Below are 71,721 nucleotides of genomic sequence, written 5' to 3' on the forward strand. Positions count from 1 at the left end.
AGGGGTACAAGAGTGATCCAAGAATGGATCACAGGACAGCAGTCAAAGTTATCCTTAGTAACTAGTGGACTAAGGAATTTTCTCGATTATGGAGGTGGTAAAAGAGTTCGTCGTAAAGGGTTACGCCGATGCAAACTTTGACACTAATCCAGATTATTCTGAGTAGTAAACTGGATTCGTATAGTAGAACAGTTATTTGGAATAGCTCCAAATGTAGCGTAGTAGGATCATCGGTGATTTGAATCACGACGAGTACGACTCCATCAACCCCGTTCTCTTGAACGCTTCCGCATAGCGATCTACAAGGGTATGTAGATGCACTCTCCTTCCCCTCGTTGCTGGTCTCTCCATAGATAGATCTTGGTGACACGTAGGAAAATTTTGAATTTCTGCTACGTTCCCCAACAATTCGGACATCAGAAAGGTTTTGAGTGGTTCTGGTATTTTTCGGAGTACCGGAGAGTAACGGGAATTCGCCGGGGGAAGTATTGGGCCTTCATGGGCCTTAGTGGAGATGAGAGAAGGGCCACAAGGGGAGGCCGCGCGCCCCCCCATGGGCTGGTCCGAATTGGCCTAGGGAGGGGCGGCGCCCCCCTCTTTCCTTCTCCCTCTCCTCTCCTTCCTTCTTCTCCTACATGGACTAGGAAAGGAGGAAATCTACTCCTACTAGGAGTAGGAATCCCCCCCTTGGGCGCACCCCTTGTGGCCGGCCCTCCTCCTCCTCCCCTCCTTTATATACGGGGGAGGGGGCACCCCATAGACACACAAGTTGATCTTTAGCCGTGTGCGGTGCCCCCCTCCATAGTTTTCCACCTCGGTCATATTGTCATAGTTCTTAGGCGAAGCCCTGCGTCGGTAACTTCATCATCACCATCAACATGCCATCGTGCTGACGAAACTCACCCTCGGCCTCAACTGGATCAAGAGTACGAGGGACGTCACCGAGCTGAACGTGTGCAGATCGTGGAGGTGCCATGCGTTCGGTACTTGATCGGTTGGATCGCGAAGACATTCGACTACATCAACCGCGTTACTAAATGCTTCCGCTTTCGGTCTACGAGGGTACGTAGACACACTCTCCCCTCTCTTTGCTATGCATCTCCTAGATAGATCTTGCATGATCGTAGGAATTGTTTTGAAATACTGCGTTCCTCAACAGTGGTATCAGAGCTAGGTCTATGCGTAGATGTTATATGCACAAGTAGAACACAAAGGAGTTGTGGGAGTGGGTATATACATATTGCTTGCCGTCACTGGTTGTTTCTTGATTCAGCGGTATTGTTGGATGAAGCGGCCTAGACCGACATTACATGACCGCGTTCATGAGACTGGTTCTACTGACCTGCTTTGCACATAGGTGGTTGGTGGGTGTCTGTTTCCCCAACTTTAGTTGAATCGGATTCAATGAACAGGGTTCTTTCTGACGATCAAAAAGAAATCACTATATCGCGTTGTGGTTTTTGATGCGTAGGTAAGAACAGTTCTTGCTAAGCCCGTAGCAGCCACATAAAACTTGCAACAACAGAGGACGTCTAACTTGTTTTTGTAGGGCATGTTGTGATGTGATATGGTCAATATGTGATTATATAAATTGTTGTATGAGATTATCATGTTTTGTAACACAGTTATCGGCAACTGGCAGGAGCCATATGGTTGTCGCTTTATTGTATGAAATGCAATCGCCATGTAATTGCTTTACTTTATCACTAAGCGGTAGCGATAGTCATGGAAGCAATAGTTGGCGAGACGACAATGATGCTACGATGGAGATCAAGGTGTCAAGCCAGTGACAATGGTGATCATAACGGTGCTTTGGAGATGGAGATCAAAGGCACAAGATGATGATGGCGATATCATATCACTTATATTGATTGCATGTGATGTTTATCCTTTATGCATCTTATTTTGCTTAGTACGATGGTAGCATTATAAGATGATCGCTCATTAAATTTCAAGGTACAAGTATTCTCCCTGAGTATGCATCGTTGCTACAGTTCGTCGTTCCGAGACACCACGTGATGCTAGGTGACAGACTTATTGCAGGAGCAGATGCAGACGTTATGAACGTTTGGCAAGCTCGGTATAATGACTACTTGATAGTTTAGTGCGCCATGCTTTACGGCTTAGAACCGGGACTTCAAAAACTTTTTAAACGCCACGGAGCATATAAGATGTTGCAAGAGCTGAAATTGGTATTTCAGACTCATGCCCTAGTCGAGAGGTATGAGACCTCTGACAAGTACTTTGCCTACAAGATGGAGGAGAATAGCTCAAGCAGTGAGCATGTGCTCAGAATGTCTGAGTACTACAATCGCTTGAATCAAGTGGGAGTTAATCTTCCAAATAAGATAGTGATTGATAGAGTTCTCTAGTCACTATCACCAAGTTATTGGAACTTTGTGATGAACTATAATATGCAAGGGATGACGAAAATGATTCCCGAGCTCTTCACAATGCTAAAAGCTGCGGAGGTAGAAATCAGGAAGGTGCATCAAGTGTTGATGGTTAACAAGACCACTAGTTTCAAGAAGAAGGGCAAAGGGAAGAAGGGGAAATTCAAGAATAACGGCAAGCAAGTTGCTGGTCAAGTGAAGAAGCCCAAGTCTGGACCTAAGCCTGAGACTGGGTGCTTCTACTGCAAAGGGATTGGTCACTGGAAGCGGAACTGCCCCAAGTATTTGGCGGATAAGAAGGATGGCAAAGTGAAAGATATATTTGATATACATGTTATTGATGCGTACCTTACTAATGCTCCTAGTAGCGCCTGGGTATTTGATACTGGTTCTGTTGCTCATATTTGCAACTCGAAACAGGGGTTATGGATTAAACGAAGATTGGCTAAGGATGAGGTGACGATGCGCGTGAGAAATGGTTCCAAAGTCGATGTGATCACCGTCGGCATGCTACCACTACATCTACCTTCAGGATTAGTTTTAGACCTGAATAATTGTTATTTGGTGCCAGGTTAAGCACGAACATTATATCTTGATCTTGTTTGATGCGAGACGGTTATTCATTTAAATCAGGGAATAATGGTTGTTCTATTTATATGAGTAATATCTTTTATGGTCATGCACCCTTGATGAGTGGTCTATTTTTATTGAATCTCGATAGTAGTGATACACATATTCATAGTATTGAAGCCAAAAGATACAAGTTTAATAATGATAATGCAACTTATTTGTGGCACTGCCGTTTAGGTCATATTGGTGTAAAGCGCATGAAGAAACTCCATACTGATGGACTTTTGGAATCACTTGATTATGGATCACTTGATGCTTGTGAACCATGCCTCATGGGCAAGATGACTAAGACTCCGTTCTCCGGAACAATGGAGCGAGCAACAGAGTTGTTGGAAATAATACATACTGATGTATGCGGTCCGATGAGTGTTGAGGCTCATGGCAGGTATCGTTATTTTCTAACCTTCAAAGATGATTTGAGCAGATATGGGTATATCTACTTAATGAAGCATAAGTCTGAAACATTTGAAAAAGTTCAAAGAATTTTCAGAGTGAAGTGGAAAATCATCGTAACAAGAAAATAAAGTTTCTACGATTTGATCGTGGAGGCGAATATTTGAGTTACGAGTTTGGTCTTCATTTGAAACAATGTGGAATAGTTTCGCAACTCACGCCACATGGAACACCATAGCATAATGGTGTGTCTGAATGTCATAGCCATACTTTATTAGATATGGTGCGATCTATGATGTCTCTTACCGATTTACCATTATCGTTTTGGGTTTATGCATTAGAGACAACTGTATACACGTTAAATATGGCACCATCTAAATCTGTTGAGACGACACCGTATGAACTATGGTTTGGCAAGAAACCTAAGCCGTCATTTCTTAAAGTTTGGGGCTGCGACACTTTATGTGAAAAAGCTTCAACCTGATAAGCTCGAACCCAAATCGGAGAAATGTGTCTTCATAGGATACCCAAAGGAAACTGTTGGGTACACCTTCTATCACAGATCCGAAGGCAAGATATTCGCTGCTAAGAATGGATCCTTTCTATAGGAGTTTCTCTCGAAAGAAGTGAGTGGGAGGAAAGTAGAACTTGATGAGGTAATTGTACCTTCTCCCGAATTGGAAAATGGTTCATCACAGAAATCAGTTCCAGTGATGCCTACACCAATTAGTGAGGAAGTTAATGATGATGATCATGAAACTTCAGATCAAGTTACTTCCGAACCTCGTAGGTCAACCAGAGTATGATCTGCACCAGAGTGGTACGGTAATCCTATTCTAGAAGTCATGTTACTAGACCATGATGAACCTACGAACTATGAGGAAGTGATGATGAGCCCAGATTCCGACAGATGGCTTGAGGCCATGAAATCTGAGATAGAATCCATGTATGAGAACAAAGTGTGGACTTTGGTGGACTTGCCTGATGATCGGCAAGCCATTGAGAATAAATGGATCTTATAGAGGAAGACGGGCGCTGATAGTAGTGTTACTATCTACAAAGCTCGACTTGTCGAAAATGTTTTTGACAAGTTCAAGGTGTTGACTACGATGAGATTTTCTCACTCGTATTCGATGCTTAAAGTCTGTCCGGATCATGTTAGGACTTGCCACATTTTATGAAATCTAACAAATGGATGTCAAAACTGCATTCCTTAATGGATTTATTAAAGAAGAGTTGTATATGATACAACCAAAATGTTTTGTCAATCCTAAAGGTGCTAACAAAATGTGCAAACTCTAGCTATCCATCTATGGACTGGTGCAAGCATCTCGGAGTTGGAATATACGCTTTGATGATTTGATCAAAGCATATAGTATTATACAAACTTGCGGTGAAGCCTGTATTGACAAGAAAGTGAGTGGGAGCACAACAGCCTTTCTGATAAGTATATGTGAATGACATATTGTTGATCAGAAATGATGTAGAATTTTCTGGAAAGCATAAAGGAGTGTTTGAATGGAGTTTTTCAAAGAAAGACCTCAGCAAAGCTGCTTACATATTGGGCATCAAGATCTATAGATATAGATCAAGACGCTTGATAAGATTTTTTTAATGAGTACATACATTGACAAGATTTTGAAGTAGTTCAAAATGGAACAGTCAAAGAAGGAGTTCTTGCCTGTATTGCAAGGTGTAAAGTTGAGTAAGACTCAAAACACGACCAGACAGAAAATAGAAAGAGAATGAAAGTCATCTCCTATGGCTCAGCCATAGGTTCTATAAAGTATGATATGTTGTGTACCAAACCTAGTGTGTACCTTGCCATGAGTTTGGCAAGGGGTACGATATTGATCTAGGAGTGGATCACTGGACAACTGTCAAAATTATCCTTAGAAGACTACGGAGATATTTCTCGGTTATGGACATGATAAAGAGTTCGTCGTAAATAGTTGCGTTGATGCAAGCTTTTACACCGATCCGGATGACTCTGAGTCTCAATCTGGATACATATTGAAAGTGGGAGCAATTAGCTAGAGTAGCTCCATGCAGAGCATTGCAGACATAAAAATTTGCGAAATACATACAGATCTGAATGTGGCAGACCCGTTGACTAAACTTTTTTCACAAGAAAAACATGATCACACCTTAGTAGCCTTTGGGTGTTGGTCACATAGCAATGTGAAATAATCACATAAAGATGTGAACTATTAGTGTTAAATCACATGATAATGTGAACTAGATTATTGACTCTAGTGCAAGTGGGAAACTGAAGGAAATATGCCCTAGAGGCAATAATATAGTTGTTATTTTATATTTCCTTATATCATGATAAATGTTTATTATCCATGCTAGAATTGTATTAACCGGAAACTTGAGAGATGTGTGGATACATAGACAAAACATAGTGTCCCCAGTAAGCCTCTACTAGACTAGCTCGTTAATCAAAGATGGCTAAGTTTCCTAACCATAGACATATATTGTCATTTGATGAACGGGATCACATCATTAGAGAATGATGTGATGGACAAGACCCATCCGTTAGCTTAGCATAACGATCGTTTAGTTTTATTGCTATTGCTTTCTTCATGACTTATACATGTTCCTCTGACTATGAGATTATGCAACTCCCGAATACCGAAGGAACACCTTGTGTGCTATCAAATGTCACAACATAACTGGGTGATTATGAAGATGATCTACAGGTGTCCCCGATGGTGTTTGTTGAGTTGGCATAGATCGAGATTAGGATTTGTCACTCCATGTATCAGAGAGGTATCTCTGGGCTCTCTCACTAATGCACATCACTATGAGCCTTGCAAGCAATGTGACTAATGAGTTAGTTACGGGATGATGCATTACCGAACGAGTAAAGAGACTTGCCGGTGACAAGATTGAACTAGGTACGATGATACCGACGATCGAATCTCGGGCAAGTAACATACCGATGACAAAGGGAACTACGTATGTTGTTATGCGGTTTGACCGATAAAGATCTTCGTAGAATATGTAGGAGCCAATATGAGCATCCAGGTTCCGCTATTGGCCATTGACCAGAGATGTGTCTCGGTCATGTCTACATAGTTCTTGAACCTGTAGGGTCCGCACGCTTAGCGTTCGATGACGATTTGTATTATGAGTTATGTGATTTGATGACCGAAGATTGTTCGGAGTCTCGTATGAGATCACCGCATGACGAGGAGTATCGAAATGGTCGAGGGGTCAAGATTCATATATTGGAAGGCTATATTCGGACATCGGAAAGGTTCTGAGTGATTCGGATATTTTCCGGAGTACCGGGGAGTTACAGGAATTCACCGGGAGAAGTAATGGGCCTTATTCGGCCATACAGGAAAAGATGAGGAAGGCCAAGGGGAGGTGGCGCGCCCCCATGGGTCTGAATTGGACTAGCGGAAGGGGGCGGTGCCCCTCTTGCCCTTTCCTACTCCCTCTCTCTTTCCCTCTTTCCTTCTCTCCTACTCCGAAAAGGAAAGGGATTCCTACTAGGACTTGGAAGTCCTAGTAGGACTCCATACTCTTGGCGTGCCCCTAGGGGGGCCTCTCTCCCTCCCTCATTTATATACGTGGGCAGGGGGCACCCCAAAGACACACAAGTTTTCTCTTGGCCGTGTGCGGTGCCCCCCTCCACAGTTACACACCTCGCTCATATCGTCGTAGTGTTTAGGCAAAGCCTTGTGCCGGTAGCTTCATCATCACCGTCACCGCGCCATCGTGCTGGCGGAACTCTCCCTCGGCCTCAAATGGATCAAGAGTTCGAGGGACGTCATCGAGCTGAACGTGTGCTGAACACAGAGGTGACGTACGTTCGGTGCTTGGATCGGTTGGATCGCGAAGACATTCGACTACATCAACCGCATTACTAAACGCTTCCGCTTTCGGTCTACGAGGGTACGTGGACACACTCTCCCCTCTCATTGCTATACATCTCCTAGATAGATCTTGCGTGATCATAGGCTTTTTTTTGAAATATTGCGTTCCCCAACACAAACACCTTCGGAGTCACCTGTAGAGCATCTTTATAGTCACCCAGTTTGTTTGATAGCACACAAGGAGTTCCTCCGGTATCCGGGAGTTGCATAATCTCATAGTCAGAGGAATATGTATAAGTCATGAAGAAAGCAATAGCAACAAAACTTAACGATCATTATGCTAAGCTAACGGATGGGTCTTGTCCATCGCATCATTCTCTAATGATGTGATCTCGTTCATCAAATAACAACACATGTCTATGGTTAGAAAACTTAACCATCTTTGATTAACGAGCTAGTCAAGTAGAGGCATACTAGGGACACTTTGTTTTGTCTATGTATTCACACATGTACTAAGTTTTCGGTTAATACAATTCTAGCATGAATAATAAACATTTATCATGATATAAGGAAATATAAATAACAACTTCGTTATTGCCTCTAGGGCATATTTCCTTCATCAGTAATTTCATTCTCTCTAACCCTAGCAAGTTGTTCATCAAGAAATTCACCTAGTGGCACAATATCATCAAGCAGAGAAGTAGTTTCAGCATAAGCATCATGCATAGCAGAAGTGGCATCATCAATATCATGCGACATATCGGAATCAATAGCATGTGTAGGTGTCGCAAGTTTACTCAAAACAGAAGGAGAATCAAGGGCAGAGCTAGATGGCAGTTCCTTACCTCTCCCCTCGTAGTTGATGGAAACATCTTTGTTCTTTGATCTTTCAAATTCCTCATAGTGGTCAACAGATATAAATCCCAAGTGACTCAGAGAATAGAGCTATGCTCCCCAGCAACGGCGCCAGAAAAGGTCTTGATAACCCACAAGTATAGGGGATCGTAACAGTTTTTGAGGGTAGAGTATTCAACCCAAATTTATTGATTCGACACAAGGGGAGCCAAACAATATTCTCAAGTATTAGCAGCTGAGTTGTCAATTCAACCACACCTGAAAGACTTAATATCTGCAGCAAAGTAGTATGGAAGTAACGGTAACTGTGGCAAAAGTAACAGTAGCAGTTTTGTAGCAATCGTAACGGTGGCAACGGAAAAGTAACCGAGCATGGATCAATATGTGAAAAGCTCATAGGCAATGGATCAATGATGGATAATTATGTCGGATGGCATTCATCATGCAACGGTTATAACATAGAGTGACACAAAACTAGCTCCAGTTCATCAATATAATGTAGGCATGTATTCCGAATATAGTCATACGTGCTTATGGAAAAGAACTTGCATGACATCTTTTGTCCTACCCTCCCATGGCAGCAGGGTCCTATTGGAAACTAAGGGATATTAAGGCCTCCTTTTTATAGAGTACCAGACTAAAGCATTAGCACTTAGTGAATACATGAACTCCTCAAACTACGGTCATCATCGGGAGTGGTCCCGACTATTGTCACTCCAGGGTTGCCGGATCATAACACGTAGTAGGTGACTATAACTTGCAGTATCATATCAAGAACATAGATATATTCATGAAAATATAAAGGGTTCAGATCTGAAATCATGGCACTCGGGCCCTAGTGACAAGCATTAAGCATAGCAAAGTCATAGCAACATCGATCTTAGAAAATAGTGGATACTAGGGATCAAACCCTAACAAAACTAACTCAATTACATGGTAAATCTCATCCAACCCATCACCGTCTAGCAAGCCTACAATGGAATTACTCACGCACGGCGGTGAGCATCATGAAATTGATGATGGAGGATGGTTGATGATGACGATGGTGGCCGATTTCCCTCTCCGGAGCCCCGGACGGACTCCAGATCTGCCCTCCCGAGGAAGAACAATGCTTGGCGGCGGCTGCGTATCGTAAAACGCGATGAATCCTTCTCTCTGATTTTTTTCTCCTCGAAAGTGAATATATGGAGTTGGAGTTGAGGTCGGTGGAGGTCCAGGGGGCCCACAAGGTCGGAGGGCGCCCCCCACCCTTGTGGCTAGGATGTGGGCCCCCTGCTGCTAATTCTTTCGCCAATATTTTTTATTAATTCCAAAACAGTGAAGTTTCAGGTCATTCGAAGAACTTCTTATTTTGCACAAAAATAACACCATGGCAATTCTGCTGAAAACAGCGTCTGTCCGGGTTAGTTCCATTCAAATCATGCAAGTTAGAGTCCAAAACAAGGGCAAAAGAGTTTGGAAAAGTGGATACGACGGAGACGTATTAGTGTTTTGTACCGGTGGTGTCTCGAGTGACAAAGTATTTGTACGGAGGGGCTTGCAAGCAGCAGATCGATATGGTGAGGCACGAAACAAGGAATTTACCCAGGTCCAGAGCCTCCGAGAGCAGGTAATACCTACTCCTGCCTTTGGTGTTTGTGTTGCTCGATTCCTCATTGACGTCCGCGAACATATCTGGGGAGATATGTTTCTTGGATTACAAGCTATCGGTCTGGCGATAGAGAGGAGGAAGATGGAGGTAGGTGGGGAAACCTAGCTCTAGGATTCTCTAGAATGTGTTTGATCCCCCGAGAAGATCCCTCTCTTGTCTTATATACATGGACAAGTTAGGGTTACATGGCTCGGGTCAGATCGTTCTTGGGTTGATGCCTTTGGGTCATGCTGGATCACACCCCAGGCAGTCATTCGTAGCCTCTCGGGTCCTCCAAGATAACACCTTCTTTGGGATGTTTGCTAGACTTGAGAAGATATCTCAGCCTCTGATCAGGGGCCCTTTTGGGCCATACATTGTCTAACTGTTGGGGAATGTAGTAATTTCAAAAAAAAATCCTACGCACACGTAAGATCATGGTGATGCATAGCAACAAGAGGGGAGAGTGTGTCCACGTACCCTCGTAGACCGAATGCGGAAGCGTTAGCACAACGCGGTTGATGTAGTCGTACCTCTTCACGATCCGACCGATCCAAGTACCGAACGCACGGCACCTCCGAGTTCTGCACACATTCAACTCGATGACGTCCCGCGAGCTCCGATCCAGCAAAGCTTCACAAGAGAGTTTTGTCAACACGATGGCGTGGTGACGGTGATGATGATGCTACCGACACAGGGCTTCGCCTAAGCACCGCTACGATATGATCGAGGTGGATTATGGTGGAGGAGGGCACCGCACGGCTAAGAGATCAATGATCAATTGTTGTGTCTTTGGGGTGCCCCCCTACCCCTGTATATAAAGGAGGGGAGGAGGAGAGGGCCGTCCAAGGGGAGAGGCGTGCCCAAGGGGGGCAATCCTACTCCAAGTAGGTTTGCCCCCTCTTTCCTAGTCCTATTAGGAGAGGGGATGGAAAGGGAGAGGAGGAGAAGGAAAGTGGGGGCCAGCCCCCCTTGCCCTAAACCAATTAGGTTTGGGCCTTGGGGGGCGCACCCCACACTTCCCTTGCTGCCCTCTATTTCCACTAAGGCCCATGTAAGTCCATTAAGCCCCCCGGGGGGTTCCGGTAACCCCCGGTACTCCGGTATTTATCCGGTAACCCCCGGAACCCTTCTGGTGTCCGAATATAACCTTCCAATATATCGATCTTTACGTCTCGACCATTTCGAGACTCCTCTTCATGTCCGTGATCATATCCGGGACTCCGAACTACCTTCGGTACATCAAAACACAAAAACTCATAATACCGATCATCACCGAACTTTAGGCGTGCGGACCCTACGGGTTCGAGAACTATGTAGACATGACCGAGACACATCTCCGGTCAATAACCAATAGCGGAACTTGGATGCTCATATTGGCTCCCACATATTCTACGAAGATCTTTATCGGTCAAACCGCATAACAACATACGTTGTTCCCTTTGTCATTGGTATGTTACTTGCCCGAGATTCGATCGTCGGTATCTCAATACCTAGTTCAATCTTGTTACCGGCAAGTCTCTTTACTTGTTCTATAATACATCATCCTGCAACTAACTCATTAGTTACAATGCTTGCAAGGCTTATAGTGATGTGCATTACCGAGTGGGCCCAGAGATACCTCTCCGGCAATCGGAGTGACAAATCCTAATCTCGAAATACACCAACTCAACAAGTACCTTCAGAGACACCTGTAGAGCACCTTTATAATCACCCAGTTATGTTGTGACATTTGGTAGCACACAAAGTGTTCCTCGGGTAAACGGGAGTTGCATAATCTCATAGCCATAGGAACATGTATAAGTCATGAAGAAAGCAATAGCAACATACTAAACGATCAAGTGCTAAGCTAACAGAATGGGTCAAGTCAATCACATCATTATCCTAATGATGTGATCCCGTTAATCAAATGACAACTCATGTCTATGGTTAGGAAACTTAACCATCTTTGATTAACGAGCTAGTCAAGTAGAGGCATACTAGTGACACTATGTTTGTCTATGTATTCAAACATGTATTATGTTTCCGGTTAATACAATTCTAGCATGAATAATAAACATTTATCATGATATAAGGAAATATAAATAACAACTTTATTATTGCCTCTAGGGCATATTTCCTTCACTAACAACTCTGTGAAACACATCCTCGTCGGTAGCCTCCGAGTGTTGTGTGACTTGCTTGCCTGGAGTCTTTTAGAACTTGTCAATTTGTGGGACCGCGCTGGCATTGACATGATAGCCTCGAAGGTAGATGAGTTTGGGCCTCTCTCTCCTGATTTTGAATATGTGCTCGGGGGGGGGGGGGGGGTGAGCAGGGACGTAGAGAAGTCATCTAGCTTTCATCACCTCTTGTCTTCTTTGTCCTTCTCCCATGTTGTATCTCAGTTTCAAGTGTGGTTTGCACTGTTAGGACACTTCTATTGTATTCCCCTTATGCTCCGTCTATGGAACTAGCCTTCATGGACCCGCTGCATTCATCCCTATCATCTTAGGGGATGAATTTGTAAAGGCCACTTGCTTGGAGGAGCAGAAGTTCCCTGTCTGACACGACAGAGAGAGCGTCAGGGATTCCAAGTATGGCGAGTTTCCCACAGGAGAGGGAATAAGATCTGGCAGCTTGCCACCTTTCAAGGATGGCGGCCTTGAAAATACAAAAGCCGGTAGAGATCGAAGAGCTGTAGCTCAATCGATGATGAAGAGTGCAAGAAGGGGGAGACGGCCCCTGAACCTCGAAGGGGGGAGACGGTGGTCTTTAGCCCTTTCCTTCAGCGGGGCTTTGTTGGGGAATATAGTACAGAGTAATAAAAATCACGCTTACATACAAGCCTATGATTACTATGAAGGTGCAAGGGGTAGATCAATCTCACCGACGAACGCAACAGAGAAGAAAACGTTGGTGATGACGTGCAGATTACCGCAACTAGGTATTACCTCCCAGACGTGAGAATCACCGAAAGCACGATACCTCTGTGATATCCGCGCATATCGTGGCAAAGATTCAACAACACTTCGTTGTCCAGGAGGAAGAACAACGGAAGGAAAAGAAGGTGGAGCAGCCTTGCGACGGTGCAGAATTATGCAGAGGGAGAGAGAGAGGGTTGATACATCTCAAACGTATGGATATTTTTTGTATGATTCATGCTATATTGATATCAATTACAAACACACTAGGAATAATTTTTATTAAATTTTATTGGACTAACATATTAATCCAGTGCGAGTTCTATTTTCTATTTTCTGGTGTTTTTGTATTTTCAGGAAAACTCCCTAAAAATCCAAAGGAATAGTTTCGGAAGATTGAGAATTGACGACCAGTTTCTCAAGGTCCTTCTAGTTCTAGATGCATCCAGTCAAGAGGTTGTTGAGTCGGGCACACGGGGATTCTACCAGGTTGCGGGGGGTGCCTCGTGGTCATGTAGTCGTCCCCACCAGTGATGACGCACGCGGTGTGGTAGTCCACTAGCGGGTACCTGGCTCGTGCGGCAAAGGGTCAAGGGTCTCGACCTAGCATTTTGGATGTGAAGGTCGGGACCCTTGACCTTGCGCTCGTAAGCCTTTCGGTCTCGATTCTCAACACCTTGAGGGGGCCTGGCCGTCGAGAGGCTTATCTCTGAACCCTTCGAGTCTTCGAGAGAGAGTGCATCAGGTAGACTAATTGCGGTTCGGACACTTTGATTGACAGGTTTGAATCTTCTAGGATGTTACATAACCTTCCTACTCCCGTTTGGTTTCTCTTAGTGATTTTTGCCTAGAACCTCAACGCTAGTGAAGTTTGCATCAAAAGGCCAGTTCATACTCCTAGTCATATCCGCCCGCCAGACATTCTGAGAATGGTAGGTAGCCAAACTCAAATTCCAATATAGTGAACCCTCCCAAGAGAGCGGTTGGAGCCTGCAAGTTAAGACATGTGAACTACCAAAAATCCTATCTTTCATTCAAAAACTTTGAGTGGTGTCATTTGAAGTCTCCAAGCTTTTAGGATAGGTTGACATGAGTTGGCTTAGAGTAGTGGAGCATGGTTCATTCATACCTCTAAAGGTCTATTCTTTCGGCTCCGGACTTGCCATTGGTTTTGGCTATCGACACTTGACCAACTAGGCTACAGTAGGTAAGTACTCTTTGTCGACATATCTTAAATGAATTTTCTAAAAACGTAACGCCTTTTTTTTCTTTCATTCGGTCACGCAAACTTTGAATATTTAGACAACCATTCATACCACTCTCTCGCTCAAACTTAACGCCTTATGTTTCTTTCATTCAGTCACGTAAACTTTAAACAAATGTCATTTGCCTGTCACCATCATTGATCTCCAAATGCATGTCAACTTTGGTCGGTCATCAATTTCCATGTTGTTTTGTTTTGATTGTCAATGCTTCATATTGAAAATACTTATCAAGATCAAATTCATCTTGTATTAGATAAAGATAAACTAAAACACAACCGGATGATGGGGGCAACTAAACCCGTAGATGTATAAACAACACTAAACAAAGGTGAAATTACAACCAAAATTCTCATTGAAGCCACATCCAAGTAGGATGCAGGCGGACGCCGTCTGCGAGGCCAAAAATAAGCTAATCAATGCTACTTTAATAAACATGCTAATGTAAAAATGATAAATGCGGATGCGTCCGCCTGCATCCTTACATTCAAGTGTATCTGAACGCCAACATCACCGGCCTATGCCGAAGACCTTACTCACAAATGCTCAAAAGAAAGGGTTGTCTATTGAGATCTTGTCGTATAAGCAAAATATTAATAGAGTGATTATTTGTCAAGTCTTGACTATAAGCAAAATATATTCTCTCTTGCTGTTCTCTGGTATCAGTCAATGTCTAACCGCCCCTCAAAAGCCATACCATTATTCCATAGTGAATCAAGGTTTACAACAGAGACAACACAAGCAAGCAGTGCTCTGCAACGACAAGCAATTGCGGTTACAAAAAACAAAATTCACTCAAAATTCAGCACTTGTGGCAACTAAAAAACATGACACGACACAAAACCATAATCTTGATGGTCTAGTGCTCTGCAACGACACTCCCAAATTTTCAAAAAAATCAACCTAGTTCAGTCCTAACTTCCTAATGATGCAAAGATCATGCCAGATTCTTCCGAGCAAGTAAAACCCCCGCTGCCGTGCACATGACGATAGACAGAAAGCCATCCCTGGATCTCATGCGCTCCTTCCATGTCAAGGGAGCAGAGACTTGCTTCAACACTTCTCGGAACTGTTCTTTTGTGTCCTCCAGTAAGCCAGAATTGTTGATCACTATATCGGCTTCGGACTTCTTCCAGTCCAGCGCAAGCTGTGAGCTGATCCTGTTCTGAGCTTGTTCCTCGCTGCACCCATCTCTTAACATGAGCCTCTCAATCTGTGTTTTGGGATCCACCCATACAACAACCACTGGGTTCGTCCATCGGTCCATCTTTGTCTCGAACAACAGCGGGATGTCGACACTGATAACCGTGCATCCCTTCACCCACAGTTTTAGTATCTCCCAAAATATACCAAATGAAATATGTGGGGCCAGAAGACTGAAAGTAGCCACAATGAACAAACCAAAATTTAATCAGGGCCCAGGATCAAGGAATAATGTTGAAAAACAAGAATCCTTAATATCGCAGGGACTACTGATGACAAAGTATAAGCATGCTAGGAAATGTAAGTATCTTGCTGTACCCACTTTTGCGGTGGTATTTTTATTTTATATATGACATAATTAGTATTGTTCAAGGTGAACCTTATCACATTTCATCATCCATGTATGAAACATAACTCGAAATCTATGCACTCAGTTGATGTGAACTGAATATCCAATGGAAGTATGGCATTTTTCTAGAAACCAGAACAAGGCAAGACGTGATACCAGAAATAGGTGGAATTGTTTCTTAAAACAGTAATTTTGTAGTAATTACCATATATATAATCTGGATCACATATCTATTCAGTAACCATAGCGAAAAGAAAGGAAACAGGATGCAATATTTATGTTGGTAGGAGTTGTACCGGTTTAGAAGTTTCCTTTTTGCTGGATCAGAGAAAACAATCTGACCTAAGAGAGCTCTGTCGATTTCTCCATTTTCCAATAATATGTTATTTCCAAAAGTTTTTACAATCTTCTTCCAACCTCCAGTACCTTTCTGCACTACATTCTGTAAATGCATGTCTCCGTAATCAGCATAAAGTTCAAACAAAAACAAGAAAGTCAATTATCAGTGTCTGGTAGAATTTCACTACACATAATAACTTAATAAGTTTACAACAGCAAAAGGCATACTTTGCAGTTTGAAGCTCAAGTACTAAATATGAAAGCAAAGTGCCATGTACTGATGTACACCCAACTGGTCCAAAGCCCCTCGTCAAACATAATTCATATCGCATCATACCAGGGATTGTAATAATGCTGTACCATTGATTTTTGTCATCCCATAGACATTTATAATAGCAATAAGCAATGCATACATACAATTGGCTAAAATCACGTTTGCTCAAGTGGCAGTGGCTTCAAATGAAGATAAATACCTTAAAACGCTATAATAAACCTGTCAGTTCTTATGGTCAAAAATAAAACATAGTTAATCTTGCGTCGTACCAGTCACTGTAATATTTTTGTTCAAGAGATATCCCAGCTATAGTAAGATGTTAATGCTGACAGATTCAGAGTTCCAATTAGACAGAGAATGCATATTTTTTTTACCTCAACTCACGCCAATCTATTCCCATGGGTTTGAGCATGGCATTAGGAATTTAAGGCTCTAACTTCCTTCTTATAGCCATATAGCAACAAAAAATAAGTATTCTCTCGGTGGCTACTTCTTTAGCCTATAAATGCACATGATTTCCCATCCTATAATCCACACTGAATAACAAAGAAGGGGGTATGGGGTCATTCCACTCACATTTCTTAACCGCCCAACAAAACTCCCAGTTCTGTCCTGTTACTGTGAGTCTGCAAGTAGCAGCAGGGATGAAAAAACACCACTGTGAAAACCAGTATATGTCTTTGGCCTCAACATAAAGCTAAATTGAGCAGTTTGATTCCATGTTATAGAACTTTGTCACATAGTTAAAGTCAATACTGCCAGATTACCAAGTGTTGCCGTCAGTTCTCAGGGAGTAACGACACAATAAAATAGAAACAGTTTTGTACTGATCAGTGATCACATTGATTAGGACGAGGATGGAGTTTTTTTACAGAACTATTAATCCCCAAAAAGCTGATGTGACCAGCCTACTTGCATGCTATACAAAAGTAATTAGCCACATTCTATTCTGTACTACCCTAGTTGTGACTGAATCGAGTAAAACAACAACATTGCTTGCAAAGGCACAGCATTGTACTATCTAGCAGCAGCAAGCGCATATTTCGGCATACCGATGCTGGATGCTGGATGCTTACCCGAGCCACAATGTCGGCGTCGACGACAGGGACGCCGGCGGATTTGAAGAGGCCAGAGACGGTGCTCTTCCCCGAAGCAATTCCACCCGTCAAGCCGACCAGCCTCATCTGAAAATCGGTTCGCACGAGACGATTTAGAGCGCGTGGGGATGACCCCGTCTGTTCCAACTCTCATAGATTGGGATAACCGATTTTTTAAAACCGAATTTAATCACAGGTGGAGAGTTTAACAAATGGAGGGGATACGAAACCACACCTAATTCAGCAATTTTTAGGTAAATAAAAGAGGGGGCCGAATCGAAAGGGGAAATTCGTCGGGCGCTGTGTTCTTCTCGAGTGCTCTCGGGTGATCAAGTGAGCGAGAGATACCTTGCGATCTCGAGGCCGATGCGTCCCGGTAGGCCACACGCAGCAGGCCTCCTCCGCGCCGCCGCTACGTTGCAACTCTCTTCTTCAAGCGTGCCGTCGCAAATTTGTTTCTCCGCCAGCCAGCCGTCGTCGCGTAGCTGCGTGCGAATAATCATGAGAGTACAATTAGTCCTTTTTATTCTGTATATTAGGTTTGTCCAAAGTCAATCTTATCCAACTTTAACCAAGTTTATATAAAAAAATTATAGACATTCACATAACAACACCAATATCATTAGATTCATCTTGAAATATATTTTCATATTACATTTATTAGATATTATAGATACTAATAATTTTTAATATAAATTTGGTCAAACTTAGTAAAGTTTGACTTTCGGCAAAATCAATGTGCAGAGTAAAAAAGACCGGAGGGAGTACCAAGTAGGGGGAAAAGGCGGCGCGGTTGGGCAGCGTTTGCCAAAGCAACCACCCAAAGTGGTCAGGCCTTTAAATTTGTACTATACGTTAAAAACACATAGAATAAATTCCTTAAAAAATACTCCCTTCGTTTCATAATGTAAGACTTTTTTTGACACTATAGTAGTGTAAAAAACGCCTTACATTATGAGACGGAGGTATTTGAGAAAAAAATGGATCCTAATAAATGTCACACGTATACGAGTGCATGCAACTTCAAACGTTTTTGAATGTAAGTTTAATGACATGAATATGACAAGTTTAGTTAGCAAGTATAGCAACTTTCATGCTTCAATTTATTTTTTGACAGAAACTTGTCGTTTGTCATTGAATTTTGCCATATTTACGTGACTAGTATTGCCAAACATGTCAGGTCGGAGTGCCACGTACCTAATGTGTGGCACTTATCATAACCGAAAAATTACAGGTCCCGTATATTATTACATGCATACCTCATATTTGCAGTTTTCAAGTCATTTTTGAGGGAACTCATAAATCGGTCAACGCCGAACCAGGCAGCCCGGCGCCATCGAGCGCGAGCAGCAAGAGCAGCACTAGAGCAGGCGGTCATCCGTTCTGGTTGTGCATGTGTGAGCGATTGACCGGAGCATGCGTGTGGCCGTCGTTCTGGCCAGAATTTTTTTTACGGTATGAGTTTATGAGATCTATTCGGTTCGATGTCATGTGATGTCGTAAATTCGTGTCAGGGGGGGCCGTATATTGTTTTTACAGGACCTACTAAGTTGCTCTAAGGGAAACTGTCATACATGTAGTTATAAACATCTGACCTATCACCAAAAAACATCTATCTCCTTTTATTTGAGCTCCACAGAAACTCTCTCGTGCCTCAAAAAGTTGTTCCAAAACCTATCACTAAAATAGAACAGGAAGATCCTCTGACTCCAACTGACCGTCCTCCCCATCCCCGTTACCGCTATCTAGCAGCTGCACTGCCAGAAATGGACGATGTCATCTCCAAATCATCTCTCAAAACCTCTCCCTAGCCTTCGAGGATCGAAAAAGAGGTGGCGTTGCCCACTGCCACCATTGGGTTGCGGGCTCTCGGCGCTGCAGCCACTATCGAACATGTGTTGTGCTCGTCACCGTGAGCAACTTGCATCTAATGCCACCCTTTATAGAAAAATGCCAACAATTAATGGGTCCCGTGTATCGAGAAGCATTAACGTACGCATCAAGAGCGTAGCCTCGCGATGTCCACGTTGACACAGGTACGACAAGAAAATCGGATGGAGCTAGCGAATGGGTTGGGCAGGAGCGCGAATGGTTCGACTTTTTAATCCCACACGCATCCTCTCTCCTTCTTTCCACCCACCTGCTAGGGTTTCCGTCGTTCCGGCCACCGCTGCCGCCGCCGGCGCCCGACGCCGCCACCATCCCGGCTCAAAGGTCAGTAGCGCCGCTATCTATCTTGCTCACGCTTGTAGCTTCACCATCTCCCTCCCTTTGAATCAGACTCTGCCTCCTCTTTCCCCCTTCCCCACAGCCTAATGTTCCCTCTGCCTCCATCCCCACGCTTGCAGCGGCGACCCAAGGAGGAGCTCCGGACTCGGCTGGAGTAGCTCGAGCAGCGGTGGTGGTCCACAACGCCATCAACGTCTTTCTCGGCAGAGCAACGTAGGCCGTACAGGCGTCCGGCTCCGTCCTGCTCTAGCGGCGCCGCCTGTCCACCCGACGAACAAAAGAGGATTAAGGAGGAGATGCACGACGGAGGTGCACACGCTCTTCCCTGTGGGACGACGGTGGTGTTCTTGCTCTAACCAAATTCCACCCCCTCGATCCCAAGTCAGATTCAAGTTCGCTTTTCATCAGTCTGATGACAAATATTCCTGTTTGGTTGACGGTGGTGATCAAGGGGTGGAATTAGTTCATGCGTACAATTTATTAGCACAGCGCCACACCAGAGTACTTATGGCGACGATGATGACGAAGCAAGCTGACTTCTACTTCCGGCATACTGTTGGCTGATGCTTTGTACAGCAGCAATGCGTACTCGACCTCCGATTCGAATTTTGATCGTTGCACAGAGCTGGCTCCAATAACTTGGACACTCACGAACACAATAGCCTCCGCCAATCGATTTTGTGGCCGGCCATAAACGCTACGGATACAAACAAAATCAATTGGACACAATAGCCTCTGCCACAAGTGCTGGCTGTTTGCTTTATTACTAAATTCATTCATGGTATGCAGGGTACATGCATATATGAATCCATACTTGGATGGTTGGACTGTTGACAGAATAGGTTCGTATGTGAAAATAACATTAAGCATTAGAGCATTATACTTATTCAGATTTGGTCAGAACATACATATACCAGCTAGGCCAATTGCTTTTTTCATGCTACTGTTAGCATGCACTGATGTAGCAATATTCTAAAGGGATGTAAGAAGTGTCTTGCTTGACATCCTCTTTTTGTTACAAAGAAAAGTGGTTATTGATGTAAACTTGGCATCAAGACTATTTAAGTATATTTAGTTCAGGGGATGTTAAATATGTTGCTATTTGTGATTTAATCATTTAAGTATCTTTTTTGCTAAGGTTCTCTTTGTGGTTTTTCATGTAGCAATGGCATGGTTCATTAAATCTTTGGCACACAATGAAGTGTTTAGGAAACTCGATCCAGTAAAGCGGAGTGTTAATTTATCTAAATACGTCCAGTAAGTTCATGATGTAGCAAAACTTACATGGTAATGCCCAATCTTTTGCATTGCATATGTTAGATAAGGAGACTCACGTAATATGAAGGAAATTACACCATAAAGTTTGTCATGATAGTATACTTTATCAGCATTATTTTCATATATACATTATTATATGCTAGACATTTTTGTTCAGCTAACTGAGAAAAACATCAACTGAGAAGACTACATAACTCAATAGTTAATCCAGTGTTTATCCAACAGAAAAAATAGGCCACCTGTAGAAGTAGACTCGTTACAAAATCTTTCCAATAATCTGACAAGTACATCATGTATCTAACTCGGCCAAGTAAATTACACACTCATATCTTGGGTTTTAGGTACATTTATGTTTAAAATCGAGGCAACAATAGCTAAACCAGTATTTAATCTCTTTTATCAAATTGTGCAGAAGCATTCTATATAGGTTTATCTGTACCATAGCTGATATATTAAAGTGAGTAGCTTGAACTACATCACTTGTAAAGACTCCCTAAATTATAGACATATCCAAAACAAACTGCAGTACTCCTTCCTTCCCTATAGTATTTTATAAGTATATAGTATCATAAATGCTTCTTACCGATTTAATCAATTCGTTTGATGTGCTTTAGTAATAGCTGAAAGTTTTGGTGTCACCTCTATTGTAAGGGGAGAAAGAACTATAGGTCAAAGCCTCCTCATATCTGATGCTGATATATTTAGCTTTAGAATTATGGATTTAGATGTCTTCCTGATTCCCCTCCTCTTTCATTGCCCTACTTTTAGAGCTTCTCTTCTTTGTTTGTGCAGATTTTGTTTCTCTATGTCTTCCTGATTCCCCCCTATTTCAGTGCTCTACTTTTAGAGCTTCTCTTCTTTGTTTGTGCAGATTTTGTTTCTCTATGCCTACAAGACGATCGCAGAAAATCCAAGAAGATTGACACGAGTGACCCCGGACCCGGAGGCTGTACCAATCATGTTTATAGCACTACAAACTTGGAATACGTCCAGTATTTATTATCTTGGTAATTCATTGCATATGAAGAAAGGACAACCGTTCATGGGTATGTATGCCCTCATCTATTTCAGGCCACATGATACGACATATGCCTTTAGAAACATTTGTTAAATATCCATTGGGATTACCAATTTGGTCTTTAATCCCAGAATTGGATATTTTTAACAGTTTTGTTATGGTCTTTTCCATTGCAGACCCATCCCAAGAGGTATCGATCTGCAGAAACTTACATCTAGGTGTTTGTCCTGAACATATATGCATAGGAGGTGATGGTTACATTTAAGGTAGAGAGATTCTTAGAGCTATGCACTTGTTCACAAAAGCTGAGAAAAGTCAGGCGATATTCTCTATCTTGTCACAGCTGTGATGATTTTGCTTAGGAATTTTTTGTTAATTGACATACATTTTTGTTAATTCGTAGGCACTTTTGTATGTCGTTCATTATGATAATTTTGCTTAGGAAGTTTGGAATGAAAGTTCTGGCACTTTCAATATTCACTGTATTCGTAATCGGAAAGTATTTAGTCTACACGTACTGTTCATGTTCATGGTGATACTATATTGTAAATATTAGTGCTTAGTTCATGTCCTTGATGAACTTTTTTGAATTTTTGCTCCTGGTGGTGGTCGAGCTCATCTGGTGGTGGTTGTTGCCGCTCCTTCTCTCCACGGCGTAGACCTTGTCGTCAAGCTCATCTTCTATCCTAAGGTGTGTGTTGTCTTCCTCTTTGTTGTAGTTACTTCCACATTATTAAGCTCATCTTCTATCCTAAGGTGTGTGTTGTCTTCCTCTCTGTTGTAGTTACTTCCACATTATTATATGATCTAAGGCACACATGATATATTGAACGTCATGAAGTCGGATTTATTTCCATTTCTTCAGTTTGTGACACAAAGTTCCGTCCAGTAATTGGAAAGATTATTTCTTGACTGTTGTTCTCTGGAGCTCATTATTTTAGTCCTTTTCTCTTAGATTTTGACTAATCTGGCTGCTCTGGTGCTCCACTTTCTTATTTGCAGGTGATGATCTTTCTGCAAGTTGCTGCCTGGGTTTATAGGTTGGTGATTCTTCTATCCCTTGATCTTCTTCTGTGCATGTGTCATATGTGCTTACATCTATGTTGGGTGCGGCTGCAGTCCCGTTCGTTTCTTTACAAGACACAGATGACAGAAATGCCGCAATGGGACCAGGTCGTTACCTTTTTCCATCTCTGTCCACATGTATCCATACAATTGTTTGTTCGTCGTTTGCCCACTTATGTGTATATATGCTTCTTTCTAACAATGGTCGTTTGGATGCATATGCCCATATTGCCATTTTTTGTGAAGTATGTAGTATAACCACTGGTTATTCCTTGTAATATCCAAATGGTATAAGAGATTTTGTTAGTGCACCATTAGCATATTCTTTGTTACTGGATCACTTTAGAGTTTAGACCAAATATTGTGGACAAAATGTTGCTTTGGTTTTTGTTCTAGAGCACTTTGCATAATGTCTGAACTAATAGGAGATTTGTTTTGCGAAAGAGTTCAAATTAGGATGAAGAGGCGTTCTTCCATGGTGGCCAAAGGTGAGGCGCTTCTCCGGCCAGATCCATGGCCACCATGTTGCCATCGACGTCCACCGTCCTTGACAGATCGATCGAGTGTGCATCACTGAGCTGCATGGCTTCCACCATCACTGAGCTGCATGGCTTCCCCATCTCCCAGTTATCAGAGGATGTCATGTAACCTTTAAGAATACATTCTCTAAGCGTGTTGATTTTGCACATCTATATCTTAAAGTTTTACATACTTGCACGTACTAGTACTAAATATGCATGTATTCAAGTGTGATGGAATAACACACCTTGGTACAAATAAGAAATTGGGAAGGGCACTTCCTAACCTGGCACCACCCCAACTTCGTCTCTGGCGGCGTCACCGGGTGGCGCCCCAACAACTAGTATCGTACAAAGCGAAAACTAACACGAAATACCAAGCTCGAACAGACGACCCAGCGCCGGTACACTAGGTTGCCTATCCACTCGCACGTGCAAGTTCTAAGGGCATCTCCAGCCGCGCCTCTAGGAAGGCCTTCCCAGGCGATTTTTTCGCGCCGGCGTAAAAAAAACGGCCTAGTCGCGTCCCCAGGAGCCCGATTTTCGCCGGCCTGTGCCGAAAACAGAGCCGGCGGACCCAGGCCGAACCCGGCGCGCTGGGGGTGCCGGGGCGAACTGTTTTGGCGCGAAACAGCCGCGGGCCCGCTGTGTCAGCGACACGGCGCCTCGTCTTCCCCCAACGGTCTCGGTTCCCGCGGGGAATCAATGCCAAGGCTGCCGCCGGTCAGCCTTGCCATTGATTCCTCGCGGGAGGCGCGTCACGGGACGGCGCGCCGACGCCTCCCCTCCCTCGCACGCGTACACACGGGTGCAGCGCGGCTATATAGCCGATGGCCTGCACTCGCCTGTGCCCACACCAGCCCCGCCCCTCGCCGCCGCCTAGCTCCTCCCTCTCCCTACCTTTCCCGAGCGCCGCCGCCCAGCCCCTTCCTCTATCTCTCTACCTCTCCCGAGCCCGTCGCCATGGCGGAATGCTACCCTGGAGACGAGGCGGCGGCCAACGGCTTCGGCCGCCGTTCGCTCCGCGAACAGGAGTCCTGGCTCCTGTTCCAGGCGAACATCCCGGCGCCGCCGGACATGCGCGCCGGGCCGACGGGGTGGAGGCTCAGCGCCGGGGGAGTGCCCATTCCCCCGTTGCCCGACGCCGTGGCGAAGCCGAAGTACTTCGCCGAGGAAGTCGAGGTCGTGCGCGCCTCCCTCACCGACGCCCAACTCTCCCTCCCCCAGTACGCCGCCGACAACCACACGGCTTGGGCGGCGTATTTCGAGCGCCGCCAGCAGCAGCGCTTGGCGTCCATCAACGGCGCGCCGGTGGTTGGCGGCCGGCAGAACAGCAAGGGGCGCCACCTGTGGTGGGGCGTCCCCGGCCGCACACTCGAGGGCGTGCTGACGTACCTCGAGGGCGGCAACGACCCGCCGTTGGCGTACCCGGCGAGGGCGGCCGCCCCGGCGCAGCACCGACGCGCCGGGCCATGGGCGCCAAGGAGGTTCGGGTCCTCCTCCTCTTCTTCCTCCTCCCGATCTTCATCGCACTCCTCCGGCTCTCCGGCCCTGCTCGGCGTCAAGGCCGAGCCCGTGGCTGAGACGCCGCTCGGCCGGCGCACTCGCAGCGCCGGCATCGTCATCAACGAGGGCGGCCGGCGCGCCTACTCGTCGGCTCCTCCTCCGCGCTTCGTCAAGCCAAAGACGGAGCCGGGGCTCGCGCCGGTGAAGACGGAGCCGGGGCTCGCGCCGGTGAAGACGGAGCCGGGGCTCGCGCCGGTGACGACGGAGCTCGACGACGACGACGCGGCCCTGGAATGGGCGCGCAGGGACTCCATAGCGATGGAGAAGGAGCGCCTGGAAAAGGCGAAGGAACGCCAGCGCGCCGCCCTGCTTTGCTTCGTGGAGCGTCGACGCGGTCGCGACGAAGGCAAAGTCGTCGTCATCTGCGACAGCGACGACGACGACGACGATGCGCCGCCACCAGTCCGCCATGGCGACGCTGGGCAGGGGTCCAGCAGGGGCGTCCGTGTCAAGGAGGAGAAGGCCGACGACGGCGGCGGCGGCGACGGCGGCGACTTCAGCCAGTTTTTCCTTTAGATTAGTTTATGTATATGTGCTATGTAATGAAAATCCGCGAACTTCGCCGAAATGTGCCGAAATTTATCGTGTTTGGCCGAAATTTATCGTGTTTGGCCGAATTTTATCGTGTTTAAGCCGAACTTCGCCGAACTTCTTTTATTTTAAAACGTGCCTGGGGGCGGCTGGGGACCAACTCGCCCCCAGGCCAATTTTTGCGCCGGCTCACCCCCAGGCGGCGATTTTAGGCGCCTCCTGGGGGGGCAATGGCTGGAGATGCCCTAAGACCCTCAATCTATTTACGCAAAAATGAAGCCATGCCAACGCTCATCCTACTGACTGAAATGAATGATGTATCGCACAGGATTCATCAACATACTAGCAATGTGCCCGTGCGTTGCAACGGATTCAAAGTAGAATAATACTTGTTCATAAACTTGAAAGAAAACACTCTTGTTTTGATATACATATACCACTAAAAATATATTATGTTCACTCAAAATATATTTCTCAAGCTGTTTTGATGAGGTGTGATTGCTTTCAAGATAATAAGGGGTTTTCTGCAAATTGGAGCAAAGAAGTGGGCTATTGTTGTAAAAATGCCACAACTTACCTCACAGTCGTTAGATGCAGATTTAATGGTCATAAATAACGGATGTCGGACACATTATCATCGCCAACTGAATCTTTTATAAGAGTAGAGATTTTTGGCCTCTGATGAGCTGCCAAAGTTTGTTGGATTCCAGCGCAGTATCTTGTCACTTTCCTTAACCGTAGGACGGTAGGAGACCGTTTGGCCCAATGCCTTCACTCTTTTTCAAGGATGCCACGCTACCATTTTTGTACGTCAATAAATAAATAAGTAAATAAGGACATGTACAATGGTTGATAAGATAGTTTTATCTTAAATTTTACATGTAAATTAGAGATGATAAAAAAATATGTCTACAATGACTCATCTCTTAGCCTTATCTTCAATAATTAGTTGTTTCTAAAAACATGTTGAGACAAATTGTGATAAGAGATCATCTTTTGTCTTCTCTTAAATAAGATAAGGCAAACCTTCTCTTATGATTTCTCTCTCCTCTACCTCATCATTTATCCTACGTGGCACTGTTAAAATAAAACCGTTGTACATGTCCTAAATAAATTGCCGTAACTTTCTTTCTTTCATAAAATAATACAGTACAAGGGGATCCCCAACGCACGCTTGAGCTCGTAAGCAGACAAAAGAGGTCTGCAGTAAGAAATGACCGGTGGCTGGCGCGTCGCGCGTGAGCAGTAGCAGAAGAACAAAGAAGAAATCGCCGTGTGGAGGAACCCAGCCGTTGACGAAACCGAGTACCCCACGCCTTCCTTCCTCGGCGCCCTTTCGTTCACCGCTAATGCACCGCCACTCCGCCCAAGAGGCACAGGCGATGGGCAGCAACGGAGGCGGCGCCGCCGCCAAGCCGCCGGCGTGGGAGTTCCACGCCACGGGGCCTCGCAACCTCTCCAGCCCCGGCCGCTCTGCCTGGTTCGCTCCCACTCCCACTCCCTCCTCTCTTCCCCTCCCCCCCTAGAACAACGCATGGCACGATAGCGCGTACTGTCCGCCGCCGCCGCGTGCTGTTGGTAACAATCTGTGTGCGGGGTATTCCGAATCTGAACTTTGTCGTCTTGATTTACAAGTCTAGGTTTAGGGATCCTTAGCGTAGTCTGTCTGAGCACGCCGTCAAAGCCACCCCTCGTCGTCTCCGGTTTGCTGAAATGCCACCTGGATTCCGGAAGAATTCTAGGTCTATGACCAACAGTCTGCCTGTTTCTCGCCTCACCCTCTGTCCAAGCTGAGTCTACTGGGTTGCAAAAGATGTTTCAAATGACTCTGGTTGGCATCCATATGGGTAATGGGGCGTAAAGAGTTTTCACAACAAACTAGTTGGGCCGATTGGCCAATGGGGAAGCAATCCTATAGAACTCATGCCCTATGAGTGTGAGATTGGATCCTGTTCAAAGAATTACATGTGGAAGCAGTACCTATTGTTGGTGATAAGGGACAGTGTACTTGATCAAAATAGATGTGACATGTTATACTGCTCAGAATAGGGGCCCAACCACACATTTTCATAGGACCCAAGCCCTATAGGATTTCTTTTGTGCCAGTGTATGTTGTCAGTGTCGATGTTTTACTCTAAATTTTCAACATCTAAGTGTCATGAGTGTAGAAAGCATGTTTTTCTCGCTGGTCCAAGTTGCGAACACGTTGACTGAAGGAGAATCAGTATTGATGCATTATGTAACTTTTAAGTTTTTGCCACGTTGGACTTTATTAGTTGTATGACAGGGAATTGTGTCGTGAGCTTTTAAGGCCTTAGTATAATTTGTTAAGAAAAAAGATTAGTAAATAAAAGGATGGCATGGTTCTTGCTCTCTATATAATTTGTAGTAGATGTTATGTAAATAGATGCTGTTGAAATGTAGCTAAATTTAGTGTTTAATCTAAGAAATGTTAGGCTTCCGATATCTTGCTCTGCTTGTATTTTTGGTCACTTCAGCCATTGCTGGAGGCCATGCCTTTCTATAACAAGACTAGTGATGTGTGTGGTACTGATGAACAAATATAATGACTCCGCAGGAAAAATCCCAACTACAGAAGAATTGCAATATCATGTTTAGTGCAGGCCGCGTATGTACTGGAGTTTGACAGGCAAGAGAACAGAACTGGTGAAACTGCCATTGCTCCTAACTGGTGGAAGCCATTTAAGTACAAGCTGGTGCGCCTTCTAATTGATTCCAGAGACGGATCCATATATGGGGCACTTCTAGAATGGGACCAGGTTGCTGCACTATCAGACTGGATAATGCGGAGACCTGATGGCGCTCCAAAGGCTGTCCTGGCACTGAGGGGAACTGTCCTGAAGCAGTCGACCGTTGCGAGAGACTTGGAGGATGACCTCAGGTACTTTGCCCAGGAGAGCTTGAGGGGTTCTGTCAGGTTCGCTGGAACACTGGAGGTTCTCAAGTCGGCAATCGATAAGCATGGAAGCAACAATGTGTGCGTTGCAGGGCATTCCCTAGGGGCAGGATATGCTATGCAGGTTGGTAAGACTTTGGCGAAGGACGGAGTCTTCGTAGAATGCCATTTGTTTAACCCACCATCAGTGTCACTCGGCCTGGGCCTGAGGAAGCTTCAGGATAAAGTCGACAAGGTCTTGAAGCGATACATCAGCGGCAGCTCTTCGAATGCCGTTGAAAGTTCTCACCCGGGACAGGAGGAAACTGTTTCTGAAATTGGAGAAGAAAATCTGATCAAGGAGGTGAAGAGATGGGTGCCGAACCTGTACATCAACAACAGCGACTACATTTGCTGCTTCTATGTTGACCGTAGTGGCGTACCAACTGTTACTGCCGAGAAGCGCGGCGATGGTCACCCCGAGGCGCGTGCCAAGGTTTTTGTGATTGCGAAAGGGCCACAGAAGTTTCTAAAAGCTCATGGGCTGCAGCAATGGTGGATGGATGATTCCGAGCTCCATCTGGCTGTGAATGAGAGCAAGCTCATGTATAAGCACCTCAAGTCCCTGTATGTGAAAGAAACGTAGCGAAACCAATGTCATTGTGATCTCTGTCTCCTGTTCTCTCCTGTTCTGTAGTCAAGTATGCTTTTAAAAGCTTTCATGAAGCTATCCAGTTCCTGCAAACCTTTTAGTCAGTCGACGCTTATCAAAAGTAACTGTCAGTATGAAATGTGAGTACTACATTATATACTACTCCCTCTGTCCCACAATATAAGATCGGTTTTCAAGCTAACATAGCTTTAAAAACAATCTTATATTATGGGACGGAGGGAATACCTTCAACTGAAGGATCAGGCGTTCTACTGTTGTGTTGCTTTGCCTCTGGCAAGACATGCAAGTTCTCTTTATCCTTGAACCAGAAAAACATATGATATATTCAGAACCATAATACAAGGAAGCGTAGAATGTACTCCCCCCGTTCACAAATTATAAGATGTTCTAACTTTTTTTCTGAATCAGATGTATATAGACCCGTTTTAGTGTGTTTGTTCACTCATTTCAGTTCGCATGTAGTTCATATTGAAATATCCTGAGCATCTTATATACGTGAATGGAGGGAGTAGAACCGTAAGAACTGTGATTTGTGGCATCACATTTCAACACTTGAATAATGCCAAATGCAGATGTACACGTGCGTAGAATGGCGTTGAGCAGAGAGCAACCAAAAAAGAAAGTTACTCAGAATATCACAATGGTGGTTCCTTTGGCAAATTGCCCTGCTGGCTGAACCACAGAACCTGGGGCTTATTATTCAGAAGATAAGTGCAGTAAAAGGAAGCCATTGCTAGTACAGTACAAGGAAGCCATTGCTCGCCAAGCGAAGCTTACGTCATTTGTTTTCAAAATCAAGGTTATTGAGCATTCACAAGGCAAGGTAGTCTCAATCTGATTTATTTGTGACCATAACAAGGACTTAGTTCTCCTTGTCATACATTGAATATTCAAAGTTAATAATCAAATACAGTGCAGAAGACGCGACATGACATCTTCATCCATGAAATGTACAATATGTACAGTGACACAATGTAGACTGACATCAATAAACGTGAGCTCCAGCAGTTGCCCCGATGATGACGGCAATTGTAGCAAGGACAGCCTGTTACAGCAAATGGTTCTCATTAGAATCATCAGAATTTGAAAAATAAAGGTGGCATGTCACTGCCAGAAAAGTGGTCTACTCTGGACTTCACCAGAAGATTTCTACATGAAGCCTTTACATAACATAAAACTATACTAACTAGTATATGACACTACCATCATGCATGTTGTTATCAAGTGTGCTTACTCTCTGGATCAGTCTTTGTTATTGTAATAACACAGATATACCCTAGCTGCATATATGTCAAAATTTAATGCATTCTTTGAAGAGGGTGCCCATGTTCTCTGAATCACTCCATAGATATGCTTCAGCTACTTAAGTGTCCAAAAGTTCATGCACAACTTAAAATGATATGTTGTGCAACTGCTGAAGTATGCCGAAACACCCACCTAATTAGATACCCTATATGTGACTGGATTAGCTATACTTTATCATTTGAATCTGATATTTAAATACTTCTGAATAATCAGATCCAACTTCATTGTACCAAACTAATTATTCTCATTAGCCTTTTCTGTTTGAGCTAACATGAACATCAATATGATTCTTTATTCACTAAGTGCTCCTGATACATGATCCAAACTTACACATGAAAAAGTTCATAAATCATGCAAGAATAATAGTGACATAATAGGCAATATGTTATGCTCAACAATTCTTGGTTTTCTGGTATAATATTGTTTCTGCAAACAGATAAATGAGGTACAAAGAAGACAAACATGCAGAAATTTCATATATAATCCTGAGCTCCATATGTTTGGACCATTGTTAAGAACCACATCAGCATGTCATAAAAACATTTCAAAACGCAGAAACAACAACATGAAAATAGCACCTTCTCATAGCCTGTACATTCCTAGATACTGACAATCATAGCACAAGTTCAGTGACACATGGTATAGAAAGCACAAGCGCCATATCAGCAATTGGAACAAGCAAGGCTTGTTGTTAACTCAACACTAAATTCTTTACTCACCGCTATTGTGCATGCCACATATCCTGGTTTCTCCCTGTAATCCACTCTGGAACACCACAACAGAAATGCTCCGACATACCAGGGGATGGCACCAAGAAAGAAACCGAGTATGAATCTTCAGAACAAGAAATTTGTCGTTAGGATTATTTAGATATAGCTAAAGCAACAGCATAGTTCACAATAATCTATGTCAGAGTAATTATCCAGGTACAATGCGGCTGTACATGAAACTAAGATCAGAAGGCAAAAGTTAAAACAATGATCACTTACAGAAACCAGCCCATACCAATACCGCAGCATGGAAGGCGGTCATGTCTATGTCCACGGGCACCAGCTTCGTAATCTTGAGCTGAAAACAGAAATAGAAAATTGAGTGTGCACGTAAAATTCTTATTATAAACATCAAGCGAAATAACTAGGAAAAATTACGATAGTCATATTCAGCCAACGTATGCATGGGGGCTCCCTAAAATCATCAAGGACAAAGACAAGAACATGACTAGTAGACTGCTACATCTGTTACTTCTGTATATTTGCCAAATGGTCAATGGAATCAGAAGGGCAGAACTATCTTGTATCAGATTTTCAGATCTATCAAACATTCAAACCCCATGTTGTGCTAAGAAATGCATCGATGCTAACCGGGGGAAGCTGATGAGACAATTGATCTCCATGCCATGCTAAGAAATGCAAATGTGCTAGCTTTACCACCACTTATTACACAATCTATAGTCAGGGTGGTTCAGTCATAGTTAATCCTTTGTTTTCAGATTTGATATAGAGCAACTGGGTAGAAATCATCTGGTAATGAAACAACTAGCATACGACCGAAGGACATCGCCTACATCAAACAGGACAGCACAATACATGCCAATTTGGATCAAGACATCAAGAAACTGAAAGAAACATTGCAGGGCTGTAACAGGAATTCTGATTCCATCAGAGTTTTGACACCAAGAAACGAAACAGAATTAGATCAAACATCCCAAAATTGTGACCCCGACTGCATCCTGCCAGCGATCTCGCGGGGAGAATTCCGCCTTTGATCCCGCCGGTCCCACGCCCAAGTCCGATCGGCATTCAACGACCCGCGTCGGATCAACTAAATCCCGGGGGAATCGATCCCGATCGCAACACCAAAATTCTACTACCTCGCCCCGACATCTCCCTCCTCCGCGCCTCCCTCCCCGAGAGAACCGCGGATTAGAAGCAAGGATCGGGACATTTACCGTTCCCGGCCTGGTACCCGCCGCGGTGGCGCGAGTTGGGCTCTCGCTGGCCGTGGAGGCCGGGCGGCGGGGCGGGCTGCGGGTACCCGACGGGCGGGCGCGGGGGCGGGTAGCTGGGCGGACCGTGGAACGTCCCGTACTCCCCTACGCCGCCGCCGGCCGCGGCGGCAGCCTTGGCCTTCGCAACCTCGTCCCCGCTCATCTCTCCTCCTGCCTCGCCTCACTCCGCTCGTAACTGCTCACTCCGCTCGTATCAACAGTTGTTATGGGTCAAGGAGAAGAAGGAAGATTGGCGCGCTGTGGTCCGTCTGATGGAAACGTGGACGCGTGTGATCGACGGAGAGAAAATATTGGTTTCGGTTTCTCGCGACAAGGAACAGTGCGTCGCTTGATCCACGGTCGATCCGGAGCTTAATCCATGAAACTCGTGCTTAGCTACGTAATCGTGGATATTTGATGCTGGGAGCCTGCGACCACACCATCAAGAAGTTTTCGCTGAGAGGAGACGTTCCTGTCAAAAATGAGGCGTTTATAGTGACATTGTAAATCTCAGGATGATATGCCGGCTCAGTGTATCAAAAGTGTTTATAGAGATAGGGTGTGCGTGTGTGCATTCACAGGTGTATACACGTAAGTACGAGCACTTGCGTCTGTACTGTGTTAAAAAAATTAAGGGTCCGAATAACTGCCACACGTGTGGCATGGACGGGAACCCGCCCGCACGCCTCGTGTGGCATGGACGGGAACCGGCCCGCACGACCACGTCCGCGCGCACAAAAACACGGCCCGCACGTCCGGTGTGTGGCAACCCCGCCCGCATTGCCCCGTCCAGGCCAGACGACCCGCTGCCCACACGACTCAGCCGTTTCCGGCCTTCGATCCATCCCCTCTCTCGTCTGCCTCCATCGCCCCCCACCTCTCGAACCCCGACCTCCGTCGTCGGCCATCTGTGGTTGCCATGGCAACCAGGGCAGATCCGTAGGGCGCTCCCACCGCAAACCACACCCCAACCCTCCCCACCCCCAGCCCCCTACTCCAACCCAGCCCTCCAGAGACGATCATCTAAAAGCAGGTGAAATCTCACGATCTCATCCTTCTCATTCTTAAGGCTGAAAATCTCCCGATCTTGTACTGGGTCCATGCTATAGGGGTAGAACACTACATGGTTCAGTGTATATTCGCAATTGCCATGCAGAATACACTAGATCTGCCATGTACTACGTTTGAGATTAACTTAAGTTCATAGTTTAATTGACGCAAGTAGTTGGGTATGAAATGGATGAGTAGGAATCCCTAAAAAAGGGTAGGAAGGACAATTTTTGGAATGAAGAGGGTGGGAAAAATTAATTGCCACTTGTGTATAACGACAGTTGCCACCTTTCGTTGTCAGTAGCTGCCACCTATTTTGATCTGTTGCTTGCCATCCCTATCTTCTATGTGCAAGCAGCAGAAGAATACAATTCTTGTGGATTGTTGATGCCTTCTTGTTCATCCAGTGATTGAGAACACATCGAAAAGAAGCGAGACACGGAAAGAATGAATCACGAAGATGGCGCTGATGCTTGGGGTTCTCAAAGGCCAGAAACGCCCCCTTGGCATGCATCAGAGTACAGTCAACTCATCTCTGCAGGGTCGTTGATGCCACTACTAAAACAGTATGCAGGCATAGGTATGATGCGTGATAACAAAAGAGGAGAACAGTTTCCATCTTCGCAACGATGAAGATGACATTCTACTTATGTCATACACTATCATTTTTTCGCAGGTTCTTATGACCAAAACACTCTTAGGGGGGCCCCGTGGCAAGTTCAGTCACAAGGCGCTAACACTGACAAATGTACGGACAGCCAACTTCAACTAGCTAGTATGACTAATCAAGGTAATGCAAAACGAAAAAAGAGCACATACTGCTGTGGACATGAAAAATGAACATGCAAAAAAACTGGCAAAAGGACTCACGAGTTATGACGGGTGAAAATGCAGAGCCTTCATGCAGCACGTGGCATCAGGCAGCACCCATGTACCTGCCATCGACGTCATACACAGGTGAGTCCATAAAAAAAGTGAAGTTGCGGATGCTCAATTAGCAGAAGGAGCATAGTTGACAACTACAATTGCCATGACTGGACATCTACAATTGCCATGAATTAAAAACTACACTTGTCATCCCTGGACAACTGTTGTTGCCATCCCTGGACACCTGCAGTTGCCATGGAGGAACAACTGCAGTTGCCATGCCAGTGCAACTACATTTGCCATGCCATGGCAACTGCAGTTGCCATGAAGGAACAACTGCGGTTGCCATACCGATGCAACTACAGTTGCCATGCCAGTAAAACTGCATTTGCCACATCAGGGGCAACTGCAGTTGCCGTGCTAGCACAAACTGCATTTGCCATGAATTGACCAACCACTACTATGCTTACAGGTTATTACGCTGGTGGTAACCCGACAAACGTCTCGTGGCAAGCTTCACAAATTGCAGGTGGAGCACGTCATTATGGTGTCACGGACCACACAAGATGGTCAAATGCAGCACAACAAGGTAAGGAAAAAACTGAATCACAAAAAACAGCGCTACATTTGTTATTTGTAGTCATTTGTAGGCAAAACAATAGTTGCCATGTTTGTTGAACAGTAGCTGCCATGACTGGACAACTATAGCTGCCATACATGTCCACGCGCAGACTCACGGCTTGCTGTTTGAAATGATGTCATGCCAAATCACTCGAAGATGGTGTGATCCGTTGTGATACACATGTTATCCAAACAAAAATCTTACTCTCGTACCTGTTTTTTCTATTACAGGGCCTATAACTACACTGAACAGCGGCGTGGGGACATCTACTGCGGGGAGCTCTGAGCGCACGGAAGACGCGTTCCACCAGCCAGCAGACAATCATGCCGCAAACAATTTCGAGTCAGAGTCGGGAATGGCAATCATTCCAGCAATGCCGACAAGCACCCCTTTGAACACAAGCACTGGCAACACTCAAGTAGATGGAACTGCCGCCGATATTGAAGTGAATGATGAAACTGACGACGACGCACAAGAGGATGAAGATGGTGGGCAATCAGAGATCGTGGTACCTCAGCCACCGTACATTGGGCAGAGATTTGAATCGTTCTAAGAAGCAAAGGAATACCACCAGACATATGCAAAGTTCCATGGATTTGCGGTCAACACCGAGTACTATAGGAAAATTAAGAAAACTAACGAGTACAGCAGAGGTGAGATGAGGTGCCACAAGGCACGGAGGAATAAGAAGGGGAAAGTTGTTGCGCCTGTCGTTCCGGAACGAAAGAGAGGTATCATTCTCAAGACTGAGTGCCCTGTTCGGTGTAAGCTAAACGTAGATGGAGCACAGTGGGTGGTCAATGAATATTTTGACGAGCACAACCACCAACTCATAAAGAAGTTCGACCTGGTAAAATTTCTGACCGCCCACAGAGGGTTCACCCCCGTCGAAAGGCAATTCGTAAAGCTGCTACATAATTGTAACGTCGGTCCATCAAGAATGGTACATATACTATCTCTCATCCACAGCAAAAAGGGGACTCTGAGTAGCATGCTGTACATACCAGCTGACGTCACAAACCTACAGGCCAAGTACCATAGAGAGAGCAAGTTGGCATACATAGAGGCCACAATGGCCTACTTCGATGAGAAAGCGAAGGAAGATCCAGATTTCTTCTACAGGATAAGGTTGGACGATGAGAACCGTGTCAGGAACATGTATTGGGTGGATGGTGCTGCAAGGAGAGCCTACAAACATTTCCGAGATTGCATTTCATTCGACGCGACGTACCTCACCAATATGTACAAGATGCCATGCGCTCCGTTCATAGGAATAAATAACCACAATCAGTCGTTGCAGTTCGGTTGCGGGCTCGTCTGGAACGAAGACACGGATGGTTACGTTTGGCTGTTCAAGACCTTTTCTTGGAGTGCATGGATGGACTTGCTCCGATGAACATAATAACAGACCAAGATTTCAGCATGCGTGCAGGCATAGAGGAGGTCTTTTCGTTGGCAGTGCACAGACACTGCAGGTGGCACATTATAAAGAAGGCTGAGGAGACGCTAGGACCGTTCTTTGCTGACCGTCCAGAGCTGCACAAGGCATTCGAGCTGTGCATGGACCACAACTTGACGGTGGAGGAGTTTGAAAGGAGCTGGATGGCCATGACTGAAACACATCAAGTCCAAGACAACGAGACTCTTGTTAGCCTGTGGGAGAAGCGAATGTACTGGGTGCCGGCCTACTTCATGCAATGCTTCTTCCCCTTTCTGCAGACTACGCAGCGCAGCGAGGGGTTCAATGCTGTTTTGAAGCGGTACGTCAGCCCTGGCAACTCATTGCTACAGTTTGCCAAGCAGTACACAACTTTGCAACAAAAAATTCTGGGATCTGAGCTACAGCAAGAAGCGACCACGGCACTAAAGCAGCCAAAATTGCTAACGTATTTACCGATAGAGAGGCAAATGAGCAAGATATACACCAACAATATCTTTAACAAGTAAGTCAATTGTGTTACAGTCTTATTTGCAGAAAAAGCACCAAGTCAGTAGGTGCCTTATAGAGTGCAATGCAGTTGCCATGTTTAATGAAATACTGTTTGCCATGCTTACTCAGCTGCATGTTGCCATGTTCAATGAAAATTCTGTTTTGCCATGCTTGCTCGGGTGCATTTTCCTTGTTGAATGAAGTGCAGTTGCCATGTTTAATGCACTGTGCTTCCATTGGGGCATGTTGGCATGCAAATGCCAATGTCAACTGGAAAAAATGTTATATTGGCGACACATATGCTGAAATGCAGTTGCCATGTTTAATAAAATGCATCTGCCATGTTTGTTGAAATGCAATTGCCATGTTTACTCAACTGTAGATGCCATGTTTAAATAAAAGGGCAGTTGCCATGTTTTATGCAATGTGCTTCCATTGGGGAATGTTGGTGTGGAAAAATGACGATGTCCAGTTGAAAATGTACTACAGTTGCCATGTCTAGTGTACTACAGTTGCCATGTCTAGTGTACTGCATTTGCCATGTCTAGTGTACTGCATTTGCCATGTTCAACGTACTATATTTGCCATGTTCAATGAACTATGTTTGCCATGTTCAAACAAAATGTATTTCTATTTCCATGATAGCATAAGGTGGTATAAGAAAAGAGCGCACGATAGTTTAACAGAAAACACACAAAACTTGCAGATTCCAGGAAGAAATAAAGCGTGCCAGCATGTTCATGGCTTTCCAGGTGGACGAACATACGTTCAAGGTGTGTTCTATTTTGGGCATGTCAGATTCAGAACCTGAAGACCCAGACAAAGGAAGGAACTACTTCGTCAAAGCCTCGATAGGCGAAGGCGAGTACTACTGCCAATGCTGCAAGTTCGAACAGGACGGCATTGTGTGCTGTCACATACTAAAAGTAATGGACATGAACACTGTGACACGGATGCCCCGCCATTTCATAAGGCGGTGATGGACATGGGACACTGACGACGCGTTGGCGCCGCAGACAACACATGCAGTTCTGGCTGTGCATGACGAGAGACCCGAGTCAACCATGGAAGCCGTGAGGCACGTTGTGCTGACAAAGAACTATGCTGAGCTAATTGATGAAGCGTGCAAGAGTGATGAGACAGCGAGAGTCGCAGAAAAACACAGGAAGGCACTGAAAAGAGAGCTTGATGAGATCAAGAAGAGGAAAGCTAAGGAAGCCTTACACCGGTTCCCCCGCACATCAAGTGTGCCTTCATCCACGGGGCCATCATCTGAAAACTCGGAGATAGGATCTGGAACAGCAAGCACACAGACCCAGGTCAGGAACCCACCCCGTTCTATCACAAAGGGTCGTCCAAGAGAGATAAGGTACAAGTCGGGATTGGAGATCCAAGCAAAACACAAGAAAACGAAGAAAGGGGCGGGCAATCCATGAGCAAAAATTGGGGCGATGTGACATGGTCCTTGTGGACATTTTGTTTTGTACCCTAGATGATGAGAATTTTTTTTAAAAAAATTGGGAGAATGACTCTTGAGGGGCATCAGAAGTGGAAGGAAAATTCATTGAATGGATAAATGCAGTTGCCATGTTATGGGTACTTAATCTGTCATGTTATGTGTAGTTAATCTGCCATGCTATGTGTAGTTAGTCTGCCATGCTATTTTATACTAAATATGCCATGCTATTTTATAATAAATATGCCATGCTAGTTGTACTGGATCTGCCATTTTAGTTGTACTGGATCTGCCATGTTAGTTGTAATGTATCTGCCATGTTAATTATGCTGGATCTGCCATGTTGTTTGTACTGTATCTGCCATGTTAGCTGTACTGAAAATATGCCATGGAATTTGTAATGACTCTGCATGGCATATATTTCCATGACAATACGACGCGGTTTAGAGACACATAGTGTGTTGTGTGCAATGTATGGGAAACAAGTTGGAAAAAGCGTAACGTGCATAAACCGCAGCAAAGGTTGTGGCTACATGATCAACCTACCCATGCTAGCCGGTGCAGTTAGCGATGAAAAAGAAGAAGCAAAACAGCCAAAATGAAAAACGACGATGACTTTCACTACCCATGTCTGATGAACTACATTTGCCATCTTTTTTAAAACATCGTAGACGCATTCGAAACAGCAAACCGGTGCTAGAAACGATGAAACCATTGTAATAATGATAAACATAAAAACATATCTGCTGTAACGCCTAAAATAGGTTCACGTCCACACATATATTATAGAAACTATTCAAATGTCGCTCACACACCACCACTACATAGTAGGCTACGCGGGGTTGCAGTCATAACATAGCACACAAACATAGTTTACGACGAGAACAAAGAGATAGTACCTTACATTCCTCGGCAACAGAATGTAAGGTATGCGTCCGGTGTGTAACGCCACGTGATCGCTTGTACTTCTTGATGACTTTCTTAATAGCTTCCTCCATGAACTCGCGTGCTCCGGACTGCTTGTTGAAATCTTCATTCATCAACCAGTTCCATGTGTGGATTTTCCGGAGCTCAACGACCGTTGCAGCTGTGATAGGGGGGACAATTCTGCCTTCCCACTTTGCAAAGTATTCCAGCGCGTGAAAGCCACAGTCCGTCCTGCACGAGGAAAAGAGTCAAGTGAACACGCAAAAAGGACAGACGTAACAAAGATAGACTTCAATTCAGATGTGACAACAAAAGAGGGGTTGGATTGATGTAAATGGCACATGAAGGAAGGAAGAAATTACGTGTTCCCTTGCTTCGCAGTCGCCACATACTCAGTCGGGAAATGCCTGATCTGGACCTTTGAATGTTTGTAGTGACGGTTCCATGTCTCTTTGAGGTTGTTAATGAAGAATTCGGCATGCGTAGTAAGGTATGCATCAGCTTCCGAACGGATTGAATCAAGCACCTCAAAACGTTGGTTCTTCAGGTCAAGACAGATCGCATAGTGGTGACCACACTTGTCATGTAGGTCATGTGGTGCAAGCTCTTGGAACATGGGGAACATGACCTGCATTTAAAAGTGAAGAAATGAGAAGCAGAGTTCACATAAAGAACAGCAGAGGGACAAAAAAATTAGAATCACGTAGAATGTTTGGTTATGGGTGGGGGTAGTTGAAATAAAGTTGCCGTCCATGTATGAACAAAATGTGCCGTGTATTTTACTATCAAGTTGCCACATAGTTTGCACGGGATGCAAAAATCAAGAAGTCAGTGTGCACGGCAGCTGTTGCCACATGAAAACATCTGCCACATAAACATAAGTGCAGATGATGGCAAAAAACCACACCATGTGAAAAAACATTGCAGACAGGGAAGGAGTACTCACATATTTCTTCAGTGTGAGCTTGAATTCACCGTGTTGAGCAAAATTCTTCCTCAGGATTTTGTGGTGGAAGTCGCCATCCCATATTTTGCAGGTCACACTGTAATGCATGATTATCTTGTCGGCACACACATCGGTATGATTGTTGATGTAGTCGATCCCGCATGCAACTACATTCGTCGACATTTTACCGTTTGGCCTCACGAACTCGGCAAGATCACCCAGCTCGACGTACGTCGCTCCGCATTGAATGACTTTGGTTCTGTCCAAACATAAGTTGTATGAAAACGATATGACATGGAAGAATCATGCCTACTAAGTAAAAAAATATATGAAAGAACTAAAACGTAAGCGGATCATGTATAGAAATTACGAAGAAGATGAATGGTAAAAAAGGAGCAAAGCAAAATGAGAGATTATGGGGTGTGGTCATTTACGCTTTCAGCTCCTTCATGTGCTTGCTGCTGGCCCTCGCATTTCCAAACCGCTTGATGATATCGTACAGCTGGGTCTGTTCCTTAGTGGCCCTGAATTCGGGCTCATAGTCTTCCGCGGGAGGTGGGTGAACTACCCTCTGCTGCCTCACAGAACTAGGAGTGGCACTCCTAATGGTATCCTCAGATACCGTATCTGCAGGCACGTTGGAACTTGATTGCCCTTGCCCTCGTGAGGACCTCCTCTGCAATGCTGCCTCCTTAATCATGCGGTAAGCTTCGTCAAGTGACGGCGAAATCTCCTCAGGGGTGGCTGCAATGATAAAAAAAGTGGGTTAGGATACCTAGAAAATCAAAAACAGATGGATTGTGAGAATATAGGGTGCATGATGTGAGATGTAGGTAGAAAAAGTGGGGCAGTTGCCATGTGTGGTCCAACTACAGTGGCCATGTCATAGCAACTACAATTGCCATGTAGTTGCACTGTAGTTGCCATCTAGTTGGACTGTATTTGCCATCTAGTTGGACTGTATTTGCCATGTCACAGGAACTACAATTGCCATGTTGTGTCAACTCCACTTGCCATGTGATTGCCGTATGAAAAAATGCAGCATGGAAACAAAAAATGCAGGTGACATGGTGTGGCAAATCCAGTTGCCATGTGTAATGCACTGTATTTGCCATGTGATAGCAACTACAGTTTCCATGTTGAATCAACTTCAGTTGCCACGTTGTTGCCCAAATGTCAAATGCAGCATGGCAGCAAAAAAAATGTAGGTGACATGGTGCATCAAATCCAGTTGCCATGTCATGACATGTCAGTTGCCATCACAAGTGAGAACCCCCAAAAAATATGATTGGGACAAAAGTCAAACTACAAAGATGTATACAAGAAAAATCATAAGGACATGACAAGTGTACCTTGCACAATCGGCTCTGCGAACTTGACAGCCTTCCTGCCCTCGACCATTGGCTGCGCCATCATTGCGGGCATGCCTCCTGGGAAAGCAAAGGCAACTGGCATAGGATCTTGCACCACCGGTTGATCTTGACTGATGCCAAGGCTGAAGCTCGGTGGGGTAAAGTCCATTGGCTGCCTCTCATTCCTACTGGCCGGACCACGAACGACTTGCGGGGCAGAATCCAAGGGTGAAAGATCGACAAACATATCTGAATCGGCCGCTACAGAATGATCGGCCTTATTTGTAGGGCGGGGCGTGTTGTCAGCGGTATCAGCCGCAGCTTTCATGACAATCTTCTTGTTTGGGCTGTAGGGGACACCGACATTGACTGGGAGCCTCGAAGTGCACAGATTTATGCTGGGGATTTCCACTGCGGGTAAAGGCGCAGTCTGCTCCGGTTTTTCACCTGCGTCACTCGTGCCCGGCTTGACACCTGCATCAGTTGTGCTCCGGTCTTCCGGTTTCTCCATCACATTGCTTTTGGCAGGTGGAGGGAACAGTGTGGATGTAGGAACATAACCAGACTCGTCTCTCCTGCTCCTAGCTATAGCCGGTGCGTTGGGTATGTCTGTTGGTTGCTTGCGGGGGCTACGACGCCTAGGTGGAAGACCAGCATGCGAAACAGCAGTATCTGCACCGACAAGAGCTGGAGCTGTTGTGCCAGGACTCTCACCTGTAGATGGCATATCCTTGTGAACTGCCGCCTCAGCCGCTTCTGTCGTGGACACAGGAGTGCCACCACGCACGTGCTTGGAATCAGTGTCAGATGAGTGGGAATCTTCCTTGCTTAGGTTCGTCTCGGGAGCGTCCACTTCAACGCTTGCTGATGGGGTGGCATGGCTCACAGCAGCATCCTTCATTGCCAGAAGAGTTGGCAATATTTCAGCTGTCCTGGCAGATACCGACTCGTCACTCCCCGATGTACGGATGCCTGTTGTTCTAGCCTGCACATCTGCAGCCGGCGGAGATGGTCGGCCACTTGCATCAGAGTTGGTGGGAGCGGTCAACGGTGCAGCAGCAGTATTGTCACCTGGTGCCTCATGTACATCTGAGTTGCCCCCTGTTGACAACTTTGAATGCAGGCGTTCGAGCGGGTCCTTACTGATATGCTTGGCCCCGCGCGTAGTAGTCTTCTTCACCCTGCAAAAAAATAAAAATAAAGCACATGAAAAAGGTATTAAAAAATGAACAAAAATATGTTTGCCTTGGTAGAAATCTTAAAAAAATGAAAAACAAATGGAAAAGCTGGTAGTTGCCATGTAAGGGGAATGTGAGTTGCCATGTGTCATAATTAGCAGTTGCCATCCAGCAGCAGTTAACATGTTAGCCAACTTGAAGAATGATAAAAATGTCTGATCTGCCATGAATGCAATTTCAAACCTAGGTGTGGGATGAGCTCACAAGCCAACGGTAAAGATGGCAGTTGCCATTAGGTACATTAAAGTTACCATTTGGCCTAGATTCCAGTTGCCATGTAAAAAACGATAGGAGTTGCCATACACTTAAAAAGGAAGGAAAAAATCATTTGGAGAATAGCAGTTGCCACGTGGGGGGCGATGACAGAAGACAATGTGACAAGCTAAACGGATGCATTGGAAAATCAAGAAAATATAGCGCTATGTCAATGAAAGCGGATGAAAAAACCTACTTCTTGACTGCCTTCCTCAGGTCTGGCAACATGACAGGATCCCCGGTGTTGGTCGTCGTCGTGCGAGGAGATGACCTGGTGGAAGGGGTGTCACCGGCAATGGGGGCACCTTTGTTCAACCGAGCAGAAACACGGGTTGGCGTTGGCGCCTGTTTCTTCATAACTGCTCGTCCACCAGCTATCGGCTCGCTGCACGTATGAGATGGAGGGAAAAACGGTGGCAATTGTCAGACAGCAAACTCGTTGCCGCGCTTGACAAAAACAAGTGCAAAAAAAGGATGAGTCTGTTCGAAGAAAATAGACAAAGCAAAAAACTAAAATAAAAGTCAAACCTCTTCCTGGCAGCTACGGGGTCGGTCCTAGACCTCTTGCTAGCAGAACCCTGCCCAACACCCTCTGGAGCCCTCCCCCTCTTTGATGGCAAAACCCCCTCGCCTCTCGCAGCCGTATGTTGTTTGACTTTCTCCGGTTGGGGGATATCTGTTGCATCCTTGCCCTTGTTACCACTTGCGCGAACTTCAGCATGATCATCATCATCGGTGTCCTCTTGCACATTCTCCATGACATCGTCGTCATCCTTACTGAGACCAGCATCTCCACCTAGTTCATCTTGTGTGTCAGCAGGCTCTTGGGAACTATTGTAGTCATACCGGCCACGGCAACCGGTTGGCCGGTGTGTACGTTCTGGGACAAATGAAGTGAACTGCCTCGCAACCGCGTCGCTGTTAGAGCCACTGAGGGACGTCCACCCCTCAACCAACTTCCCGAGCAAGCCGGTCATTCTAGATGCAAACTGCCCTATTAGATGCTCAACAGGTGCCCTCTCCTGTGCACGAAACAAAGAAGCATCAATGACCACCTGTATTGCAATCACTTGCACGACATCAAAAAAATACTCCACGGCAAACCATAGATGTAGATCTTTTGATTACCTCGGCAGGGCAAGACGGAGCCAAGTGCACGTCCATCCACTTTCCAAAGTTTTGAGGCCCCCCAAACACGCTGTAGTCTATAGCATGCTTGGCCATCAGCTGGAAAGAACAAAAAAAAGAAAAAAAGCTAGGACATAAGAGAGAGAATGTAAGTTTAAGCACGAATGAAAAGAGTTGCCATGTGGAATGAGACATGGATACAGTACTCAGACAGCCATGGATAACAAAGGTAGTCATCTCTTATGACCCACAGACGGTTGCCTCATGCAAATTTGTAGGCATGCCGTGTGGGCAAAGAAACCAGAACTAACCTGTAGTTTTCCATATGTGGTGTCAGTAGCCTTATCTGTGGCAAGCACAACCTTGACAGCGTTGATAGTCCACGCAGAAACAGCAAACTTGTGCGCAGGCGGCGGGCCTCCTGTCCCAGTGAAATCCACGATGGACAGATCAAGACAGTCGACGTACATGAGCTGATGCAAAACAATTTTAAAAAGAAAGAAATATCAGTTGCCATCATGGGTACTGTGTGGAGGAAAACAGGATAATATATGTTCCCATTATAATCAAGTTGAGGTGCATGAAAAAAGAGAAGAAAAAGAAGAAGATGCCATCCACATGTGCTAATTGCCATCATAGTGTGATAGCAGTTGCCATGTTGTTATGATGGCAGTTGCCATCATAGTATGATGACAGTTGCCATACTAATATGATGGGAGTTGCCATATTGTCATTATGCCAGTTGCCATATTGTCATTATGGCAGTTGCCATCTTTATATGATCAGGTTGCCATCTTGTTATGATCAGGTTGCCATGCATGAATAAAAGTGTGTTAAAAAAAACAGTGTTCACAGAAAGAACTGGTAAAAAAATACCATTAAATGCAGTCGACAACCCTTTTGGTACATCTTGCTTGAGAATGCATCATGCAGGAAGTCGGCAATAAACTTACACCAATTCATGTTCTTCACATTTTCCAGATCCGCCTGCACCACACAAAATTTCAGGACAAAAAAGGTTGCCGCATCAGAAATCAAATGGAAAAAAACATCGGAAAACGCTGGCAGTCACTAGCTTTACACATGACATCGGAGCCAAAAAGATCAAAGAAAAATAAAGTAGTAAAGATGGATCATTCACCAGGATGGGGAAGCATTTGTTGCTTGGGCGAAGAGAGGTGGTCGGCGCGAAAACAGCTGAGATGAGGTACATGAGTAGCTTCATCTTGAAAACATCTCCATGCGTCGTCATGGCCTGCAGCGAATCTGCCACTGCAGACATGTTCGGCATGGATTCCGACCCAGGAAACAAACGGGGGAACAGCGCTTCCTCAATCTCATTGTTGACCTCGTACGGGACTTTGATATGTCCACGAGGCACACCCAAAGTGCAGAACACGGATTCCTCATTCAAAGGTAGTCTTCCACGTCCCGGAATCACGAATTCCCTAGAGGCGGGGTCGTAGATCTCACCAAGCCAGTCGCATACAGGGTTGACAAGGTTCGTGCACCGGACATCCATCATAGACTGCATACCCATCTCAGCAGCAGCCCCCTTCTGATTGTCGGTGAATTTGTCAGTCAACGCAGTCAGTCGTTCTTGGGAGGCTCTGTTGCGAATACGTTTCTTCTTCTGCAAAAAACAGACAAAAAGTGATCAGTTGTTGCCATGTTTTTGCAAAAAGTGATCAGTTGTTGCCATGTTTTGCAATGTCATGAAATTTTAGTTCGTGTCAGACGACTGCAAGCTCGAGGTGTCAACCAGTAACATAAAGCAGGAGGAAGGGGGGATGTGTGAACAATTACCTCATCACCCTCTTTTCTCCGTCCAGTTGCTCGATTACGCTGTGGTGGATCCATGAAATCATCATCATCGTTTTGATGATCGCCACGAGCCATTCTGCTGAGATAGGAACAGACCAAATTGTCATGGTGGAAATGTAAATGCAAGAGGTAAGCAGTTGCCACCTAACAGAAAATGTCAACTAGTGAATGCAGAAAAAATAACATGAACACACACGCACCCCTCCTATGATTGTCGGAAACATAAACGTGGCAAGTAAGCACGTTGGTTGCATTATCAAGTAAAAAAAAGTGTACATATGGTAAATGCACTTGAAAACAAAAAATGTTGAAGTTGCCATGTTAGCCCAAGATAGTACGATAGAAAGTCACAGAATCCTCCACATCAGAAAAACTAAGACGTGGCAGCTCACACACTGTCCTAAAAATACACCAATCAAATGCCACTTGTTCAGCGGCAGAAATGTGCTAGGGTGAAATTGTCGTACTGAAATGCAACACATACTACAACAAATCGATGAAACCACATCTAATCAAGAACCTGAAAATTGCCACAGTGTGATCAGATATCACAAAGTCGTTGTGGCAAAACAAAAAAATTGCGCCTATAGTACAATGAATTTGCCATATTGTACTGACTGCGGCATGGCAACAGACATGATGTGGTCAGCCAAAAACTTGCCACGTGCCAAGCATATGTATGGCATCTGACACAATTGATATGCAAATTTGGTTGCCACATTATGCAGCCAATTTGCCACACTGTCTTATCTGCAGAATGGCAACAGACAGTGTGTTCACATTCTATTTGCCACATGAATATACTATCCAAGTGGCAACAGGCACACTTGATGTGCACATTAGTTGCCGTCCAGTGCAGTTGGCTCCTCAAACTGCATTGACTACCGATTGTGGCAACTATCACAATGTGGTAACTATCACAAATCATTCAGAAAAATTAGATGCCACAATGAAAAAGCATGTTTGTGGCTACTATCACAGTAATTCAGCAAATTTAGTTGCCACATGGAAGAGCGTGTGTGGAAACTATCACAGTCATTCAATAAAAATAGTTGCCCCATGCGAAAGCTTATATGTGGCAACTAACACAGTCATTTCAGTAATTTGTTGCCGCAAGGGGAAACACGTTTGTGGCAACTATGACAGTTGTTTAGGGAGTTAGTTGCCACACAATCATGATAGTTAATGAAACTATCAAGTTTGCCTCATACTGCAGTTTCAAAAACCAACTAACTAGATCTAGGGTTCAATGGCAACTACCGCGACTTCAAATTCACCCTCAAAATTCTCCCACGAACTGACTGAAAACACAAATTCAAACCAATGCGCATCAAACAAACCGGGAGACACCTGCCCAATCCATAGGCAAGACTAGTGCGTGCCTCCGAACAGGCATAACCACACCGACGATGCCGCTGCCGCGGCCGCGATGAAACTGCCCAGTGCCACCAAAAACGGCTAGCAGACGACTTCGGCGCCGGCGGGAACGCCGACGCATCGCCGAATCGCCTGAATCTCTACGAATCTCGATCGAGGAATGGAACAGGGAGGGAAGGGGGAAAAATGCAGGAAGGGATTGCGAGAGTTGTAGCGAGCATTACCTTCAACCCGCAGGCGCTCCGGCGAAGCCGCTCCGTTCCGGCGAGCACCACCGACGGCCGCGAACACCGTCGATTCTTCCGCCTCCGCCGTCACCTTCTCCCCTCGCCTTCTCCTCCAATGGTTTGAAATGCGAGTGGGTTGTGCCAGTAACTGCGGTGCGGTTGAGTAAATGGAACCGTGAGGGAGAGGGGGCAGAGGTGTGCGACGTGTTTGACGTCAACCGCGATTGGAGCGTGGCGTGCGGGCGCATAGCAGTTCCACCGCACGCCTCCGAGTGGCAACCGCTGACCGCGGGATGGCAACCAACGTGCGGGGGCGAACTGACTCGCACACCGCACACGCGCCTCGTCCTACGTGGCACAGAAAACCGGCCAGTTTGTTCCAAGATTCGTGCACAAAGTTGGCAACGGAGATGCTTGCGTGTGGTTGGGATGGTGAACGCCCACACGTGTGGGCATTAACATTTCCGAAAATTAATGATGCATGCATTGATAAAAAATTGCGAGCTTAGATTCATGTAATCCTAATGAAACTAACCTAATATGCATTAAAATTTGGCCTACGTGGAAGACGGTCTTTTTTACGTTTGTTAACACATTGCAAACGTGGATGCTTATATACACATGTATGTGCACCATACCTCCATGAGCATTTTCAAGATACTAATTCAAAAAATAATGAGCACTTGGGCAAGGTCTGGAACTTAAATCTTGAAGGAGCGGTTCGAGCACAAAAAAAATCATCTGAGCTACGCTTATCTCTGTAACGGCGAGTATATGGCAAACTTATGTTTTTTTAATTAGAATTGATCACTCCCCTGATTTCATATCAAAAATTAAGTAGTCATTACAACCAAAATGTAGCCACCACCCAGAGGAAACAATTTAACCGAGGCCTTAGCTACGTAATCGTGGATATTTGATGCTGCGAGCCTGCGACCACACCACTAAGAAGTTTTCGGTGGGAGGAGACATTCCCGTCGAAAATGAGGCGTTTATAGTGACATTGTAAATCTCAAGATGATATGCCGGCTCAGTGTATCGAAGGTGTTCATAGAGATAGGGTATGCATGTGTGCATTCATAGGTGTATACGCGTAAGTACGAGCACTTGCGTTTGTACTGTGTTAAAAAAACTAATAATGCATGTATTGATGAAAAAAATTGCGAGCTTAGATTCATGTAATCCTAATGAAAGTATCCTAATGTGCATTAAAACTTGGCCTATGTGGAAGACGGTCTTTTTTACGTTTGTTAACACATTACAAACATGGATGCTCATATACACATATATGCGCACCATACCTTCATGAGCATTTTCAAGATACTAATTCAAAAAATAATGAGCACTTGGGCAAGGTCTGGAACTTAAATCTTGAAGGAGCGGTTCGAGCACAAAAAAAATCATCTGAACTACGCTTATGTTTGTAACGGTGAGTATATGGCAAACTTATGTTTTTTTAACTAAAAGTGATCACTCCCCCAATTTCATATCAAAAATTAAGTAGTCATTACGACCAAAACGTAGCCACCACCCAGAGGAAACAATTTAACCGAGCCCCTCCCCCCTCCCCCCCACACACGAAACCTAGCTAGTCAACAGACTAGGGGAGACCTTAAACAACCAATCACCACTTAAACTGAAAAACACAACACATAATTGAGCTTGCATAACGCCACTCCACACTCTCCTAACTCGAGGCACATCTTCCAGCCGAGAAATCAATAATGCATAGCTTCTCCTCGCTTGAAACACTTCAGTTGCAACTCGTTCCAAGAATTTTTTGTGATTGTCGTAGCGTCAGTTTTGCGTCCTCCTTCACCTAAAATGAACTTCAGTCAGTATTCCAATGGGCTACCATGGACATCACAAAAGATGGATCAAAAGGCCACTTATGTTCGAAACACGCCAGATTCCTGGCTTTCCAAATCCCCCAAAGAACAGCAGCCACACCCACTGAGTATAGCTTTCTTCTCTAGGGAAGTAAGAACTTAAGCCAAACATTAAAGCATAAAATTGTGTCCAAGTAGGTACAGTAAAAAACAAGACTACATTTCATCACACACCAAATGTATCTCACTAGAGGACATTCAAAGAAAAGATGATCAATCGTTTATTTTTGCCCACAAAACAAGCATTCAGACACACACTTTCCCCCCTATGTAACAGGACATCCCTAGTTAATATGTAATTTTTAACGCTAACCAGATAAACGTTCTGATTCTAAGAGGAATCTTAACTTTCCACAAGAACCTGTAAGGAACTTTACATCCAACCTGCATAGCAGAGTAAAAAGATTTGACACTATGGACTCCAAATTTATCTAGAATCCAAGACAGTTTGTCTTCGGATTCACTTAGAGTAACACGAGCACATGTATCTAGGAAATTAGACCAAAGTACCTATTTCTCCCCAACCAAGGCCCCTGAGGGAGTCCTGGATTAGGGGGTGTCCGGATAGCCGGACTATACCTTCGGCCGGACTCCTGTACTATAAAGATACAAGATTGAAGACTTCGTCCCGTGTCCGGAAGGGACTTTCCCTGGCGTGGAAGGCACGCTTGGCGATACGGATATGTAGATCTCCTACCATTGTAACCGACTCTGTGTAACCCTAGCCCTCTCCGGTGTCTATATAAACCGGAGGGTTTTAGTCCGTAGAGAGAACAACAATCATACCATAGGCTAGCTTCTAGGGTTTAGCCTCCTTGATCTCGTGGTAGATCTACTCTTGTACTACCCATATCATCAATATTAATCAAGCAGGAGTAGGTTTTACCTCCATCAAGAGGGCCCGAACCTGGGTAAAAACATCGTGTCCCTTGTCTCCTGTTACCATCCGCCTAGACGCACAGTTCGGGACCCCCTACCCGAGATCCGCCGGTTTTGACACCGACATTGGTGCTTTCATTGAGAGTTCCTCTGTGCCGTCGCCATCAGGAAGGATGCCTCATCCCATCTTTAAAGATGGCACCGTTTCTAAGGGAGCTTTGGCTGTCGGCCAAACTCTCAGGCTAGGTGGTTTCCTTATGACCGCCTGTTCGGCTGCTGCACCGACGATGACCTCTTGGGTCATCGAAAGCAATCTTCATGTCAGCTCGGAATTCGCTGAGCAGCTAGATCCAATGGAGCTCTCTTCCCTAAACGAGCTCTTGGATCGCATCGCCGCCCTGGGAGTCGCTACGGATTATGACCAAATTGGGCCTAAACCCGATCTGAGAGAGATTAACTCTCCCTAGGTCACCCATCACGTTGCCGTGGTAGAGGGACAGTGCGGCGACCCTTCATCTATCTTAAGGACTAGCTATGTCCGTATTCCCAATCCCTCCAAGCCGGATACCCGCGGAGGGGAGGACATCACTCAAGACCTGAACTTAAAGTCAGGCGACGAGCTAGATTCATTTGACAGCATCCAAGAATCCAAACTTCCGAGTTCAGAAACTCCTTGGCCCCTGGGTCTCAGATTGGGTGAGGTTTCGGATTTGATTCCATCCACCCACCCGTACATAAGCGATCTATCCCAAATTAGGCAAGAGCCCGAAGAAATAGTACATCATTACTGGGCCAGATTCCTCCTGGTTATGAACAGGATAAAGGACTGCCGCGAGGAAGACGCAATTTCATTCTTCTGCAATAATTGCACGGACAAGGGAATCCTCAACGCCATAAGTCGTTGTGACATTACACGCTTCGCTGACTTGGCGTCCATAGTACGAAAGTACTATGTGATGGAAAGCGCCTGGAAAACCGAAATAAAATTTTGGGACAATCCGGCCCTGAATACAAACCCAGTCCGAAATAAAAGGGTGCATCATCGCCACACACCTGGGTTCAATACCAAAAAGCAAAAGCCCTCTACAGGGCACGGAACCGTACTGGAAGGATGGCTTAATGGACCCTGTAAAATTCACAGTGCAGAGGGCGCCACACCAACTCACAGCCTTAGAGCATGTTGGATACTCCGGCAGGTGGCAAAAATTGGCGAAGATCTTCTAATTCCAGAAGCCACAGAAAGCCACCCCAGAGACACCAGTATGGTATTAACAGTCTTCGAGACTTTCGCATCAAATAATATGCGAAAAAGATCTCCGCAGCCTTGTCGAAGTCTACCAATTAGCAACAATAAACCCATGGAGTGACACGGCTATTACTTTTAACGCCAGTGATGAACCTAAATTCCGAACAGCCCGAGCACCAACCGCATTGGTCCTCAGTCCAATAGTGGACGGCTTTCGTCCTACCAAGGTACTCATGGATGGCGGCAGCGGATTGAACCTCATTTATTAGGAAACCCTTCAAAAAATGGAAATAGACTGGAACCGCATTGAGCGAAGCAGCACAACCTTTAGAGGAATAATCCCCAGTCAGGAAGCGCACTGTACAGGAATAATCACGCTAGATGAAGTGTTCGGCACACCAGATAATTACAGGTCCGAAGAGTTCACGTTCCAAGTGGCCCCATTTAGTAGCGGATATCACGCTCTGCTAGGGCGGGAAGCGTTTACAATCTTCCAAGCAATACCCCATTACGGGTACATGAAGCTCAAGATGCCCGGGCCTAACGGAATCATCACTCTCTCTAGTGATCCAGACATAGCACTCCGCGCCAAAAACAAGACAGCCGCACTGGCCCTCGAGGTGCTATCCGAAGCCCTAACGGCTGAGGAACTAACTGCGCTGCGCTCCACGGTGAATAGGGACGATGTGATACTCGACAAAAGATCCAAGTCCACCTCCTTTAAACCGGCGGACGAAATAGTCAAATTTCAGGTCCATCCAACGGACCCCAATAAAATAGCTTCCATCGAGGCACAGTTAAACCCTGATGTAGACGCCGCACTGCGAGAGTTCCTACGAGAGAACTGGGACATTTTCGCCTGGCACCCTTCAGACATGCCAGGAATCCCACACAGGCTGGCCGAACACAGCTTAAATATCCTAAAAGGATTCAAGCCAGTCAAACAGGCTCTTCGACGTTTTTCCGAACCTAAGAGACAGGCCATGGGAGAGGAACTAGTCAAGCTATTGGAGGCCGGATTCATCAAAGATATAAAACACCCGTACTGGCTAGCAAACCTGGTGATGGTACCAAAGAAGGACAAATCCTGGCGCCTGTGCGTTGATTTTAAAGACCTTAACAAGGCTTGCCCAAAGGATCCCTTCCCTCTCCCCCACATCGATCAAATTATCGACGCTACCGCAGGACACGATTCGTTGTGTTTCCTCGACGCATACTCCGGCTACCATCAAATAAAGATGGCAGAGTCAGACCAAGCCGCAACGACATTCATCACACCATACGGCCCATTCTGCTTCAACACAATGCCCTTCAGGCTCAAAAACGCCGGCGCAGCATATCAGCGCATGATTCAGACATGTCTAGCAAACCAGATCGGCAAAACAGTGGAGGCATACGTAGATGATGTGGTCGTTAAAACAAGACATGTCGAATCTCTAGTAGACGACTTGAGGCTAACATTCGATAACCTCCGAACGTACGACATCAAGCTCAACCCGGAAAAATGCATTTTCGGCGTTCCAGCCGGAAAGCTCTTGGGCTTCATTGTATCCGGTAGAGGAATTGAAGCAAATCCAGCCAAGATCCAAGCTCTGTCACAATTGGATATCCCGAAGGACCTCAAACAAATACAAAAATTAACCGCATGCGTGGTGGCTCTAAGCCGCTTTATCTCCCGCTTGGGAGAAAAGGCCCTACCCCTTTACCGCCTCCTTCGGTGCACCGAACACTTCGAGTGGACGGATGCAGCCACGGCCAGACTCGACGAAATAAAAGCCATCTTGGCAACAAACCCAGTCCTGGCCGTGCCAAACATTGGCGAACCAATGCTATTATACATTGCAGCAACCCATCAGGTCGTAAGCGCAGTGCTCGTCGTCAAACGAGAAACGGACAGACACAAATTCCCCCTTCAAAAGCCGGTCTACTATGTGTCCACTGTCCTTACTCCGTGCAAGTCACAGTACCCGCATTATCAAAAGATTGCGTACGCGGTATTTATGGCATCCTAGAAGCTACGACACTACTTTCAAGAGTGTTCAATAACAGTAGCCTCGGAAGTGCCACTTAACGATATTATAAACAACCACGACGCAATGGGTCGGATTGCAAAATGGGCCATTGAGCTCCTCCCATTCGACATAACTTACAAGCCACGGCGAGCTATCAAGTCGCAAGTTTTGGCCGACTTCGTCGCAGAATTGACGGAGGCCGAACTCCCTAAAGAGTACGGCACATATTCAAACTGGGTCATGCACTTCGACGGCTCCAAAATGTTGGCCGGTCTAGGGGCTGGCGTCGTTTTGACGTCCCCCACAGGAGACACAGTTCAATACGTACTCCAGATAATGTACACAGACTCCAACAATGCAGCCGAATATGAGGCCCTTTTACATGGTCTCTGGATGGCAGTATCCATGGGCATTCAACGCCTAGAGGTGCGCGGGGACTCGAACCTCGCAATATCCCAAATAAATGGAGACTTTGATGCCAAGGATCCAAAAATGGCAGCTTATCACAACACCGTCCTAAAAATGTCAGCTCGGTTCGAAGGGCTCGAATTTCACCATATAGCCCGGGAAAATAATCAGGCGGCAGATGTCCTGGCACGCATCGGCGCAAAACGTGATGTAGTCCCCCCCAACATCTTCTTGGAAAGGCTGTTCAAGCCATCCATAGTATGGTAAGGGGAACCCGGCAATAACAGCCCGGACCCAACCGCACTGCCCGACACCGAACACTCTGACATAATTGGAGGCTCTGCCAATGAAATAACACCTTCAGCCCACGTAATAATGGCCGTCATCACAGAACCATTCCTCGCCTACCTTACTAGCCAGGAACTCCCCGAGGACCAAAATGAGGCACGCTGCATAGTGCAGCGATCTAAAGCCTATAAATTCCATGAGGGAGAGTTTTATAAGAAAAGCACTACCGGGGTCCTTCAAAGGTGCATCTTCGAAGAGGAAGGGCGGAACCTCCTGGCTGAAATTCATGCCGGACTCGGCGGTCATCACGCTGCAGCTCGGTCCCTTGTAAGCAAGGCCTTCCGTATAGGCTTTTATTGGCCGACGGCCCGGGCAGACACCCAGGACTTAGTCCAACGATGCGTCGGTTGCCAGCTTTTTGCAAACCAAAGCCATATGCCACCCACCGCCCTCCAGACTATCCCCATCACTTGGCCCTTCGCGGTCTAGGGGCTAGACATGGTTGGACCCCTTAAAGGCGGAACCCACAAGAAAAAAATACTTACTTGTCATGGTGGATAAGTTCACCAAATGGATAGAAGCCAAGCCTGTTAAGACGGCCGAATCTGGACCGGTGATAGACTTTATATCCGGGGTTGTACACCGTTATGGCGTCCCCCATAGCATCATCACTGATAACGGCACGAACTTTACGGCCGATGAGGTAAAACTCTGGTGCAAAAACATGGGCATCAAGCTCGATTATGCTTCCGTCTATCACCCACAAACTAACGGCCAGGTCGAACGTGCAAATGGTCTTATCATGAGCGGCATCAAACCCAGATTAGTGCGGTCCCTTAAGGAATCTAATACGCACTGGGTAGAGGAGCTCGACTCCATACTCTGGGGGCTGCGGACCACGCCGAATCGCACCACCGGATACACACCATTCTTCATGGTGTACGGCGCAGAGGCAGTTTTGCCCTACGACATAATTCATGACTCACCTCGAGTGCGCATGTATGAAGAAAGAGAAGCCGAGCTCGATCGGCAGGACAGTTTGGACGCCTTGGAGGAAGAGCGTGACATGGCAAAAGCCCGTTCCGCATTCTATCAACAGCAGGCTCAAAGATACCAAAGCAGAGAAGTACGGGCCAAAAATTACAACGTTGGCAAATTAGTTCTACGCCTGCCGGACAAGAAAAAGGACAAACTCAAGCCCAAGTGGGAAGGTCCCTTCATAATTGACCAAGTCCTGACTGGTGGAGCGTACCGCCTGCGAGATGCATCGGATAACCGACTCGAGTCGAACCCATGGAACACAGCCCGTCCCCGAAGATTCTATGCCTAGCGCCGGACTCTGTGTTCGTCTCCTTCCTTTGTCCATTTTTTATATACTTTCTGTCTTACATTTCTCTCCTTCTCCTCTCTCTCTCTTATAGCCTTTAAAGGCTCATAAAGTGACGCGCTATCCGCGCTCATTAAACCTGGGGGCTTCTTTAAACAGAAGCTTATTTATACGGGCTTCATAACCAACACATGTGTCACACTTCCGCATGTACCTTTTATTCACCATTATATGCATCGATATGACTTTAGTTTTGGCTAAGCTGGGTTGCCTGGCTCCTGTGCTTACCCCTACGTTCCCGATTGTTTGGCTAGGTGGTAAAGGGAGCACCTCTGCGATTGTTACTTCCGGGTTAGCCGGATGTGTACCTCAGACTGGGTGAAGCCGAAAGCTAGCGTTCTTAAGGGAATATTCGGTCGGTGAACTTAAGATGATCTTTTTTTCACTTATTTATCTATACGCCCCCAGATGTTTTTCCTGCGTCTCTTTTCGCAGAATGGACATGCACTTTAGGGCATGCCTCCCAGGGAAAGGAACCCCTAACGGAACTATTCTCCCTGGAAGATGTTTCTTACTAACCATGTAATATAACATAACTAGTTGGGCACTTGTCTGTTCAAGGACTAATGACCCCTACGCCTGGTCTCCATGCATACCCCGGTTCTTATATAACCGCGAGGGTATTCGGACACACTCCGGACCGTCAGGTCCCGAGGTTGAAGCGAAAAGGTCGGCCATGACAAACGATCTACAATCCGGCTAGAAGGCATTACACATGTCAATTAAAATTACATAGTCAATCTGACTGGTTGTATTCCTCTTCAATACCATCTAACAGGCTGTCTAGCTTACAGTCCTGTTGGGAATACTTTGCGGCCAATTCTACTTGGCCGTATACTAAGCTCACAGGGATCTCCTTCCCATCGGGCCCCATGGGTCCAACCTCGGCCATGTGGTTTGGGTCAGCCTTCGTGTACCGCGTCTTCACCATGGCCCAGGCCTCCCTGGCGCCTTGATGACAGGCCGACATCTTCCACAATCGGAAGCGCCGTCGCGCTCCCTTCAGCTTCTCTACAAGCTCTCCAAGGCCTTCGAGCATGGAGACGAATGGCCATAAGGCCTGGGCGAAGCCTTGCATCACCTGCCGAACTCGCTCGTGCAGTTGTGAGAGCTCGGGAAGAAGGTCACCCGTAGAACCGTGCATTTCCTCTACAGGATGACCTGTTAGCATACCTACAGACATTACTCTGTTAGTCGACTTCCTCGCCAAACTCTTTTTTCAAAGTTCGTTTAAGCACTTACTAAATATGTCGCGTCGAAGCCGCTGATTCTCCTTAACGGAGTCCAACAGCTGGGCACGAACATCCTTCAGTTCAACGCCCAACTTGGTGTTGGCATCTTGGAGATTGTTCTTCTACCGCCTCACCTTTGTCAGCACACTCTCACCAGCCTTCAGCCGGCGTAGGAGTTGTTGCTTTTCTGGATTTAATCCGGCGCCATCTGCAATTTCATTTGTCAGATTTGCACCCACGCCGCACTTCGCAAAATACTTATCTTTCGAAGCGTATATTACCAGAGGGGGTCTCCTTGGGCTCCCCTGCCGCGGCTAGTGTGGCCTCAAGTTGGGATTTGCACTCTTCCAGCTCCTGGGACAGTAGGGTATTCTTTTCTGTAAGAACCTGCATAACAAATGATCCTTAAATCAGTTATTCTAACTATTTCAAGTCTCGAGGGCTACTGGTATATATATAATTACCAAAATTTTCTTACCCGTATGTCTTTTACATATTGCTCCGTGGCTCTGGCGAGACCATTTTGAGCGGCACGGAGGTACCCATCTCCCGAATTAAAGGCGTCCAATGCCTCTTGGGAGAAACAAGCGTCGTGAAGAACTGTCCGGTGACGCCTGTGGTTCATGGCACTCTCCACCTTGGAATTGGTGGCAGACAGCCTGTCCGCATCCTCTGTCGGAGGAGCGTCCGGTGCGCGCCTTGTGTTCGCCTCCGCTTCCGGACTAGGCTTTGGAGCCTGGCTGGTGGAGGCGCGATTGGCAACCTCTCCGGATATAGTCCGGAAAGGTCTCCTCATCCTGAAGAGAGCATGAGCGTTAATATGCCTTGAAGGAATAACACCTGGGAATAAGATGGCGCGCTATACCTTTGTGCCGGCGTCTCAGTCCGGGCCGCACTTCTTTTCAGCCCGCGGGGCCTTGCCGCCCCTCGTTGGCTAGTCGACGCAGGCTCGGCCTTCCGTCTCAAGGACCTCCCCTGCAAAACACGGTTGTCATACGGCAATCGAAAACACGCGAGGATAGATCCCTTTTCAAAGTGCTGGGACTTCGGTCTCGGTTACCTGTGAGGCTGGGAGTAGCCCTGGGTAATCGGCCGTAATGGCCACCAAGGCATTGTCCTTGCTCAATTGATGAAACACCCCATCAATCAGCTCCACAGATAAGTCCGGATCCTCTTGAGAGGCCGGGTCGAGGGACCGTCCCGGATCCTCGGGTTGTGGAGGAGGGCTGTTTATTTCTTTAATAGCTTGGCGCAGTTCCTGCGTTGAAGTCGCTAGACTGAATATTTAACGATGGGAATATAAAACAGATGGGCAAGTAAAAGTGTCCGCTTACCCAACTTGGGGGATTGTACATAGAAAATCCACCCTGTGGGTTGACGCGGAGAAATTCCTCCTCTTCTCCCTTGTACAAAGCGGACAAGATCTTTATTAGAGCGGCAGCCGAATCCGGCCCCTTACGACCGTGGCGGGTGGCGTCGTCCTCCCCGTTGAAGTCCCACATGGGGTGGCCTCTATACTGGAGCGCCTGCACCCCTCGCATGATGCATGCGGCCATGACCCCGATCATGGTCAGTCCGGAATGAGCTAACAATCTTATCAGGACCATCAGGTAAAGAACGTCCTTGTCGCTTTCCCTCTAAGGGCTCCATGGAAGCCAGCTTAGGCGCTTCTTTAGGGGAGCACTGTCAAACTCAGGGAGGCCGATCCGGACAGGATCCGGCAGCGGGACGTCCTCTATATATAACCATTCCGAAGGCCAGTCCTCAGACGCCTTCTTTGGGGTTCCGGATAGATATCCGGTCCCGGCGATGCGCCACACTTCGGCTCCGCCCACTTGATATATTGACCCCTTCTGAGAACGGGGCACAAGGCAGAATAGCCTTTTCCACAGCGCGAAATGAGCCTCGCAGCCCAAAAACAGCTCGCAAAGGGCTACAAAGCCCGCGATATGCAATATGGAGGCAGGCGTGAGGTTGTGCGGCTGGAGGCCATAGAACTCCAGGAGTCCCCGGAGAAACGGATGAATTGGAAATCCGAGCCCTCTTATTAAGTAAGGGACAAGGCATACCCGCTCTCCTTTGGAGGGATTGGGGGCGCTCTCCACTTGCTCTCCACCATTATAGGTGGCAAGTCCGGCTCGAACCGGGACCATATAGGCCGGGAGGAGAAATCCCTTGTTCTGGAGCGTCACTAGCTCGCTGTGCGGGATGGAGCATCTCTCCCAATCTCCAGGCTGAGGGCTAGAAGGGCGAGAGGAGGAGCTGCGACGGCCGGCCATGATAGAATGGACCTCTGTCGGATACGCTCTGATGAATACTCACGGAGGGGAGAAGGTGTGGTTTGGATCTAAATCCTCGTCCCCTTAAATAGGCGGCTCATTCACGCAGCTAGGGGTGTAAATATAAAAACACCCTGACTTTTCGTATTCGTTTGACACGTGGAAGACGGCCATTATTGGGCGTAGAATCCAAGGAGCGCTACATTTACAAGAAACCGGACATTATTCAACAGGTACACGGAATTTGGAGGAGAACCCGCCTTGCAATGCCGAAGGCAATTTGCGCGCCGGACTCGTCGTCATTGAAGCCTGGTTCAGGGGCTACTGAGGGAGTCCTGGATTAGGGGGTGTCCGGATAGCCGGACTATACCTTCGGCCGGACTCCTGGACTATAAAGATACAAGATTGAAGACTTCGTCCCGTGTCCGGAAGGGACTTTCCCTGGCGTGGAAGGCAAGCTTGGCGATACGGATATGTAGATCTCCTACCATTGTAACCGACTCTGTGTAACCCTAGCCCTCTCCGGTGTCTATATAAACCGGAGGGTTTTAGTCCGTAGAGAGAACAACAATCGTACCATAGGCTAGCTTCTAGGGTTTAGCCTCCTTGATCTTGTGGTAGATCTACTCTTGTACTACCCATATCATCAATATTAATCAAGCAGGAGTAGGGTTTTACCTCCAACGAGAGGGCCCGAACCTGGGTAAAAACATCGTGTCCCTTGTCTCCTGTTACCATCCGCCTAGACGCACAGTTCGGGACCCCCTACCCGAGATCCGCCGGTTTTGACACCGACAGCCCCCCTAAAAGAAAGTTTAGAGAGACCCCCAGCAAAAGGCAGAATGCACATTAATGTTATGATTGAGAGAAATACTATGAAGTCTTGGAAAGGTTGAGATAGAATTTCATTTCCCAGTCATCTACCCTTCAAGAACCTGATTTTTTCTCCATTTACAACACAAAATTTACACCAAGACAGGAAGAGTTCTTTAAATTTTTAACTAACTTGCCAAAATTGTGAATCCCTTTGTTTCTACAGAACCTGACCAAGAGTAATACCAGTAACATATTTTGCCCATAAAAATCTTGCCACGAGCCATGTTCATTAAAAAGTTGTCAAAGACATTTAGCTAACAAAGCGACATTCACCAATTCCAAATCCAAAATCCCAAGGCCACCCAAATCTTTAGGTAGACAGACAGAGGGCTAAGCAACTAGATGGTATTTCCTCATCTCCTTCTCCCCACTCCACAAAACCAAGATCTAGGTCTGTCATACTTCTTTTTCATCCCTTTTGGAAGACCATAAAATGATAGCATATAAAGTGGCGGACTAGATAGTGAAGAATTCACCAAAGTGCTTCTACCAACTATGTTCAAAAATCTGCCCAACCAACAACCCATCCTTTTTTTATCTTACCAACAGAAAGATCCCAATCACTGTTCTTCAATCTTTCTTCATCTACATGAATTCCTAAATATTTTAGAGGCAACACCCCCCTTTTGCAAGTGAATATCTCCTCAAACGAACTGACTCTATCATTTTCTACCCCAATCCCAATCACCTCACTTTCATGGAAGCTTATCTTTAATCCAGACATCATCTCAAAGAGGCATAGCAAATATTTTAGATTTCTTGCCTGCTCTAGATCATCTTGTAAGAGTAATATTGTATCATCTGCATATTGCAATATGGCAATATCCCCTTCTTTGTTATCTTTTGCAAGACCAGAGATTAGACCATGTTCAACAGCCCGCTCAACCAAGATAGATAGAACATCTACTGCCAAATAAAAAAAGAGGACATAGTGGTTCTCCCTGTCTCAAATCCTGATGGATCCTGAAAAAAGGTCCCACCTCTCCATTTACTTCAACACTTACACTCCCGCCAGAAATTGTTTTCATAATCCAATCATTCCATTTGTCAGGAATTTTTTCATTTGCAAGGTCTAAACAAGGAAAGGACATTTGACTTTATCAAAGGCTTTCTCAAAATCAATCTTGAAAAACACCCCTGGTTTATTTTCTTTATGCAAGGAGTTCAAAGTTTCATGTCAATTTAGGCCCCTTTGTTTGGGCTAGAGATTCGTGAGAATCGTTGCAGCTGTGGATTCCTGAAAATCGTTGCAGCTATGGATTCTGAAGAATCGGAATCAGGTCGTTTTGTTTACCTTCTACTGCAGGAAAGAACAAACCAACCATGAACAGTGCAGGTCAGACCATTGAGGATCAGGGACGGGTGCAGCCAAGATCAGGGACTGATACATCCATTTTGCATCATGCTTTTATATCAATATTTATTGCATTATGGGCTGTTATTACACATTATGTCACAATACTTATGCCTATTCTCTCTTATTTTACAAGGTTTACATAAAGAGGGAGAATGCCGACAGCTGGGATTCTGGGCTGGAAAAGGAGCAAATATTAGAGACCTATTCTGCACAGCTCCAAAAGTCCTGAAACTTCACGGAAGATGTTTTCCAAATATATAAAAAAATATTGAGCGGAAGAAACTCACCAGGGGGGCCACACCCTGCCCACAAGGGTGGGGGGCGCGCCCTACCCCCCTGGGCGCCCCCTACCTCGTGGGCCCCCTGGTGGCCCTCCGGTGGCCATCGTCTGCTATATGGAGTCTTTCGATGGGAAAAAAATCATAAGCCATCTTCTCGGACGAAACTCCGCCGCCACGAGGCGGAACCTTGGCAGAACCAATCTAGGGCCCTAGCGGAGCTGTTCTGCTGGGGAAACTTCCCTCCCGGAGGGGGAAATCATCACCATCGTCATCACCAATGCTCCTCTCATCGGGAGAGGGCAATCTCCATCAACATCCTCATCAGCAACATCTCCTCTCAAAACCCTAGTTCATCTCTTGTATCCAATTCTTGTCTCTAAGTCCGGGATTGGTGCTAGTAGGTTGTTAGTAGTGTTAATTACTCCTTGTAGTTGATGCTAGTTGGTTTAATTGGTGGAAGATCATATGTTCAGATCCTATATTCATATTAATACCCCTCTCATTATGAACATGTTTATGCTTTGTGAGTAGTTACTTTTGTTCCCGAGGACATGGGAGAAGTCTTGCTATTAGTAGTCATGTGAATTTGGTATTCGTTCGATATTTTGATGAGATGTATGTTGTCTCTCCTCTAGTGGTGTTATGTGAACGTCGACTACATGACACTTCACCATTATTTGGGCCTAGAGGAAGGCATTGGGAAGTAATAAGTAGATGATGGGTTGCTAGGGTGACAACATCTTAAACCCTAGTTTATACGTTGCTTCGTAAGGGGCTGATTTGGATCCATATGTTTCATGCTATGGTTAGGTTTACCTTAATACTTTTGTTGTAGTTACGGATGCTTGCAATAGAGGTTAATCATAAGTGGGATGCTTGTCCAAGTAAGGGCAGCACCCAAGCACCGGTCCACCCACATACCAAATTATCAAAGTACCGAACGTGATGAAACCTAGCTTGACGATATTCCCATGTGTCCTCGGGAGCGCTTTACATCTTATAAGAGTTTGTCCAGGCTTGTCCTTTGCTACAAAAGGATTGGGCCACCTTGCTGCACTTTATTTAGTTTTGTTACTTGTTGCTCGTTACAAATTATCCTATCACAAAACTATCTGTTACCACTTATTTCAGTACTTGCAGAGAATACCTTGCTGGAAACCGCTTATCATTTCCTTCTGCTCCTCGTTGGGTTCGACACTCTTACTTATCGAAAGGACTACGATAGATCCCCTATACTTGTGGGTCATCAAGACCCTTTTCTGGCGTCGTTGCCAGGGAGTGAAGCGCCTTTGGTAGGTGGAATTTGGTAAGGAAAAATTTATATAGTGTGCTGAAATTTACTATCACTTATTACTATGGAAAGTAATCCTCTGAGGGGCTTGTTCGGGGTATCTTCACCCCGACCAGTAGAGCAAAGAGTTGCTCCTCAACCTACTGAACCTACTGAAAATGAATATGAAAATGAAAACCTGCGGGTATGGTAGAAAAACTGCTAGCTAATCCTTTTTTAGGAGATGGAACAAAACATCCTGATGAACATCTGATATATGTGGATCAAGTTTGTGGATTATTTAAGCTTGCAGGTGTACCCGGAGATGTTGTTAAGAAGAAGGTCTTCCCCTTATCTTTGAGGGGAGATGCATCGACATGGTATAGGCTATGTGATGATCTGAGGTCTTGGAATTACAAACGATTGAAATTGGAATTTCATCAGAAGTTTTATCCTATGCATCTTGTTCATCGTGATCGCAATTATATATATAATTTCTGGCCTCGCGAAGGAGAAAGCATTGCTCAAGCTAGGGGGAGGCTTAAATCAATGTTATATTCATGCCCCAATCATGAGCTCTCAAGAGAAAAAATTTATGCTCGGCTTTCTGGTAACAATCGCACCATGCTTGATACTTCTTGTGCTGGCTCTTTTATGATGAAGACTATTGAATTCAAATGGGATTTATTGGAAAGAATTAAATGCAACTCTGAAGGTTGGGATCTCGATAATGGTAAGGAGTCAGGTATGACACCTAGTTTTTATTGTGTTAAATCTTTTATGGATACCGATATTTTTCGTAAATTTAGCACTAAATATGGACTTGACTCTGAGATAGTAGCTTCTTTCTGTGAATCTTTTGCTACCTATGTTGATCTCCCCAAGGAGAAGTGGTTTAAATATCATCCTCCCATAGAAGTAAAAGTAGCTGCACCTATTAAAGTTGAAGAAAAGACTATCACTTATAATGATCCTGTTGTTCCTACTTCTTATGTTGAGAAACCACCTTTCCCTGTTAGGATAAAGGATCATGCTAAAGCTTCAACTGTAGTTCGTAAAAGCAATATTAAAACATACACACCTCCTGAGCAAGTTAAAGTTGAACCTAATATTGCTATTGTTAAAGATCTCTTGTCTGATAATATTGATGGGCATGTTATTTATTTCTGTAATGAAACTGCTAGAATTGCTAAACCCTGTGATAAAGATAAACCTAGACCTGTGGTAGGCATGCCTGTTATTTCTGTTAAAATAGGAGATCATTGTTATCATGGCTTATGTGATATGGGTGCTAGTGCTAGTGCAATACCTATTAGCCTTTATAGAGAAATTATGCATGATATTGCACCTGTTGAGTTAGAAGAAACTGATGTTACAATTAAACTTGCCAATAGAGATACTATTTCACCGATGGGAATTATTAGAGATGTTAAAGTCTTGTGTGGGAGAACTAAATATCCTGCTGATTTTCTTGTTCTTGGTTCCCCACAAGATAGCTTTTGTCCCATTATATTTGGTAGACCCTTCTTAAACACTGTTAATGCTACCATAGATTGCAAAAGAGATGTTGTTACTGTCGGTTTAGATGATATGACTCATGAATTTAATTTTTCTAAATTCAGTAGACAACACCGTGAAGAAGAATTACCTAGTAAGGATGAAATTATTAGTCTTGCTTCTATTGTCGTACCTCCTAGTGATCCTTTAGAACAATATTTGCTAGACCATGAAAATGATATGTTTATGAATGAAAGAAGGAAATTAGATGAAGTATTCTTTAAACAGGAACCTATTCTGAAAAATAATTTACCTGTTGAAATCCTAGGGGATCCTCCTCCACCCAAGGGTGATCCCGTGTTTGAGCTTAAACCGTTACCTGATACTCTTAAATATGCTTATCTTGATGAGAAAAAGATATACCTGTTATTATTAGTGCTAACCTTTCAGAGCATGAGTAAGAGAGATTATTGAAAACTCTGAAGAAGCACCGCGCAGCTATTGGGTATACTCTTGATGATCTTAAAGGCATTAGTCCCACTCTATGTCAACATAAAATTAATTTGGAAGAAGATGCTAAACCAGTTCATGATCATCAACGCCGGCTGAATCCTAAAATGAAAGAAGTGGTAAGAAAGGAGATACTAAAGCTCCTTGAGGCAGGTATAATTTATCCTGTTGCTGATAGTCAGTGGGTAAGCCCTGTCCATTGTGTCCCTAAGAAGGGAGGTATTACGGTAGTTCCTAATGATAAAGATGAATTGATTCCTCAAAGAATTATTACAGGTTATAGGATGGTAATTGATTTTCACAAATTAAATAAGGCTACTAAATAAGATCATTACCCCTTACCTTTTATCGATCAAATGCTAGAAAGATTGTCCAAACATACACATTTTTGCTTTCTAGATGGTTATTCTGGTTTCTCTCAAATACCTGTGTCAGCCAAAGATCAATCAAAGACTACTTTTACATGCCCTTTTGGTACTTTTTCTTATAGACGCATGCCTTTTGGTTTATGTAATGCACCTGCTACCTTTCAAAGATACATGATGGCTATATTCTCTGACTTTTGTGAAAAGATTTGTGAGGTTTTCATGGACGACTTTTCCGTCTATGGATCTTATTTTGATGATTGCTTGAGCAACCTTGATCGAGTTTTGCAGAGATGTGAAGAAACTAATCTTGTCTTGAATTGGGAAAAGTGTCACTTTATGGTTAATGAAGGTATTGTCTTGGGGCATAAAGTTTCTGAAAGAGGTATTGAAGTTGATAAAGCCAAGGTTGATGCTATTGAAAAGATGCCATGTCCCAAGGACATCAAAGGTATAAGAAGTTTCCTTGGTCATGCCGGTTTTTATAGGAGGTTCATTAAGGACTTCTCAAAATTTCTCGGCCTCTAACTAATTTATTACAAAAAGATATACCATTTGTCTTTGATGTTGATTGTGTAGAGGCATTTGAAATACTTAAGAAAGCATTGATCTCTGCACCTATTGTTCATCCACCTGATTGGAATTTACACTTTGAAATTATGTGTGATGCTAGTGATTATGCTGTAGGTGCTGTTCTAGGACAAAGAGTTGATAAGAAACTAAATGTTATTCAATATGCTAGTAAAACTCTAGACAGTGCTCAAAGAAATTATGCTACTACTGAAAAAGAATTCTTAGCAGTTGTATTTGCTTGTGATAAGTTTAGCCCATATATTGTTGATTCTAAAGTAACTATTCACACTGATCATGCTGCTATTAAATATCTGATGGAAAAGAAAGATGCTAAACCTAGACTTATTAGATGTGTTCTCTTGCTACAAGAATTTGATTTGCATACTGTTGATAGAAAAGGAGTTGAGAACCCCGTTGAAGACAACTTGTCTAGGTTAGAAAATGTGCTTGATGACCCACTACCTATTGATGATAGCTTTCCTGATGAGCAATTAAATGTCATAAATGCTTCTCATACCGCTCCATGGTATGTTGATTATGCTAATTACATTGTTGCTAAGTTTATACCACCTAGTTTCACATACCAGCAAAAGAAAATTTTCTTCTATTATTTGAGGCATTACTTTTGGGATGACCCACATCTTTATAAAGAAGGAGTGGATGGTGTTATTAACGTTGTGTACCTGAGCATGAACAGGAACAGATCCTATGCAAGTGTCCCTCCGAAGCTTATGGAGGACACCATGCTGGAGATAGAACTGCACATAAGGTACTGCAATCTGGTTTTTATTGGCCCACTCTCTTCAAGGATGCCCGTAAGTTTGTCTTATCTTGTGATGAATGTCAAAGAATTGGTAATATTAGTAGACGTCAAGAAATACCTATGAATTATTCACTTGTTATTGAACCATTTGATGTTTCGGGCTTTGACTATATGGGACCCTTTCCTTCCTCTAATGGATATACACATATTTTAGTGCTGTTGATTACGTTACTAAGTGGGTAGAAGCTATTCCAACTAGTAGTGCTGATCATAACATTTCTATTAAAATGCTTAAAGAAGTTATTTTTCCAAGAATTGGAGTCCCTAGATATTTAATGACTGATGGTGGTTCATATTTTATTCATGGTGCTTTCCGTAAAATGCTTGCTAAATATGATGTTAATCATAGAATTGCATCTCCTTATTGAAAGGACATGCGGTGCCCCCATGTGTGGTTTTGGTAATTGATGACAATCTCTATGGACTAACGGTTGCCTTGAGTTATATTTGAAGCATTTGTCCATAGGATTGTCTTGAAGTCCATGTGTTGGTTTCAAGGAGTTTATGAGATGGCCAAAGTGCTTTTCAAGGAATTATCCAAAGATTGGTCATGTGTGAGTTGAGATGGCCAAAGTGCTTTTCAAGGAATTATCCAAAGACTGGTCATGTGTGAGTTGAGCTTATTGCAAGCATGTCTTGAAGAAGAAGATTGTGTGATCATTCATGTTTACCTTCAAGACATCATCCAAATGAAGAGAGTTGGAAAGATTCAATGTTGATCAAGACTAAGTCAAGAGTGAATCAAGTTGATCAACTCACAAAGCGTAGAAGAAGTACCGAGAGGGATCAAGTGATCCCATGGTATGGTAAGCATTGTCCATTACGCTTTGTGTACTAACCCATGGTCTACGTGAGAGTTCTTTGTGGGGTTAGGTATGTTTCCATGGTCTTGCGTCAAGAGGAAGATCTCATACAACCCATGGAGGATGACATCAAGTGGTGATCGTCATCAAGTTTGTAGTGTGCAAGTTCAAGTGGAGCAACTCGAAGAGTGGCTCACCCATAATGGAGTATGGGGAGCAATCAAGCTTGAAGCTTGCTGTCCATTGTGGTGTCAATGGAATTGTGAAGATGTGCCAAAGAGTGGCTCACCCATAGTGGAGTATGGGGGAGCAATCAACTAGTCTTCATCGAGCCAACACAATCAAGAAAGGTGGTCCAACTTGAGGAAGTCAAGATCGTCATCATCTAGCTCAAGTGGACTATGTGCAAGGCAAAGGTTTGCCCTTGATAGGTTTTCTATTTTACCGGTCTCATAGTGGTAGTTGGGAGACCGGGTTGTAGGATCGATTGTCGTACTATCAAGGGGGGCTCTCTAGGGAGTAGCTTGATCGTATCATTAGTCGAGAGCTCAAACCATTGCATCCTTGCATCATCTTTCTTGGTTCTTGTTTGGTTCCATTTGTGAGTCTTAGAGCTTATGGTCATCTTGATGACAAGCTTGAGTTCATCGAAAACGGAGTTCGCATGCATCTTCTATGATGTTTTCGGTGTTGGAGGTTTTACCGGTCTTTTCCGAGGAAGGGTTCTCACCATTTTATTATGGTCCTTTTCTCATTTGCTTCTTATTGTTATTTCTCTCAAGATTGTGTTAGCCCTTGTCGTTAGCTTTCCAACAAACTTGGTTTCGTTGAATTCGGAGCTCGTATGCGAAAGTTGTGGCTGTTTTGATATTGCCTGTTTTACACAGAGAGGTTGTACCGCCCCATGGAGAGGTTGTACCGCTTGACCGGTACAACCGGTGTTTGGAGCGGTTGTACCGCTCCAGAATTGGTCCGGAGGTTGTACCGGTCATGTACCGCTCTACCACCGGACTGGTCTCTGTTGTGGTGCGGTTGTTGGGCGGTTGTGGGCCGGTTGTACCGCTTATTGCCTGTTACCGGTTGTACCGGTGCTCATAGAGGTTGTACCGCTCCTATGTTATTCTGTTACATAACGGGCAGATTCGTGGGGACCTATTTAAGGGGGTCTTCTTCCCCAATGGTTCTCTATCTCTTGAGCTCGTTTTTGCCCCCATTGTTGACCTTCTTTGAGCTTGCTAACTCTCAATCCCTCCATGGATTCTTGCTAGTTTTTGAGGGAAAAGAGAGAGGAGATCTAGATCCACATTTCCACCAATCACTTTCTCCTCTATGTGAGGGGAACCCCTTGGATCTAGATCTTGGAGTTCTTGGTGTTCTCCTTCTTGTTCTTCCTCTCATTTTCCTCCCTAGCATTAGTTGCTCCGGTGGGATTTGAGAGAGAAGGACTTGGGCACTCCGTGTGCCCTTGCCAATGCATTTGGTGCATCGGTTTGAGTTCTCCACGGTGATACGTGGAAGTGAAGTTTGAGAAGCTTATTACTCTTGGGTGTTTGGGCACCCTAGAGCTTGTTCCTCTTGGGTGCCTTGGCGCCCTAGACGGTTGGTGTTGTTCGGAGCTCAATCGTTGTGGTGTAAAGCTCCAGGCAAGCGTCGGGGTCTCCAATTAGGTTTTGGAGATCGCCCCGAGCAATTTGAAGGGTACCAGTGACCGCCCCCAAGGGTTGGCAAAGTGTACGGGTTCGGTGACCGCCCCCAAGGGTTGCCATTTGTACAGGTTTGGTGACCGCCCTCAAGGGTCCCTTAGTGGAATCACGAAATCTTGCATTGTGCGAGGGCGTGAGAAGATTACGGTGGCCCTAGTGGCTTCTTCGGGAGCATTGTGCCTCCACACCGCTCCAAACGGAGATTAGCATCCACAAGGGTGTGAACTTCAGGATACATCGTCATCTTCGCGTGCCTCGGTTATCTCTTACCCAAGCTCTTTACTTATGCACTTTACTTTGTGATAGCCATATTGTTTCTTGTCATATATCTTGCTATCACCTAGTAGTTTATCTTGCTTAGCATAAGTTGTTGGTGCACATAGGTGAGCCTAGTTATTGTAGGTTTTGTGCTTGACAAATTAACCGCTAGGGTTATTCCGCATTTGTTCAAGCCTAAACCGTAATTATTTTAAAACGCCTATTCACCCCCCTCTAGGCGACATCCACGATCTTTCAATTGGTATCAGAGCCTCGTCTCTCTTTATTAGGCTTTACCGCCTAGAGAGTAAATATGTCTGCTAGGGGATTAGGATTCTCTGACACTCTTAGTTTCGATGGCACAAATTTTGATGTTTGGGTAATTCGCATGCTTAATCTCTTTAGGGTCATGGACCCAAATTTAGAGCGAATTGTAGATATGGGTTTTTCTCCTCCAAAGGATCCCCAAAGATTATCTTTAGAGGATGAGAAAAACTCTTATCTCAATGCTAAAGCTTCTAATGTGCTTATTGATGCTTTGAGCAATGTAGTTATATTTCAACTCATGCCGTTCCGGGATGCTCATGAGTTGTGGACAAAGCTTCAAGATAAATATGGTGTGTCTAAGTTTTGTGGGGATGATTGTTCTCCCTCCACATCCAGCCGTATAGTCTTCTCAACTTCTTCTACTTCACCTACATGTGATTTGCCACAAGGTAATGATATGGTGAGTAGTGTTGGTCACTGCAATGATGATAGTATGTTTATTGTGGATGATCCTTCATCACTATCTTATTGCAATGCTCCTTCTTTGGGATTTAACACTTCGAGCACTCCAAATGTTTCACATGCTTGTGTTGATAGTCCTTGCATATCATGTAGAAATTGCTTGACTAAATCTCATGATGATATGTTTACTATGTCTTGTTGCCATGATAAAAATGCATATATGTCCTCGAATTGTTGTGCTAACAATGTAGAGGAAACCCAACACCCCATGGAACAAGATGTGGTCTTGAATGATGCTTCAACGGATCCTACATCATCATCTATTGCATTTTGCCTTATGGCCAAGGCTTCAAAGGTATCTCCCACTTTGAATCCCAATATATCTTGTGATGATGGCAAGAGTGATGATGATGTTGATTATGATGAAGAGAATGATAATGTTGCCTCCTTAAAAACTAAGGGGGAAATGATTTTTAAAGCTCTTCACAAAAATAAACTTGCTCATTCCAACTTCATGGAAATCATGTCTATTGCCATTGAAGGCAAGAAATACATTGAGGAGTTGGAATCTCATCTAGAGGAGCATGAGGTCACCATTGAGAAAATGGAAGCTCATGGGCGTGATTACGCAAATGAGATCGCGGAGCTATCTCAAGCTCTTGAACATGAACAAACCTCATCTGAATCTCTTGAGGAGACCTTTGCTATAGAATTATCTAGAATAAAGGAATCTCATGATAGAGCACTCGAGGTGGCCAATGATTTCAAAACTAAGAATGCTAAGCTTGAAGTTGCTCGTGCTAGACTCCTTGAGGATTTTGAGCACCTCGAAAATGGCTCAAGGGTCATCAAGGGTGAGCTCATCAAACTCACCGAGTCTCATGCTCAACTTGAAGCTTGTTACTTAAAAGAGCTTGCCAAGGTGTCCTCTCCTATTGTTGTTAATGATGATGCTTGGGATACTAACTCTATTACCTGTGAAGCATCCATTTTGAAGGAGAATGTTGAGCTTCGGGCTCAACTTGAGTTGCTATCTAGCAATTATGGGAAATTGAAAGAAAACCATGAAAAGCTCTCAAGCTCTCATGATGATCTTCTAGTATCCCATAATGAGCTAAAGATATCTCATGAGGCCATGATTTCTAAGGTAACATCTAGTGAGCCTCATGTGGATACTAGCACTAATTCTAGTCAAAATGCTATATTGCCATGTGCTAGTCCTTGTAATTCATCTACTCACAATGTTGGTACATCTTGTGATGAATTGCTTTCCTTGCCTTGTTGCTCTAACGATGAAGCTTATACTTCCTCTAGTACTTGTGTTGAGACTAACCATGTAGAGGAAATCAAAGAGCTCAAGGCCCAAGTCACTTCTTTGAAGAAAGACTTGGAAAAGAGTCATGAAGGGAAATCCACACTCAACAATATCTTGAGTGTGCAAAAATCTCCCAATGACAAAGGTGGACCTGGATTCAACTCCAACAAGAAGAAGAAGTCCAAGGTGAACAAAAGGAAGGGCCAAGAACAAGTCAAGAATTCGGCCAAGATTGTTTGCTTCAAGTGCAAAGTAGAAGGGCATCATGTTAGATCTTGCCCATTGAAGAAGAAGCCCATTAGTGACAAGCAACAAGGG

At 45.1% G+C, this 71,721-nt stretch overlaps 3 protein-coding genes, 1 long non-coding RNA gene and 1 pseudogene across 11 annotated transcripts; 3 read left to right on the forward strand and 2 right to left on the reverse strand.

The window, feature by feature from the left end:
• Positions 1 to 14,570: 14,570 nt before the first annotated feature.
• LOC125543510 (dephospho-CoA kinase-like) lies at positions 14,571 to 17,668 on the reverse strand. Of its 2 annotated transcripts, none has more exons than XM_048706880.1 (4): positions 17,507 to 17,668; positions 17,138 to 17,245; positions 15,745 to 15,890; positions 14,571 to 15,272 (listed from the first exon to the last, which is right to left on the reverse strand). In XM_048706880.1, exons 2-4 carry the CDS (start codon positions 17,243 to 17,245, stop codon positions 14,834 to 14,836), a joined length of 693 nt encoding a protein of 230 aa, XP_048562837.1. In that variant the 5' UTR covers positions 17,507 to 17,668; the 3' UTR covers positions 14,571 to 14,833. The 2 variants fall into 2 exon arrangements, with proteins under 2 accessions (XP_048562837.1, XP_048562838.1); XM_048706881.1 differs by having other exon boundaries at positions 15,745 to 16,687.
• Positions 17,669 to 19,183: 1,515 nt separating this feature from the next.
• LOC125543511 lies at positions 19,184 to 23,465 on the forward strand. 7 transcript variants are annotated; one of them, XR_007298545.1, is made up of 7 exons: positions 19,184 to 19,372; positions 19,507 to 20,674; positions 21,537 to 21,711; positions 21,860 to 22,374; positions 22,686 to 22,723; positions 22,803 to 22,856; positions 23,193 to 23,465. It is a non-coding gene; the product is annotated as an uncharacterized LOC125543511 (long non-coding RNA). The 7 variants fall into 7 exon arrangements; XR_007298544.1 differs by having other exon boundaries at positions 19,507 to 20,229; positions 20,551 to 21,711; XR_007298549.1 differs by having other exon boundaries at positions 19,507 to 20,229.
• A 3,104-nt stretch (positions 23,466 to 26,569) lies between these two features.
• On the forward strand, positions 26,570 to 29,050 carry LOC125543512 (GDSL esterase/lipase At4g10955-like). Its single transcript, XM_048706882.1, has 2 exons — positions 26,570 to 26,843; positions 27,942 to 29,050. The coding sequence occupies exons 1-2, from the start codon at positions 26,713 to 26,715 to the stop codon at positions 28,903 to 28,905; spliced, it is 1,095 nt and encodes a 364-aa protein (XP_048562839.1). The 5' UTR covers positions 26,570 to 26,712; the 3' UTR covers positions 28,906 to 29,050.
• Positions 29,051 to 29,756: 706 nt separating this feature from the next.
• On the reverse strand, positions 29,757 to 32,468 carry LOC125543514 (60S ribosomal protein L18a-like protein). Its single transcript, XM_048706883.1, has 4 exons — positions 32,186 to 32,468; positions 31,227 to 31,305; positions 30,957 to 31,071; positions 29,757 to 29,977 (listed from the first exon to the last, which is right to left on the reverse strand). Exons 1-4 carry the CDS (start codon positions 32,385 to 32,387, stop codon positions 29,918 to 29,920), a joined length of 456 nt encoding a protein of 151 aa, XP_048562840.1. The 5' UTR covers positions 32,388 to 32,468; the 3' UTR covers positions 29,757 to 29,917.
• Positions 32,469 to 35,835: 3,367 nt separating this feature from the next.
• On the forward strand, positions 35,836 to 38,129 carry LOC125546765 (annotated as a pseudogene).
• The last annotated feature ends 33,592 nt before the right edge of the window (positions 38,130 to 71,721 follow it).

The sequence above is a fragment of the Triticum urartu genome, chromosome 3 (assembly GCF_003073215.2).
Source record: "Triticum urartu cultivar G1812 chromosome 3, Tu2.1, whole genome shotgun sequence".
NCBI classification, from domain to species: domain Eukaryota; kingdom Viridiplantae; phylum Streptophyta; class Magnoliopsida; order Poales; family Poaceae; genus Triticum; species Triticum urartu.

Excerpts from the sequence above, each read along its gene's own strand:
- LOC125543512 (XM_048706882.1), top strand. The coding sequence starts at position 26,713 with ATGCACCGCCACTCCGCCCAAGAGGCACAGGCGATGGGCAGCAACGGA. Across the intron at positions 26,844-27,941 it reads AGCCCCGGCCGCTCTGCCTG|GAAAAATCCCAACTACAGAA; the intron begins GTTCGCTCCCAC and ends ATGACTCCGCAG.
- LOC125543510 (XM_048706880.1), bottom strand. The coding sequence starts at position 17,245 with ATGAGGCTGGTCGGCTTGACGGGTGGAATTGCTTCGGGGAAGAGCACC. Across the intron at positions 15,891-17,137 it reads ACGCCGACATTGTGGCTCGG|AATGTAGTGCAGAAAGGTAC; the intron begins GTAAGCATCCAG and ends ATGCATTTACAG. Across the intron at positions 15,273-15,744 it reads AAAAGGAAACTTCTAAACCG|TCTTCTGGCCCCACATATTT; the intron begins GTACAACTCCTA and ends GGCTACTTTCAG.
- LOC125543514 (XM_048706883.1), bottom strand. The coding sequence starts at position 32,387 with ATGAGCGGGGACGAGGTTGCGAAGGCCAAGGCTGCCGCCGCGGCCGGC. Across the intron at positions 31,072-31,226 it reads ATTGGTATGGGCTGGTTTCT|ATTCATACTCGGTTTCTTTC; the intron begins GTAAGTGATCAT and ends CTTGTTCTGAAG. Across the intron at positions 29,978-30,956 it reads ATGTGGCATGCACAATAGCG|GCTGTCCTTGCTACAATTGC; the intron begins GTGAGTAAAGAA and ends TTGCTGTAACAG.